The sequence below is a fragment of the Stomoxys calcitrans genome, chromosome 4, assembly GCF_963082655.1.
Source record: "Stomoxys calcitrans chromosome 4, idStoCalc2.1, whole genome shotgun sequence".
NCBI classification, from domain to species: Eukaryota; Metazoa; Arthropoda; class Insecta; order Diptera; family Muscidae; genus Stomoxys; species Stomoxys calcitrans.
This window is the reverse complement of record NC_081555.1, coordinates 51,484,409-51,556,497: the sequence shown is the minus strand read 5'-3', so window position 1 is coordinate 51,556,497 and position 72,089 is coordinate 51,484,409. Positions and strand designations below refer to the sequence as shown.

The 72,089-nt window shown below is 36.0% G+C and overlaps 1 protein-coding gene across 4 annotated transcripts; it reads right to left on the bottom strand.

Annotated features, from left to right (window-relative positions):
• Positions 1 to 30,701: 30,701 nt before the first annotated feature.
• Positions 30,702 to 58,400, bottom strand: LOC106081427 (lipid storage droplets surface-binding protein 2). Of its 4 annotated transcripts, XM_013243363.2 has the most exons (5): positions 57,897 to 58,400; positions 41,672 to 42,109; positions 36,383 to 36,445; positions 32,187 to 32,353; positions 31,743 to 32,060 (listed from the first exon to the last, which is right to left on the bottom strand). In XM_013243363.2, the coding sequence occupies exons 1-5, from the start codon at positions 58,066 to 58,068 to the stop codon at positions 31,917 to 31,919; spliced, it is 984 nt and encodes a 327-aa protein (XP_013098817.1). In that variant the 5' UTR covers positions 58,069 to 58,400; the 3' UTR covers positions 31,743 to 31,916. The 4 variants fall into 4 exon arrangements, with proteins under 4 accessions (XP_013098818.1, XP_013098820.1, XP_013098817.1 ...); XM_013243364.2 differs by lacking the exon at positions 32,187 to 32,353 and having other exon boundaries at positions 30,702 to 32,060; positions 57,897 to 58,393; XM_013243365.2 differs by lacking the exon at positions 36,383 to 36,445 and having other exon boundaries at positions 57,897 to 58,397.
• Between the last annotated feature and the right edge of the window lie 13,689 nt (positions 58,401 to 72,089).

Sequence of the window (72,089 nt, the reverse complement as noted above, 5' to 3'; positions counted from 1 at the left end):
AAAACTTCATCGTGCGATACACATCTCAACTCAAAACTGCAATCAACATTTGTGGAGTCTATATCTAAGGTCGGAATATTAACAATCAAATTGTTTAATTCGTTTATATCATCATTAGTGAGTGTATTCTCTTTATTTCTGGCTGTGTGGAATTCTTCATGAAGCTCAGGTGTTTTAAAACGTTTCCACCTGGAGTAGGCTAGGTCCCTGTTATGAACAAAATTCGTAATAATTGAATAATACCAAGGCTTAGTATCCGATATCTTCATTTTAGTTATAATGAGGACTGTTGCATTATAGATACGTCCAATGGTATCTTGAAGAAAGCTTAATTTCTCATTAACAGATATAAGAACATATGTATATCTCATACCGATAGACTTCCTGAATCCTTTCATCTAAAGCTATGGACCAGCTGGGTAGAAAGATCATTTGGGTAGAGCAAAAAATGGAGTGGACTTATTATTGAGCCTAGTGGAACTTCTTTGGGCACTAGAACTGGCTTTGATTTTGAATCCCCAACGTACACTGACTCCTGCTGATTACTAAGATATCATTGAGCCAGTTTTATAGAAGTATCACTGACTTAAATTGAAAAATCTTCAGAGCTTCATACATAAGTTATGATGATCAACCGAGCCAAAAACCTAACATGATGGGCACGAATCCCCGATTGTCTATCGGATACAAAGATTCATAATGGAGATATTCGGACATTTGATTATGCAAAATCTTCTCCAAAACTTTTGAGAGATAACATAATATTTAAGTCGAATGGAAATCACTATTTGATTTAGGGCTTGGGATTATCTTTGGTAGTTTCCAAATAGTTGGATTGGTACTGGAGATTAGAATTTAATTAAAGAGATGAGTAAACTAAGGTAGAAGGTAAGGAACTAGTATTCTATTGAATCTTGGGTCAACGTTATGAAAACCATTGGCATTTGACTTGACTGACCTATTACAATGTAAAACTTCATCGTGCGATACATATCTAAACTTAAAACTGAATTCATCATTTATGGAGTCTATATCTAAGGTCGGAATATCTACAATAGATTTACTTAATTCGTTTATAGCACCATGGTAGTTAGAAATCGCTTTGGATTTGCCAACTCCGGTGTCATGTATAAAAATCTTGCCTGTCGTGTCTAACGCCTAATAATATTTGGACGAATAATATCGTAATTTTGCATCATTAATGAGAGTATAGTCTTTATTCCTGATGATAATTTTGGTACTTTTTTTGATACTTTTTAAACATAAAAAGTTCCATGGTTTGGTACTTTTTCGAGGTAAGCCAATTTTTATTATATGGAAAGAGTTTAAACTTAATAATTGGCATTAGCATTATTTTTCGGTATTAGCAAGCCTCCATTTATTATTCCTAAAGTGTATCCTGATTATTGTTAATGTTATATCAAAATATTCCGTAAGAGCGTAGAAGTACAACTCCAATGATGAGATATTACTTGCAGTAACGGCATTTGCTTGTCACTTGAACAAGTAAAAAAAAAAAACAGCACTGAATTTAGTTGGATCAAAATTTTGTGTGCCTACAGCGATCGATTTTCGATGAACCTTATACTGACACTATATTTTGGTTGGACCTCAGTGAGCCTTTCATGGAAATCGTTTGAATGAGCCCTTCGTCATCACAAAATTAAGAAATTGATAAAGTATATTGCGGGTATATCGGAATGTAAAAAAAAACAGCACTGAATTTAGTTGGATCAATATTTTGTGTGCCTACAGCGATCGATTTTCGGTGAACCTTATACTGACACAATATTTTGGTTGGACCTCAGTGAGCCTTTCATGGAAATCGTTTCAATGAGCCCTTCGTCATCACAAAATTAAGAAATTAATAAAGTATATTGCGGGTATATCGGAATGTAAGCCAGTATAGAAAATGTCTTGAACATGTGTATTGAATGGGCGATTGCAACTAATTTTCCCCATTTTAAAGTAATGTAATGAAAAATACACTATATGTGCCTTCAAGGGTTAACACTTCCTAATTTTTGATCTATATGGGAGCCATCTCAATATATAGTTCGAGTTCAGACCCGGCCATAACAAGGGCGCCCATTATCAATGAGCTGAAAACTTGAATCACACTCATGGACATAAGAGAAGTATTCCCACTGTTCTTTAAACGAATTTTCGTGGTCAAAGTACACTTGCATTAAATACAAGGAAAATGGTCGCACACAGTACTTTTTAGATGTATTCCCCACTGTTATGTCTTTGAACGAATTTTTTAAACTTGTGAGAGGAAGTTACCGCCATGGTAACTTCCGCCAGGAGTAAAATTTAATACCTTTTGACCACAAAAAGTACATTTTTAACTGTTTTCAATACCATTTCGCCAACCTGATTTATAATCCCTGTTCTGGTTGTGTGCAATTCTTCATGAAGTTCAGGCGTTTTGAAACGTTTCCACCTGGATAGGTCCCTGTTACGAATTTAATTCTCAATAGTGGAATAAAACCAAGGTTTAGTATCCGATATCTTCATTTTAATTCTAATGGTTGCTAGCATCATAAATACTTCCAATATTATCTAGAAGAAAGCTTAATTTCTCATCGACAGATATAAAGTCATATATCTCATAACGATAGTCCTGAATCTTTTCAGGCAGAATAGTATATAGAATAGTATAATTTTCTGAAATCGCTCTACGAAAACTTTTCCACTCTCTCTATCAATGAGCAGTCCGATTCAATTTAAAGCTCAATGGTAAGGGGCCACCTTTTATAGCCGAGTACGAACGGCGTGCCGCAGAGCGACACCTTTTTGGAGAGAAGTATTAACATGACAAAGGAGGGGGAAAATCAGCATTCAGTGTTAACTTATTGTGTGTTAAGTCTCCAGTTATAACATCCTTATATCCCAATGTTATGGTCTCTACGACGCTAAGTATTTGATTCAAATCTATTGCGTTGTTTGGTCGGTAGTTACAACATTTGTCGAGTTCTATGCGCGGTTTCTGGAATAAGAACTGTTATGCTATTGGAGTTATAACAAGTTATAGTCCGATTCAGACCATAAATGAATGCTGAACTTTGTAGAAGTCATTGTGTAATATTTCAGTTCATTCGTATAAGAATTGCGCCTTGTAGGGTCTCAAGAAGCAAAATCGGGAGATAGGTTTATATGGGAGCTGTATCGAGCTATTGATCGATTCAGACCATATTAGACACGTATGTTGAAGGTCATGAGAGAAGCCGTTGTACAAAATTTCTGCCAAATCGAATGACAATTGCGTGCTCTAGAGGCTCATGGAGTCGATAACCCAGATCGGTTTTTATGGCAGCTATATCAGGTTATCAACCGATTTGAATCATACTAAACACAGTTGTTGGTGATAAGTGATACCAAAACACCACGTGCAAAATTTCAGTCAAATCGGAGGAGAATTGCGCCCTCTAGAGGCTCAAGAAGTCAAGACCCAAGATCGGGTTATATGACAGCTATATCAAAACATGGACCGATTTGGCCCATTTACAATCCCAACCGACCTACACTTATAAAAAGTATTTGTGCAAAATTTCAAGCGGCTAGCTTTAGTCCTTCGAAAGATAGCGAGCTTTCGACAGACAGACGGACGGACATAGCTAGATGGACTTAAAATGACATGACGATCAAGAATATATATACTTTATGGGGTCTCAGACGCATGTTTCCTCTGGTGGAGGGTATAATGATTGCGGTTTTAGCAAAAAATTACTACTGTTTTCAGCAGATTTTCTGCTTTACAACAAACAATTGTTGGTTATGGAAATAAAGTTCTGATCGTGAAAGCGACAATTGCTTCTTGCCCAACAATAGAGAAAATAAACTTTGAATTAAGTACCAGCCCAATTATACGAATGTCCTAAGCCCAACTTAAACTCACAATACCCACATTTGGGTATAGGATCAATTTATAGTTGGTTTAAGTATACACAACTTTCTGTGGACACACGCCAGGCAAGGGATTCGATCAGTGGCAGACTACAACAAAATAAACAACAACAAAAATAACAACTCCAAATGTAAGGGTATACACAAATATGTGCTCTTCTGCAACCATTCTTGGCTACAAACACGGACAGACAGAATGACAAGCGATGGACAGACAGATGATTGGACGGGTGGATTTATCGGCACAGTAGTTCGTTCTTTCGTTCGTGCAGTATGTCCATGTATGAATGTACGTTTATGGATGGCCTGTTGCATCTTTGTTTGTTTGTTTGTTGCCAGTTGCATTTCGGAGAACTGGTTTCCAATCATCAAGTTCAGTCTTCTCTTGTGTCTTAATCCCAGTAATTGAGTCATTTTGTTCTCTTTTAGAGCTGTGTCCGTTTTTATCCCCATTAATTGAGTCATTTCTTGACCGCGTCACATACACACACCTACACCTTATTGCCTTTACCAACAAACGAATGATCGACCGAACTTCTTTTTTATTTTTCTACTCCAATCTCCCGCCAGTGAGAAACGATGGATGATCGTCGGTATATTAAGTTTTTCACTTCGTCGGTGTGCTTTGATCGCAGCATCCAAAAATAAAAGAAGCTTCTATGGAACAGCATAAAATTTTAATGAAAGTGGGCACATTCATAGAAGTGCCATTGCAAACATTTTTCAAAATAAATGTTTATTCGTTTGTAACAACAAACAGCTCAATGCGAATGTAACCTCTAGTAACTATGATGCGGCATCAAGCACCGTACCGAATCTAGAATGCTAATTTCGGCTACACAATATCTTAAGACAAAGTTTTCTTTTGTTTGAAAAAAATACTCATCCAAACTTTTGGTATTTGAAAAGTAATTTTTCGAGAGTCTGAATGGTTTAACTAAGAAATCGATCTTGTAACTATTGGGTTGCCCAAAAAGTAATTGCGGATTTTTCATATAGTTGGCGTTGAAAAATTTTTTCACAGCTTGTGACTCTGTAATTGCATTCTTTCTTCTGTCAGTTATCAGCTATTTCTTTTAGCTTGCTTTAGAAAAAAAGTGTAAAAAAAGTATATTTGATTAAACTTCATTCCAAGATTTATTAAAAATGCATTTACTTTCTTTTAAAAAATCCGCAATTACATTTTGGGCAACCCAACAAATGACCCTTACAACAGATACTCGTATATACTAGGAGGGGCCAATAAAATTCGCTATTTCAAATCAGTTTAGGATAGAGGGTCATTTTCATATCAAGCAGAAAACCGGACCACAAGAGAGCAAAAGGTTTCATCTTCTGTAATAAACATTCAGAGGGCAAAATTTCTAGAGATAGACTGTTTCAAAACACCATATCTTAATACATATGCGAGGGCTGTTATATAAATTTCTGGCCTTATCATAAAAATACCAAGTTTTATCTTCAAAAATGGTTTTATTATACACTCTACCATAGGATTGGCATATCCCCAGTTTCGTCTGTTTCCGTTTGTAACACTTCGAAATATTCGTCTAAAAACCCATTAAATATACAGTCAAATTATGCACAACTCTTTTACTAGATGACTACCACAAGTTTGGTCAAAATCGGTTCAGATTTAGATGTAGCTCCCATATATATGTTTGGGAGTTTTTGGCTAATTTGGAATAATGTTGTCATTTCGAAATTTGATACGGGTTGTTTAATAACCCATCAAAAACATCCGCCGAGGTTCATCAAAATTGGTTCAAAATTAGATATAGCTACAACTTTGTACCTATAGTGTAGGTGTAGAGTATTATAAAGCGGCACCGCCCTACTTTTGATTTTCCTTACTGATTTTCTATGACTTCTAACAGCCATGGCAAGTACGATTCATGTCGGTCACCAACCAGCTCATATATATTTGAAAAAGTAAATCAAAGAACTTGACAAATGCGATTCATGGTGGAGGGTATATAAGATTCGGAAAGATTTGTTGCGCTTTATTTTCGCCCTTCACGACTTGTCCATCCAGTACTAAAATAAAACACAGCAAATATCTTTTTTAAAAATGCTTCAAACTCAAGTCCTTTTAATGACTTTGGTTTGAAGAAATTTTACATTCAAACGAAAAAACTATCCGCACGAAATTTTATATTATACACTTCTTATTGAGACTCTAAATGTAAAACCGACCGTTAAATGTTGCTTCTTACACCTAAACCAATTGCGAATCCTATTTGTCGAAAATTTGCAATTTTCGTAAGAGGCAAGTTTTGCATGCATGTAATTATTCCTCTTGGTGTAGCACTTTTACAGTTCGTGATGAGCACCAAATAATCAGGTTCCTATTGTTTACTTTTCATTGCTTGCAACATTAATTGAAGAAGCAAGACCTTCTCAGCTTCCAACTCTGTTTCAAATTCCTTTAAAAACAATCGCCATATTGTTAGCAAGATCGGGTGAAAGCGTTTTTTTTTGTGGACCGCTCTTTAAAGCATTGTTGCCATGCTCTGGCAGACTAAACAAAAAATTTTTCACACGGAAAGAATCAAATGGATAACGCTTAAAGTTATTTTTCTTAAGAACAAAACTGTAATGAAATTCTTAGTTAAAATAAAATTTTAATGAATTTTTTTCTAAATAAATTTGAAATATTTTTAAAGACAACAATTTAGCGACAGTGACAAAACTTCAGCACGGGCTGCCCCTCGAAATTATTTTTTAAAGACAGAATTTCTTCAAATTTTTTGCTTAATACAACATTTGAATAAAATTTTTTCTAAATACAACATTTTTATGAAACAAATTTCAATACAATTTTTTTACTAAAGACTAAAATTTTAATGAATTTAAGCGAAAAACTCTCTGAAGACAACCTCGACAATCTCGAGATTATTTTTAAAGCCAAAATTTCAATAAAATGTTCCATTGTGCGACATTAGATTTAGCATAAACATTTTTAACGTTTTGTTATTATTCTTGTCTGTCCCAAACAACATTTTTCTAAAATTTTTTCTGCAGACAAATTTCAATAAATATTTTTAAAGAAAGATTTTCATATACGGCACCTCTTTCCTAACTCGAGCAAGAAGTTTTCTAAGTAAGGCAGCTCTATTCTTGGATTTTTATGTTGTTAATGGGTTAATGAAATTTGTTTTAAAACCGAATCGCAATGTAATTTTTCAAAAGACAAACGGCTCCTGCTGCTGCTCCGTGTGCTCAGGTTTGAATCCCGGCCAAGCTCTGTCGCTTTTTTATTTTCAATTTGTTTTTTTTTCTGCCTATTAAATCGAAGATCATTTAATTTCACAATTTTTCGAACCTAGACACACGGAGCACCAGGTATTGTGATTAAAGGACAAAATGATTAGTAGAAATTTGATATTTTAGACCGTAGATTTTAGCACAGGGAAATATAATTTCCAAAAAAAAATTACAATTACAATGATTTTGAGAAAACGTGGGGTGGGGGCCCCCCCAAAATAAAATCCTGGCTACGTCCCTGATGGCAGCTATATCAGGTTATGTTCCGATTTTCGCCAGTTTTTGCACAGTTGTTGATAGTCATAACAGAATACCTCGTGCAAAATTACAGCCAAATCGAATAAGAATAGCGCTCTCTAAAACCTAAAGAAGTCAAGACCCATGATCGGTTTATATGACAGCTATATCATGTTATGCACCGATTTTGACAATACCTAGCACAGTAATTGGAAGTGATTTCAAAACACCACGTGCCAGATTTCAGTCAAATCGGACGAGAATTGGAGTTGGTTTATATGGCAGCTATGTCAAAACAAGGACCGATTTGGCCCATTTACAATCCCAACTGACCTACACTAATAAAAGGTATTTGTGCAAAATTTCAAGAGCCTAGCTTTACTACAATACATCGAAAATTAGCTTGCTTTTGACAGACTGACGGACATGGCTAGATCGACTTAAAATGTCATGACGATCAAGAATATATATATGTACTTTATGGAGTCCTACACGCATATTTCGAGGCGTTACAAACAGAATGACGAAATTAGTATATCCCTATCCTATGGTGGAGGGTATAAAAATCCAGCCGAATCTTGGGTTGCCACATTCTGAGTGGAGTTTATATTTGAAGGAATCAAATCGAGTAATAATTGAAAAATCTTGGAGCTCATGTTTTTCAGGGGCTATATCTATTAATGGTCATTACTGGGCGGATTTTTATGAGGTTGTTACAGTACAGAAGAACCAAATTTCGAACAAGTTGGAATAACACAGAGGAGTGTAGGGGCTTATGAAATCAGCGTTAAAGATTTGAATAAAGCATTCATATATGTGTGCATGGTTGCATCTTAATTCATGAAGAATCTAGCAATCGGTTCTAATGGGGGCAATATCTAATTACAGACCTACCTGGGCAGCATTCAATAGGAGCAGAGATGGCCTGTCAGAAACAGTGACGTATATGACATACGTTTCCGACGTATATTACATACGTCGAAAACGTCGTAAACCTAGCCAAAAAACTAGGTTTCTGACAGAAAAAAAAATTCGAACGAAAATATGTCGAATTTTTGATCTGATTAACTAAAAATTTTGGCATAAGTATTAACACTCCATGTACCATTTCACTTGACACTTCCTCAGATGTCATGCATTTTTAACATATGTCGTTTACAACAACTTTCAAAAAGCAAATTAAAACGGGAGAAACAAATAATTTTGCAAAAGGATACAAAATAATTGCAATTTCTAAATATAATTGATGAAAACTAATAATTTATTGATTTTTTGCTTCACAAAAAAATCCTTAAACGTTACTTTATAAATTGACTTGAAATTTGCGTATATTTCCAATTTATTGTGTGAAACATGTAAATGCAAAAATTAAAAAAAAAAAAATTTAATATTTCTTTTATTGCGAAATTTTTTTACATATAAACTCTTCTATATACAACAAATAAGTGACAATAATATTTGTTAAAAATCAAACTTTTACACTGAGTTATTAAGGTTTATGACGTTTGCGACTTTTTCTACGTTTTATACAAGTATACGACGTTTTCGACTTTTACAACTTTTTGACAGTCGGAAACCTAAAAAATCGTCTTACGGACCATCTCTGAATAGGAGTGTTGCAGGGTGCTAATGAAGTAAAATCGGTAGATAGATTCACATGGCGATATAATCAGTTTAAAAATCTTAACAATAAACATGAAAAAAAAGTACCCAGTGTCCAACAAAAATATTGGAGCAGTAAGAATTTTTGAACAAAACAATAAATATCACGCTAAGGTTGTTCTTTATTCGAAAATGGTTGTAATTTTAACCTACAAACGAACGTGGCTAAATCGACTAAGAATGTCAAAACGATCAAGAATACATAAATATATTCTATGGGGTCGCATTTGAGGTGTTACGAACGGAATGAAAACTAGTGTTCTCTGTCTTATATTGCTGGGTATACATACATAACTATTATTACGATTAGAAGCCACCTTGGCGAATAGATTATCAAGAGTTGCACAAGCCGAATTGAATAAGGGGTGATTTGTGCGACACCATGCCATTGTCATGTTATACTATGTTGTGGTATGTATCTGCAAGCCAGAATCAGGCGAAAACCACTGCACAATGAATTATGTTCAATTGTCGCAACATACGAGTAGACTAACCAATATGTCCATGCATCCACGAAATGGATAACAATATAAAGGCATCAGGCCTTATGCATTGATTTCTTGAATGATGACTTAGTGTAATTGCACCAAATAAACATGGATACGCTTACGCGTTTAGTTAGCATTTTTTTCATTCAAAATAAAAGTTTGTAATAGGGAAATCTTATTTCAAAAAAGGAAATCATGAAGGTAAATTTAAATTCTTCAGACGAAATGTCGACTTTCCTTCAAGAAAATATTTCTGCAAATGAAAATATCTTAATTTAGGTTATGTTAGGTTAGGTTTGGTTGAAAAGAGGGTGTAGATATTAATCCGCCCCATGTCACTATGGACATACACCTAAGCCAGTAATCTGCTTGTTGTGGGCTCTAAAAACTATAAAGTAATCTGTAAAAAGAAAATTTTAAGTTAGGAATTCCGTGCTACTTACAAAATCCTTAATTGATTTCAATACTACTCCCCTAAATTGGTTCATGTCTGATATTGTGTCTCCACCTTAGTACTGGTATCTGTTGGACGCGAAAGCCGGGCAATGACAAAGTAAATGCTCCAACGTCTCATCATCTTCCCCGCATGCCCTACACATGCTATCACTTCACCGATTTTACATAAGTGAGCTCGTAGTCCTATGTGTCCCGTTATGATACCAATAGCTATACTGACCTCCTTCTTGCTTCCTTTCAGTAATAGCCTTGTCATTTCACGATCTGGATCCCCCCATAGGATTTTCGCCGTCCTACCGACCGTTTCGCTGTTCCATCATTCAAGAAATCAGCGTTCGTCACCCACTCCGTTAACTCTGTCTGCGTCGACCCGAAAGGCTTCGGGTTAACCAAGTTTATTGACGGCAGTCCTCTAGCCTTCACCGCCAAATCGTCTGCTCTTTCATTCCCCTTACTCCGTTATGACCCGGCACCCAAACGATGCGGATTTTGTCATCCTCAGAGAAAGCGTTAATCTTCTTCTTACACTGCAAGACTGTTCGTGACCTTACCGTCCTGGTTGTTTATGCCCTTATGGCAATTTTACTGTCGGTAAAGATGTTCACACTCGACGTCCTCGCGTTAGCACCCCACCACTTCACGCATTCCGTGATCGCCCGGATTTCCGCCTGCAGGACCGTATTATGGTCAGGCAGTCTAAAACAGATCTCAGTCCCTGGGTTCTCAATGTAGACTCCCAGGCCCACTCTGTTCTCTAGCTTTGATCCATCCGTGTAACATGATCTTCTAGATGGCAATACTAGGGTTCCGTCAATCCAAGACTGTGCCTCTGGCAGCACTGCCTCGCACTCGACTTCAAGGTTCATCTCAGGTATCCGATCGAAAACCTCTTCCCTTCCTTCCAGGTTTCCTATCGTCGCCTCGATTACACCCCGATGGTATGAGCTGCTCCCATCCTCAATCCGCTCTCCCATTGCCTTAAGCCTCATAGCCGCGGAATCAGGCCCCATTTCGAGCCTACGCACCGTCTACATAGTGCCCAACATCTGTGAGCCTTCTCAGTACGCTCCTGAATGTGACACTTTCAATTCAGTTTCCTGTCCAAGATCACACCTAAGTATTTGACCTTGTCAGATATCGAAATTGTCTTATTGAGGAAACGTGGTGCATTAAATTGGCCCACCTTCGTCTTCCTCGTGAACAGGCATATTTCAGTATTCTCTGGGTAAACATTGAGACCTCTGCGTCTAGCCCAGTCATATGTCATATGCAAGACCATTTCGGCCCTTCTGCATAGCTCGTTCGGATCCTTACCTCTAGAAGTATTATAACATCATCTGCGTAGCAGATGATCGCAGACGGGTTCAAATCCCTCCTCAGTCATTATCCGTTATAGGTCATTTATGAAAATTTTGGCCAGACGAGGCTCCAGAAAGTCTGCCTCTTTCTGTAGTAACGCCGGAAATATTCTATTAGGTCTGGGTGACTTAAGAGGTCTGAAGCTCCTCAAGGATTCGTGAAAGTCACAACAAAACACCACATGCTCAATTTCATTCAAATCGGACAAAAATTGCGGCTTCTAGGGGCTCAAAAATTCAAATTAGGAGATCGGTTAATAAGGGAGGTATATCAGGTTATAGACTGATTTGAAACGTATTTAGGACAGTTGTTGGAAGTCATAACAGAACACTACAGGGAATTAAAAAGTCAAATTGGGAGATCGGTTTATATGAGAGGTATATCAGGTTATAGACTGATATGAACCGTACTTAGCACGGTTGTTGGAAGTCATAACAGAACACTACATGCTAAATTTCATCCAAATCGGACAAAAATTACGGTTCCAGGGGCTCAAGAAGTCAAATCGGGAGAACGGGTTTTATGGGAGCTATATCAGGTTATAGACCCATTCAGACCGTACTTGGCACAGTTGTCAGAAGTCATAACAGAACACTACGTGCAAAGTTTCAGCCAAATCGGACGAAAATTAAGGCTCAAGAAATCAAATCGGCAGATAGGTTTAATGTTTAACTTTCCTATTACGACTGAAATTTTTCTACCGAATTTAAAATTTTTTTTTCTTTTTTAGTGGCGGAGAAGAACGGACTCTATAGAATCTAGTGCAAATAAACAACTGGTTTGCGGAAAAAAATAAGAGAATAATAAGAAGATAACTGAAAAAACAATATAATGTTAACTGTTTTATTATATAAAACCAATTAATTTATTTTCTATATTTGATAACGCAGTAATGGCTTTTAAGCACAACTGGAAAAGGGTTTTGGACAGGAGACGCAACTTTACTCAAAGGAGAAAATATAAGAGAAGATATTGGAAGTGGCCGCGATTTGGATTTTTACTAGGAGTTTTACGAAGAACTCGGCTTTATGTAGAAGACGACAAGTCTTAGAACGTAAGTACAATAATTGATTTTTCACCGTTTTAATATTTTTTTTAATTTTGATTATGTCAGAACTTATACGCCCGAATTTTGGCGCAGTAGTACACTATCGCAAGATATTGTTTTATTACTAGATGATTCGACCATTGAAATGGCGCTACTATTAACAATTCATATTCTATTTAGATTAAAATGATACAAGGTTTTTAAATCATGTGGACCCGTTATTGTTTCAATTACCAAAATTCAATTACCAAATGGCGGAACCTCCCCCTTACCCTTATTTTCAAAAACACCAGACCACGGAAATGGGTGGTGCGATTTAAGCGAAATTTTGTGTACCTACAAACAAAACTACAAACAAGTAACCTATAAGTAACCTACAAACAAAAATTTTCTTTCCAAATTTTTGGATGGGGGATCCTGGGGGGCCTTCCCACCCCCAAAACCTATCAAATATATATATAGACCGATCCCGACAATATTGTACTTAAATGAAAGGTATTTAAGTTTAGAAAACGTTTCTGATATTCAATTGTCGGACGTTTGGGGGACCACCCCAACCCCCAAAACACCCCTAAATCGGGGATATCAGATAGTATACGAATCTGATATCCAAATGTGGAACCAAGTTTCTGGGGGTTCAACCCTTCCCCAAAAACACCACCCAAACAGGACTTATTTACTGAAAATGGCAATATGGGGCCTTAATGAAAGGCGTTTGAGTGTAGAATATGAATGTGGTATCCAAATGTGGGACCAAGTGTTTGGGGGGCCGTCCGTCCCCAAAAACATCTCCCAAAGGACAAATTTACGACCACAGCAATGTTGGGCTCAAATGAAAGGTTGTAGGGAATAAAGCGATAGTCTGATATCAATATTCGGGAAGAAAGTGTCTATGGGGCCACCCCACCCCCATAACACCACCCAAGTAGCAAGTATTTGCTGATCATTGCAATATGGGGCTCAAATAAGAGTTATTTTATTGTAGAACACGAATCTGATATATTTTTTCAAGGCCAAGTCACTGAGTGGCCGCCCTATCCCGCAAAACACCGCCAATATTTGCCGACTATGGAAATATAGGGCTCAAATGAAAGGTATTTGGGAGTGGACCATGAATCTGATATCGGGACCAACTGTCTAGGAGACGTCCCACCACCATAACAACCCCCAAATAGAACGTATTTGCTCACCAAAACAATTTGGGTCTTAAAGAGAGTGGGGCTTGATAGTTTTAAGGACCCATACCCCAAACCGGACATGTTTGCTGACTTTTGCAATAGGGGGTTTGAGATTAGAAAACGAATTTGATATCTAGTTTTTAGGACAATGCCAATATGGGGTTCAAATAAAAAACAAATATGAGAATAGAGCTGATATATTTTCAGGACCAAGTGTTTTGGGAGACCACCCTACTCCCCAAAACACCCCTAAATCGGGCATATTTACCGACCATGGAAATATGGGACTCAAATGAAAGGTATTTGCGAGTAGAATACGAATCTAATATCCAAATGTAGGACCACGTGCTGCACATACTCTCAGCGTGAGCTTCTTGCACTTCATTTGGTGCTCCCCCAAAAACAGTCAACAATAATCACACAGTGGTACATGTGGATATGCTTATGAAATTAGTTCTCCAAAAAGTTTTCTTTGAAACGAAAAAGTAAACTTAGAATATGAATTTGAGTGTAGAATATGAATCTGATATTCAAATATGGAACCAAGTGTTTGGGGGCCGCCTCTCCCCAAAAACATCCTCCAAAGGGGACAAATTTACGACCATAGCAATATGGGGTTCAAATGAAGTCTTTGGGAGTAAAGCACGAATCTGATATCAATATTCGGGAAAAGTGTCTATATAGCCACCCCACCCCCACAACAACACCCAGAAAGAAAATATTTGCTGACTATTGCAATATGAGGCTCAAATAAGAGGGTTTTTAGAGTAGAACACGAATCCGACATATATATATATATATATATATATATATATTCAAGGCCAACTCACTGAGCGTCCGCGCCCCCAAAACACCCCCAAGCCGGTCATGTTTACGACTATGGAAATATGGGGCTCAAATGAAAAGTATTTGTGGAGCGGACCACAAGTCTGATATCGGGACCAACTGTCTAGGAGATGTCCCACCACCATAACAACCCCCAAATAGGACGTATTTGCTCACCAAAACAATTTGGGACTTAAAGAGAGTGGGGCTAGATATTGATAGTTTTTGCAATAAGGGGTTAGAGATTAGAAAATGAATTTGATATCTAGTTTTTAGGCCAATGCCAATGTGGGGTTCTAATAAATGATATATATGAGAATAGAGATGATATATTTTCAGGGCCAAGTGTTTGGGAGACCACCCTACTCCCCAAAACACCATTTAATCAGGCATATTTACCGACCATGTCAATTTGGGGCTCAAATGAAAGGTATTGGGGAGTAGAGCACGAAATTAGTACCCACTTTCGGGGCTAGTTTTCTGGGGGTCTACGCCTTTCCCAAAATACCTCACAAACAGCAATTTTTTGCTTACCATCGCAATATGGGGCTCAAATAAATTTATTTGGGAGTATAATACAAATATTCAAATGTGGGACCATGTATTAGGGGCACCGCCCCTTCCCCAAAATACCCCCAAAGGGTAAACATTTACCGACCATGCCAACATGTCGTTCAAATGAAAGGTATTTGAGATTAGAAAACGAATTTGACACCTAAATATTGGGGCCAAGTGTTTGGGGGACTCCTAATCCTATAAACTCTCCTTTAACCAATGGCAATATGGGGTTTAAATAAATGGTATTCGAGAGAAGAGCACGATGCTGATATTTTTTTCAGGGCCAAGAGTCTGAAGGACCACCTCACCCCCGAAAACACCCATAAATCGAACATCACGAACATCATGAGTCAATGGAGTACATCTAACATTCAAACTTAAATGACATTTAAGCCTCCTAGCGAATTCGTAGTCCAATAAAGATCAAAGAGGATTCAGATAGAGGCATACCTTATGTCCGACAGCAGATATATGAAATATGCAATCGTTTGTGAAATATGCCGCAAAGCGATTATAGCTCTAATCTTTAATGTGTTTGACAGGATTATCCGATTCGCCTACCTGCCACAGAATTAGCTCTAAGGTTTTTATACCCTCCACCATAGGATGAGGGTATACTAATTTCGTCATTCTGTTTGTAACACCTCGAAATATGCGTCTAAGACCCCATAGAGTATATATTTTTTGATCGTCGTGGCATTTTAAGCCGAACTAGCCGTACGTCCGTCTGTCTGTCTGTCGAAAGCACGCTAACTTTTGAAGCAGTAAAGCTATCCGCTCGTCCGATTTCACCGAAATTTACACGTAGTGTTTTGATATCACATCCAACAACTGTGCTAAGCATGGTTCAAATCGGTTCATAACCTGTTATAGCTGCCATTTAAAAATATCTTGGGTCTTGAATTCTTGAGCTTTTAGAAGGTGCAATTCTTATCCGATCTGCCTGTAATTTAGCACGTGGTGTTTTGGTATCACTTACAACATTTGTGCGAAGTATGGTTCAAATCGGTCTATAACCTGGTATAGATGCCATATAAACCGATCTTGGATCTTGACTTCCTGAGCCGCTAGAGGGCGCAATTCTCACCCGATTTGGCTAAAAATTTGCATGAGGTGTTTTTATATGACTTCCAAAAACTGTGAGGAGTTTGGCGCAAATCGCTACATAACCTGATATAGCTGCCATATAAACCGATCTGGGTCCTTGCCTTTTGAGCCTCTAGAGAGAGCAATTTTCATCCGATTTAGCACATATTTTGTACAACGACTTCTCCCACGGCCCTCAACATACGTGTGCAATACGGTCGGAATCGATCTATAGCTTGATACAACTCCCATATAAACCGATCTCCCGATTTTGCTTCATGAGACCATATAAGGCGCAATTCTTATCCGAATAGACTGAAATATTACACAATGACTTCTACAATTCAGCAGACAAAAAATCTGTCATTACACGAACACATGCATTGGGGAAAGTATAGCTAATAGATAGGTTTTTCGAGTGCGGTTAATGGAGTATTTCTATCATAGAGGCCTTTTTCGTAATAAATACGATACAAATGCAATATATCAACGAAGCCATCACACCTTATATGTTACAAAAGAAGAAAAGCGTCCCATAGTGGCTGATGTATGTTGCGATCTCTGGCTTTCCTTTTCCGTTAGCAAAGAAAATCTCCGATCATTAAACTCGTCTCAAAAGAGAAACAAACAAAAAATAATTAATTAATAAAATGTTATATTATTAATATATAAAAATATTATGGAGCAATTACAATATTTAAAGTCCCAAATACTGAATCGAAGTCTTTTCGGCTGAAATTTGCACGTGATGTTTTGTTTCGACTTCCAACATCAGTGCCAAGTACGGTCCAAATCGGTAGATCACCTTATACATCACCTTCCACATAAACCTATATTCAGATTTGACTTCTACACTGATAAAAAAAAAATGACGGTACTTTGCCAATACAGCCTGGTATTATTTTTTCGCATCATTGGCAAAGATGTTTAATACCATTTTGTATCAATCCAATTTCATACAAAAGGGGCATTTGTGTTCTTGTAACCGAGCCGGAAGTGTTGTTGAGCTTTGTACGATTGCTACAAAAACAATACCGGATGGTACTAGCCTTATTACTGAACTCGTATTGGTTTTAATATCAATCTGTGATTAGTTTTACTACCAAACCGTTATTGATTATTCCATCCCCTAAAGAACAAAAAAAAAACAATTGAAAATAATTTTAATCTAATTTTATTTCGATTATTTACATTATTAATTACAAAAAGTAGTGTTACAACGTGACCAACCTCAATTCTTTGTATTCTGCAAATAATTCCATATCTATTGATTCCCAGAAGTGGTTTTCATATGAATACACCAACACATCATCGTTTTCCATACAAGAGACTATCATGTTTTTTGATGTAGAATGTCCATGGAATTTGTACTATTTTTATTTTCAACTCTTTCGAGTATTTAAACAGGTTTTTACGCACTCAAATTGAATTAAAACAATATATTTATTTGTTTAACAAATATTTTAGAATGGCGTCAACATTTTAATTACAAAGCTCAACAACACTTCTGGCGCGATGGGAAGAACACAAATGTGACACCGTCAATTCTTAACAGCCTCCTTTCTCTGGTGTTGAATTGATACCAAATGGCATTAACATTCTTTGCCAATGACGCGAAAAAATAATACCAGGCTGTATTAACAAAGTACGTCATTTTTCTATCAGTGTAGGGCACGGATTTCGAAATATTTATATAGGTCACTGTACGAAATTTTAAGCGAAAGTCTTATATGGAAAGATCGGTCTATTTAGCAACTATTGGGTTGCCCAAAAAGTAATTGCGGATTTTTTAAAAGAAAGTAAATGCATTTTTAATAAAACTTAGAATGAACTTTAATCAAATATACTTTTTTTACACTTTTTTTAAAGCAAGCTAAAAATTACAGCTGATAACTGACAGAAGAAAGAATGCAATTACAGAGTCACAAGCTGTGAAAAAATTTGTCAACTATATGAAAAATCCGCATTTACTTTTTGGGCAACCCAATATATCCAAATAAAGTCCGATCTTGACCATACCCGGTAGGAATGCTGAGGAGCATAACGCAACACATTGTACTAAATTTCAACGAAATTGGGTAATAAATGTGGCTTTAATAGACCTTAAATCGGCAGATCGGTATATATGGGAGTTATTGAAGATATCATTCGATCTAGCCCATCTTCGAACTTAACCTGTCTATAAACACAAAAAAAAGTGCAATGTTTCGGCAAATTTTCTCCATTTTTTAAAGACTATAGCGTGATTTCAACAGATAGACGGACAAGCGGACATGGCTAGATCGTCTTAGATTTATACGACTATCATGAATATATAATGCCTACTTTTGAAAATAAAACCAAGTTTTAAGAGCAGAATATAGCTTCATTCTGCAACGAAGTTTAATTTATTAATAATTTAAAAGCAATTTCATTTATGTACATTAGTTTCTTATGCCAACCATTTCTGGGTAAGTTGTGTGAATAAAGTAGTAAGCCTAAAAATATGCTTTAATATATACTATTAATTGTGAACCTTCCCAATAAATGCAAGTTAGCGTTTTATCCATGCGGCAAGTTTAAGGAAAAAAATTGAACAGTAAATGCTAATAAAGAAGAATTCCACTCTTAGGTCTTTAATTTAGAGAAAATGTATTTAATTTTAAAAATTTTGATAGCCACCATTAGTACATAAAGGTTAGCATGGTGTGTCATATTGAAAGACTCACGCTAAAGCATAGTATGATAAAATGGACTTTGAATAGAAGAATCGTTATCAGTATAAGACTCCCTTCGGTTAAGGTGATCGTGACTAGGTGGAGTCACTGATCCACATTGGTGTCAAATCCAAAGGTGTGAGGATTAATTAGAAAAATTTTAAATGCAGAACATTGTTTATATCAGAGGAAAGATTACAAAACTGTAATACAAAAAATGTCAATTTTAAATATTATCAATATCGAGCTTTGTTCCAAATCTCATCTAAAATATAAACTTTTTTGAAAATATAACTATTAAGATGAAAAAAACGAAACAGTTTAATGTTTTAAAGATTGTGTGGCTCTCCAGTTGATTTTTTAACATACAAAAATGTATTCGTCATCTACAGATAACAAATTAAATGAACATATAGTGAAATTTTGTGCTAAAATTAATTTAATAATACCTTAAAATGTAGTATTTTCTCCGAAAGAATAGGGAATATCTAAAAAAGTACGCACATCAACCTGAGATTTTGCAAGTTTTACATCGTAAAGACTGCCAGGGGGTCTTAAACCACAAAAAAATTGCTCATTTTTGCTCAACTTGTTTGTCAAAATGTTTTTTTTTTTTCATTTTGGTTACTAAAACGTTAGAATTAACACTTTTACTCGTCTTTAGCTTTATAATATTTGAAAAAAATTAAGTTTTAGAAAATTTTCCAGTTAAATCAAAATTCGACAAGACAAAATTACTGGAAATGTTGGCGAATCTAAAACGGAAAGTTTTAATGGAGCCTTTCGAATGTTCTGCGTTCTATTCAGAAGGAACAAAGCTTTCAGGAATAAAGATTTTAAACATTTCATATATTGGGTTGCCCAAAAAGTAATTGTGGATTTTTTTAAAAGAAAGTAAATGCATTTTTAATAAAACTTAGAATGAACTTTAATCAAATATACTTTTTTACACTTTTTTTCTAAAGCAAGCTAAAAGTAACAGCTGATGACTGACAGAAGAAAGAATGCAATGACAGAGTCACAAGCTGTGAAAAAAATTGTCAACGCCGACTAAGAAATCCGCAATTACTTTTTGGGCAACCCAATAGAATTATGCGTGCAAAAGCAGCGGTGAAAATACAAATGAGGACTTTTTAATTGGCTTTTTTTTGAAATCTGACCCAATAATCAGCAGTATGGCTCAATCATATAAGAACAATTTCATGGATATACCAGAAAAAAAATATATTTCGAAGTTATTTTTTAGTTTTTAGAGCGCACAACAAGCCGATTACCATGCCCATAGTGGCACGGGGCGGAGTAATATCTGCACCCTCTTTTCAACCTAACCTAACCAACAAGATTTAGCAAAAACCCTCCTTAAATTGAGCAATATTTGTAATCCAAATGGCATCATTTGCGATTGCAAAGATAATGAAAATTGCGAAATTTGTGAATACACATAAATTTTACCTGCCAATACCTTTAATTAATTTTCTCCCTAAAATAATAGCTTTTTGCCCAGCAAACGCGAAAAAATCAATTATTTGCATGCTTTATTAAATTACGAAATGTACTTGTAGATATTATTCCAATCCCAATTTTTTTCTTAAAAATATTTTTGTTAATGCCCGCATCCGCCTACAAGCGTGGAATTTCCTTTTTTTGTATCTTTCACTTATATTAAAAAACATTTCAATAAATTTTGCAATTTTGTTTGAAGGCCCACTATCCACTTTATTTGATATCTCCTTCTTAAATAAAAATATTTCAACCCAGCATCCGCGAAAAAAATCTACATTTTCTGTTTTTAGGCTCTCTAGTACGCAGTCTATAATAAAGTATAGAAAGTTTACCAATAAAAGCTTCCCTAAGATTTGCCCTAAAGTGCGCTGATGAGTCCCTTCCTGGATTCTTAGCTACTACAATTTTACATAAAAAAAATTGGAATGTTTTTATCCATTTCACAGTAACCGAAGGATTTTGAGAATTTTTACATTTCAAACCTCAATGAGGAGTATAGGAATACTAAGTCAAAATGCCGTAGATTTAAACAAGGAATCCCTCAAGGGGATTCTTTACAACCTCTACCTTTCCAAACCACTTCCCCTTTGGCCGGTAGCAACTGTTGACAACCTATAAGGCAATCTGGAGACCGGTGATAAACTAAACCAAATGTCAGAACTCCAGCTCAATCCGTATATAAAGTACTAGTTTGTACGTTTTAGTACCTATATGCACTAATTTAGAAAAAAAAATCTTCTAGTCGCCCAATATATACTTCCAATGTATACCCATATCCCAATTTTGAGCGCATTCGCTCAATTCGTAAAAAAAGTAAAATTTTGTAAATATTTCGTAAAAGATTCTTCGTAAAATATATGGACCAGTTTGCATTAATGGAGAATATAGGCGACGTATGAACCACGAGCTGTATGACGACGATAGCATTGTTACACGTTTAAAAATACAACGGCTACGAAGCTAAAGCAAATAAGTCTTTTAAGGCAAACACCATGGTACACGCAAAGTGGTGAAAGACATCTCGAAACTTGGTGTCGGAGATTTTAGAATGAGCGCAGAAGATGCCTATACTGTGTGGACGTGTTTTTTATTCGCTCCTTAAAAACAATAAATTGTTCGTATTAAACGATAAATTTACACTACAAAAACAGATTAAGTTAATCCTGCAAGTGTTTCTACATTAAAGTGACTATAAACATATCTGTTATTTGGTGCTTTTAAGTTGTTTTCGACAAAACAAATAAACTAAAGAACATTGTGTTTCATTGGCCATTTACCTTTTGTGCTTTGTTCGTAACAAATCACGAAAAGCTTTGATCCACACTTGTCAACCAACATTACCTTAAACATCTCTTCGCATATTTTGCTGATATTGTTAACATAGCAGCTGTTCCTTCCTAAATAAAAGCTATATTTTCTACAGTGTGTTAAAGTTTGGTTGTTGAACGTGATAAAGCTTTTTATAACACATTTCACTAAGTGGTTTCCGAACGTGGTAAAGCTTTTATAACAATTACATTCAAGCTCCCTGCAGGCAAGGTAACTAACTTGTTAAAATGGGCTGTTCAAAAGTTAACTGCAAAAGTTCGACGTCTGGGGATTCGATGGTATCATGTTGGCTCTGTCTGGACTCTTATCACGACAAATGTGTAGAATTATCCGTCCGAACTGCTGATAATCTAAGAGAAAATAAAGGTCTACGTTGGTGCTGTATTAAATGTCGTGCGTACGATGCTGAATTTTATTCCTTTTTCAAAACTACACGTATAGAGTCTAATAAAATATCCCTGGAACTCAACTCTGTCTTGGAAAAGTTCAATAAATACAAACAAGTATTTGATAACTCATCCCGTTTGGATCAGTTCCTTCAATCTCCTTCTGATTCTTTACGCAAAAGAAAGAAGCCATCCGATATTACTGTCCGTACTGCAGCAAACGATGAAACAAATGTCATATCTGTTCCGAAAATCAATCTTCCGGATACTTTCTCTACAAGTGTATCCTCGTCAAAACCTACCGATGCAAACAAATTAACAGCGGAAGTTATTCCATCCGGAACTAATCAATTTTATTCCCCTCTAACTTCGCCGAAATCTCCAAATGCTCCGAATACTCCGGCTAGTCCCAATTTACGTGTTGTCGTACCGAAGAAAACTATATTTGCTGCCCGTTTTGCGGCTGAAACTTCTGAGAACGATATAATTTCATATATTAATAGTAAAATTGGCTCTAATCATGAGATAAAGGTCTTTAAATTTAAATATGCAGAAAAAAGAAGTAAAATTTCATTTAAAATAATTGTTCCTGATGATATTTTTGAAACAATTGTAAACCCATCTTTTTGGCCTCCTAAAGCTGTAATTCACGAATATGTTTATAGGGATATTCCAAGAACTGATGTAGTTTATTTGCCAAACAGTGATTCAAAAAACTAATTGCAACACCCTCCGTTAAAGACATTAGTCTTGTATATCAAAATGTTAGAGGCTTAAATTCTAAGTTATCTTCCTTATTTATTAATAGTTTTGAATTTAATTACGATATAATTGCTTTCACCGAAACATGGCTTCAAGATAATGTATATGATAGGGAAATTTTATGTCAACAGTATCAAATTTTTAGACGTGATCGCAATGAGACTTCCAAAACTAGAGGTGGCGGGGTTCTTATAGCTGTAGCTTCTCGATTTACGGCAGAAGAAATTCCTCTTTCATTGTCTACTGGTACTGAAATAGTCGCTGTTAAAGTGTTTCTTAAGAACTTAACACTTTTTGTAACATGTTCGTATGTACCACCTAGTTCGAGCGTTGATATTTATACCAACCACACGTCGTCTATTTTAAGTGCATTTGAGTCAGCAAAACCAAACGATATTTTAATTGTTCTCGGAGACTTTAATTTACCAAGTATTAATTGGACTTTTAGTCAAGATAGTAATGATCTTTTGCCTACTGCAATCAGTGAGAGTACTAACCAATGTATTGGTCCATTATTTGGTTCCGGCTTGTCACAAATTAATAATATTCACAACGTTTTTGGTAAACTTCTTGACCTTGTATTCGTAAGTCAACCTCACGACATTTTTGTTTGTCCATGGGATCCTTTAGTCCACCCTGAGGATAGATATCATCCCACCATAAAAATTCAAGTTCCCTTATTGTTATGCTCTAGTGACTCTGCTAATTCTTATTTAGAGGAGACAAGATATTGTTTCTCCAAAACAAACTATAATCAGATGAATTCATTTTTAAGATCGATTGATTGGTCTGTACTTAAATCACTAAACTCACTGGATGAGATGATTGAAATGTTTTATTCTATTTTGAAAGATGGATTGTCTATAGCTGTTCCGAAGATGATTAAATGTGGGAATACTGGTCCTCCGTGGAATTCGGCTGCTTTATCAGGATTAAAGAATAGAAAGAATAAGCATTATAAAAAGTTTAAAAAAAGTGGTTCTTCTTTGGACTTTGTAAATTATTCAGTCACAAGATCGGAATACACCATCTTAAATAGAAGACTGTATCAGGGCTATATATCGAGAATGAAGAATGAATTGGTATCCAACCCGAAATCTTTTTATGGATTCATAAAGTCTAAGCGTCGATCTAATGATTGTCCAAAGAGCTTACATTTTGGATCTGATGTTGCAGATGATGATACTGGAATTTCCAATATATTTGCATCATTTTTTAAAACTACCTACTCTGATAATGTATATGATTCCACTTTCCAATATCCCTACTATATTGAGGAATTCTCAACCGTTACTATTCCATTATTGGATATTACAACGGTGTTGGCCAATTTAAAGAGTCTAAAGGACACAACGGTCCCAGGTCCCGATGGAATCCCTTCATGCATTCTTAAATACTGTGCAGAGAATTTTGCTCTTCCTCTCTCTATAATGTTCAATAAGTCCCTGGATACTGGCTATTTACCACCAATATGGAAAGAATCGTTTATTGTACCTTTATTTAAATCGGGTAGTAGAATTGAAGCATCGAACTATAGAGGAATCGCTAAACTGAATACAATTCCTAAATTATTTGAAAAAATTGTGACTGAGATATTATCCTTTCAGGTCTCATCTGTTTTTTGTAAATTTCAACATGGCTTCCGGAAGCATCGGTCTACAGTGACGAATCTTTTAGAGTTAACTACGATTGTAAATGAAGGATTTAGAAGACGATATCAAACTGACTGTATTTATACAGACTTTAGTAAGGCTTTTGATAAGGTCAATCACGAATTACTGTTGTTGAAGTTGCATCTTATGGGTTTCTCCAATGCGTTATTGAAGTGGATAAGATCATATCTAATGGGCAGAGCTCAGATGGTGAAAGTAGGAAATGCTATTTCTGACAAGATAATTGTGACATCCGGTGTTCCTCAAGGAAGTCATCTTGGACCGGTCTTATTTACATTGTTTATAAATGACCTGCCCAGCGTGATACATCGATCAAAGGTTCTAATGTATGCAGATGATGTTAAAATTTTCTACTCTTTTAATGAGGAAGCAAACCAGTGTATACTGCAATCCGATCTTAATGAGTTTTATAAATGGTGCAATGCTAACTTGCTAGAACTAAACACTTTAAAATGTAAACATATGTCTTTCTTTCGGCTGAGAAGAATTGATACGAGTTACTATTTGAATGATTGTATGGTGGAGTATGTGGACTCTATTCATGATTTGGGGATTCTGTTGGACCACAGGTTGGATTTTAGAAAACATATTTCCTTAATTACGAACAAAGCTTATAGAAGTTTGGGATTTATCAAGCGTTGGAGTAAAGAATTTTCAGATCCCTTAGTAACGAAACAATTATATATTTCTTTTGTACGTTCTACTTTGGAATATGGGTCCATTATATGGGATCCAGCCTATTCCATTCATTCGAATGCGATTGAGTCAGTTCAGAAACAATTTCTTTTATTTTGCCTTAAGGGGCGTGGCTGGGACCCTCGGGCTCTACCATCGTACGAATACAGATTAAACTTAATAAAATTACCAACATTAAAAAGCCGACGAATAATGCTGAATGTTACTTTCCTTATCAATATAATGCAAGGCAAAATAATCTCCGATTTTATTTTGAATAGAATTTACATAAATGTTCCCTTAAGGCCATCCCGAAACTATCAGCTATTTCAAATAAATTATTTCACATCAAACTATGCAAACAACGACCCTTTACGCCGCCTCTTTGTTGAATTTAATAAATTTTATAGCCTCATCGATCTCTCTGAAAAACGTGATTCTGTTAAAAGAAAATTAATACTTCACTTAAACACATAGTTTTATTTATTTTGAATCTAAAATATGTATATATTCGTAAATATTTAGCATATAATTTAGTCTGTAAGGATTATAATCTATAGACTTAAGAATAATAAAAAAAAAAAAAAAAAAAAAAAAAAAAAAAAAAAAAGATCGAGGCGCTTGGGAAGCTATTCTACGTTCGGCTAGTGGAACAAATGTTCTTGTCATAGCCAATTTAAGTAAAGTAAAGTAAGGTGTACCTGAATCCCAAATAACATAGCTCTAGCGCAATCCGTAAAGAAAGGACAATTCATTACGTTTTATTACCTTAATGTACAAATTTCCAAAAATCTTCCAGTCGCCCAGTATATACTGTCAATGTGTACCCTTATCCCAGTTTTGACCGCTTTAGCTCATTTCATACAAAAAAGAATCACTTTGAAGTTCTTAGTACCTAAACGAACGATTTTGAAAACATCTTCTGGTCGCCCTATTTCGATGTGTTACAAACGGAATGAAGATGTTACTATACCCCATCCTATGGTGGAAGACATAAAACAAATAACTTTGCATATGTGCATTAAGCACTACCGCCTTGTCGGCAAAGGAAATAAGGCAATTTTTCCAATATAGTTACCTCATAATGGATATCCTTTTTTACCCTTCACCATAGGATGGTGAAGGGTTCGTAACTCAAGGACATATTGATCTGAAACTCAATAAGATATATTTATATATTCTTAATCATCATGACATTCTGAGAAGATTTAGCCATGTCCATACGTCCGTCCATCAGTCTTTTGAAAGCAAGCGAAGTTTCGAAGAAGCAAATCTAAGCGCTTGAAATTTGCACAAATACTTGCTACTAGTGTAGGTCGGTTGGGATTGTTGAAAATTTTTTTTTCATGGCTGCCATACTTGCTACAGTACCTCACAAATTTCGTCAGCATTAGGAGGGAAGAACCACCACTAAAAATTTTTTCTGATGTTCTCGCCAGGATTCGAACCAAGGCATTCAGTGTCATGGGCGGACATGCCACCTCTTTGCTACGTTGATTTAGCTCCCATATAAACCAATTTCTCGATTATAATTCTTCAACCTCTAGAGGGCGTAATTCTCATCCGATTTGGCTGAAATTTTGCACATGACATGACATGACATCTAACATACGGCCTGAAACGTTCAGAAACCTGATATAGCTCCTATATAAACCAATCTTGCACTTTTTGAGCTCCTAGAGGGCGCAGTTCTTGTTTCTTGACCTTCAACACACGTGCCGAGCCTAGCTTTGAATATTTACCACCACGCGTATATATGTAAACCACCTTTCTTCAAAATCCGGTGAAAAATGCATACCTTATGCCACATAGCAGCTATATCGAATATATATATGTTCCGATTAGGACCAAATACTAATTAGAACAAGTCATTGTTCAATTGTGCATAACAAAATATTGATCTTTTTAGTACCGATCTGAACCATATTCGACACGGATGTCAACCTAACATAAGTCACAGTATCAAATATCAGTGAAATCTGATTACAAATGCGGCTTTTATGGAGCCAAGACTTTAAATCGAGATAATGGTTTATATAATGGTTCTATGAGCCTAATACAACTCACTGTCCCAAATTTCGGCCAAATCGGACAATAAATGCGCCTTTTAGGGCCCCAAACCTTAAATCGAGAACATGGCAGCTATATCCAAATCTGGAGCAATCTGAGCCAAATTGAAGAAGAATTTCGAAGGGACCAACTCTACTCACTGTCCCAAATTTCGGCGACATCGGACAATGAATGCGCCATTTATGGGCCCAAAGCCTTAAATCGAGAGATCGGTCTATATGGCAGCTATATCCAAATCTGGACCGATCTGGGCCAAATTGAAGAAGGATGTCGAAGGGCCTGACTCACTGTATCAAATTTTGGCAAAATCGGGTCGGAAATGAATATTTCGATGTGTTGCAAACGGAATGACAAAATGAATATACCCCTATCCTTCGGCGATGGTTATAAAAATTTTTATTTAGTAAGCCGATATGCTTTTATAAGCATATTGCCCGGTATCCTTGTTTAATACGGTCCAGGTTTGGATATGCGCATTTATTGTTTGGCAAGGAATTTGGTGCTGCAATTAAAGCACGTTTATTGCACGATGTTGCTGAAATTGGACACAGTGGGATGTGTTAGGCTCTTCGATATTCAATTTGGTTCAAATCGGTTTATATTTTGATGAAGCTGTCTTTTTACTATACCGATCTCCCGATTTAAGTTCTTAAACGCATAAAGGGAGAATTTTTTTAGCCGATGGATTTGTTACAATGAATTTGTTAGACCCTTTCATAGAATTTCTGAATATGGTGAAGATCGGGCTATATTTACATATAACTTATATAGGTTCATAAATAATGCATATTTTTCACCGTATTTTGAGGATAGGTGGTTAATATATAAATCCGAAGTGGTGTGTATCCAAAGTTCGGCCCGGCCGAACTTTTTACTTGCTTTTAACTAGTCTCATTCATCTACTTTGCGCCAATCCAAATTTTATTTGAATATCTCCCTAACTATCCCTAACTCGAGCCTGAATTTAGGACATCTATACTTGAGTAGTTTTCTATCCATTCATCGGTAATGGTAAACTGACTTATACCCATATGGATATATAGATCACGATGGCGTTCGAACTAATGAGGCTGTCTGTGCGAAACTTTTCACAGATACTTCTTATTGATGTGGGGCGTTGGCCCTTGCCAATGGGTTAATTTATCCAGATTGGTTTTAGTTTATAATTCGTGCTACGTTTCTGAGCATAGACTTTTAAACTGTTCAGAAAATTAACCTTATTCAAAAACGGGTGCAAGTTTTTTAATATGCTTATACCCTACACTACTACTGTCGTAGAAGAAAGATAGATAGATCCATTAATTGATATTCTGTTCGACTCATCATCTTTTTTGCCTAGAGACGAAACCTATTAGTCGACCTACCCATGTCCGTCTGTCGAAATCACTATAATTGCCTTTAACATCCTGCCAAATTTGGCCGAATCGGTTTATAAACTGGCATAGATCTAAATCATAGCAATTCTTTCTATGGGCCACCCCACCCCCATAACTCCATCCAAATAGGAAGTATTTGCTGAACATTGCAATGTGGTGCTCAAATAATAGCTGTTTTAGAACAGGACATAAATTTGTTATATATTTTGAAGGTCGAGCCACTCAGTATCCGCCCCTATGGCAAAATGGGGCTCAAAATTTTATATCAACATTCGGGACCAACTGTCTAGGGGACATCCCACCACCATAACAACCCCAAATAAAACGTATTTTCTCACCCTAACAATTTGAGTCTTAAAGAGAGTGGAGCTCGCTATTGATAGTTTTTAGGGCCCATACCCCTTAAATGAAAGTTATTTGAGATTAGAAAACGGATTTGACATTCGATTTTTAGACCAATGGCAATGTTAGGTTAAAAAAAAATGATATTTTACGGTATTTCACGATGCTGATAATTTGTAGGGCTAAGAGCTTCTGGGTATCAAATGACAGGTATTGGGGAGTAGAGCGCAAAATTTATACCCACTTTCGGGACCAATAAATTCCCCTTAAACCAATGGCAATATAAGGTTTAAATAAATGGTTTTTGAGAGTAGAGCCCGATGCTGATATATTTTTCAGGGTTCAGTGTCTGGGGAACCACCCCATCAACCAAAACACCCCTAAATCTGACATTTATATTTACCGACCATTGCAATATAGGGCTCAAATGAATGGTATTTGGGAGTAGAGCACGAAATTGATACTCACTTTCGGGACCACGTTTTTGGGTTTCACACTACACCCTTAACCCACCAACCACCACCCTGGGTGCCTTCCCACTTGCAAAACCCCCATGAGATTATCGGGCTCAAATTAAGTCTTTAAGCATTGCCCTAAACTCTCCGAGCGAATTTATTGACCAATTAAGTTCATATGGATTCATATAAAGGCAGTTATACAACCCAATTCTGAAAGCTCACTGAGAATAAACTCCCAGGGAATTAATTTCTCCCTCGAATAAAATCCTCCAATTCTGATTGAATGGGGAGAGGAAATTTTTGGGAGAGGGAATTTCGAATTCTCGAAAACAGTTGTTTCGCTTCAGCTGTTTTATTTTGGCTAAACATTTTACTATTATTTTTTGGAAAAAGAACATAAAATGTGAAAAATAGGCAAAAAGAAGCTATAAAGGTTGATAAAAAAAATTTACAAATGCTGTGGTGGTCTGCCTGAAACGCCGTTTTATCTAAAGGTCTACTTTTATGGAACTTGAACTTGAAGATCTAATCGACATTTCTGGGCGGCGGCCGCTTTTCTTGGTGGTTGGGACGGCTGCTGGACATAGTGCTGCCGGAGAGCGACTTATGGATTTAATCTTACTCCTGTGGAGTAAATGCTGCCAAATGTGGCGCCAAGTATCTTTGAATAATTGTCCACTAACATTCCAGGCAGAAGATTCCTTGCACATCATAGAGTGCCACCCGATTCTACTTTAAGCTCAATGATAAGGGACCTCCTTTAAGTATCCGACTCGTAACAGAGTGCCAATGAAATTGAAAAACTTATTTAAACCGAGAGAACCTAACAAACTTTGTACTCGTTTTTGATGAAAAAGTGGAAGATAATTTCCATATATTTTAAATTGTTCGAAAGTAATAAGAAGTGGTACAATTTTTTTATAAAAACATTAAATTCACAATTTTTTTATCCTAATTCCCTTTCATTTGTTTGGGGGAATTTTTCCCAAGTTTTATCGCCTCAATCTCCGTTTTATATCGATTCAGAACAGCTACTTTTTTCCCTGGGAGAGATTTCCCTTTTTCGAAGTTTGTTTAGAATAAGAGAAAGGGGATTAGGGAAAAAACTCCCAGTAAATTGTTATTCAGAATAGGGGAAAAGGGAGTAAGGAATAAACTCCCAGGGAATGGTTATTCAGAATAGGGCAGATATTGTTATACTGTTAGTCAAGTGTTATACCATTTTCGTAGCATGGCAATTCACTCAAAGCTCTTTAATTGCCGAAAATTAATATTAAAAGGATAATTTTGTTCCATATAAAGTAAAAAAAGCGGAGCGGGCCGGGTTCAGTTAGTTTTAAATAAATGACAACAACATACTCTTTTTCATTATAAATATATTTTTGTTCAGTATATTTCACTTAATAATATTGTTGAATATTAAAGAATTCATTCACTTAATTTTATATACTTGTAAATACATAGTTATATATTGTAATGTATAGATAACCTTTTAATACATGACCTCAAGTCATGTCTACATACAAATGTTTATTATTTACACTATTCGACAAGAATCACTCTTTGTTTTTCCTCTCAAGAATGTAAAGCTAGAAGCTGGGCCTTGTATAAGTGGTGTCAATCTTTAAAACAATGAAAAAAAATTTTCCTATGGTAAAAAAAAAAATTTTTGTTCCAGCTGCTAAACTTTTCGCAAAATATGTGGTTCGATTAGTGTTTCATTTCAATTAATTCACGCTTTTCAGAGCTCTCCTTTATAATTAATCCTAGATGCTAAACAAAATTAGAACTCATCTCTAAATTCTAAAATAATTATAAATACATATCTTACTATATCTATATATATATATATATGTATGCGTGTGGATGTATGCATTTCTACGATAGTTCTAATGATATTACTTCAATATTAAAGCTTAATAATGACAAATATTTCACTTGATTGCTCAATCAAATTAGGTTTGTGCAGTTTTAAAAACTGCTAGAGAAGGGGGTTGAGATGAACATGCACGGATTACTTCTTAAAGTTTTCATTTCGACATCTTTCAATCCAAAAATAAAAAAAAAAACTAATTATTAAATATTTACAATTTACAATATCAAGACAGACTTCGTACTCGTTCTCTTACAATTCATAGCATAGCGCTATTATGCAAGGACCTTTACGAATGTCTACATTCACATCCGTACTCACAATCTCTCAATCGATATATTATTTAAAAATGACTTTATCTATTTTAAAAATACCAAAAGAGTGAAGTTAAAAGTGGCTCCTCTCCTTCTCCTTGTTCATCTCAACTCGGGCCATAGAAAATAATAAAATGCATTTAAACAAAAAAAAAAACCTTTTTTTTTTAAATATATAACAAAAAATCATAAAAAGAAAATATAGATGTAGCTTGATTTAAGGAGAAATTTTACTCGAAAGACTATTTATTTCTGCGCTTTAGCCGTTGTTGACGCCGCCGAGGAGGAGGAGCCATCTGTCAAGGTGGATTGTTCGATATTTGTGCCCATGGAGGAATTAATGAAATTGATGTATTGATGCAACTTCAAGGCTGCAATCAGGGAGCTCAGATAGTCGTTAACATTGCCTTTTTGGACTTTTTGGATTTGTCGGGAGACATTTCTATAGACGCGACGGGATATCTTATTCTTGAGTCTTCCCACTGTCTGGACGGTGTGTAGTACGGGGTCCTCGCTGGCGGGAACTGGCACTGCAAATAGAAACCGAAAGATAAAAGATTATAGCTACTTGTTTACAACAACACAAAAGGAGAAAAATAACAATTATTTTAAATTAAAAAAATAATTTGGCTCTTTCTAAATACTCATAGGCTTACCATGAAATCATTGATTTGCCTATCGATTAGATTGATTATTTCGGGATTTTCTCTAACATAGTGGACAATTTCGGTTATAATTTTCAGGGACATTGAGAGAAATACTGTGGATGCAGCTACTAAGAATCTAGTGTCAATTTCTATATCATGGTTAACAATTTCTTCAACTAAAACGAAAAGCAAAACAGAAAAGAAGAAGGGAAGAAGAAGAAGAAAAAGAAAATTCTAAGTATTATTGACGAAACAGTTACACAAGATCAAGAAAATCAAGGAGAGGAAGGGAGAACACAAGATTGGTTAAAAAGGTCAATACACAACAGATCAAGTGGTCATATGACTAGCTGGCCTAAAAAAAAATAATTATAAAAAAAAAACAAGTAAGAGCGTGCTAAGTTCGGACGGGCCGAATCTTATATACTCTCCACCATGGATCGCATTTATCGAGTTCTATGCGCGGTATCTTCTTTTAGGCAAACAAAGAATATTGAATAAGAACTGTTATGCTATTAAAGCTATATCAAGTTATAGTCCAGTTCGGACCATAAATGAATTTATAGTCCGATTCGGATCATAAATAAATGCTGAACATTGTAAAAGTCATTGTGAAATATTTCAGTTCTCCAGTTCAAAATCGGGAGATAGGTTTATATGGTAAGGTATTGATCGATTCAGACCATATTAGACACGTATGTTGAAGGTCATAAGAGGAGCCGTTGTACAAAATTTCTGCCAAATCGGATGACAATTGCGCCCTCTAGAGGCACAAGAATTCAAGATCCCAGATCGGTTTATATGGCAGGTATATCAGATTATGCACAGATTTGCGCAGTTGTTGAAAGTGATACCAAAACCCCACGTGCAAAATTTCAGTCAAATCGGAAGAGAATTACGCCCCTCTAGAGGCTCAAGAGGTCAAGACCCAAGATCGGTTTATATGGCAGCTATATCAAAACATGGACCATTTTGGCCCATTTACAATCCCAACCGACCTGCACTAATAAAAAGTATTTGTGCAAAATTTCAAGCGGTTAGCTTTACTCCTTCGAAAGTTAGTGTGCTTTCAACAAACAGACGGACGGACATGGCTACATCGATTTAAAATGACATGACGATCAAGAATATATATACTTTATGTGGTCTCAGACGCATATTTCGAGGTGTTATAAACAGAAAGACGAAAGTAGTCCTATGGTGGAGGATATAAAAACAAATTCAGCCATATTTAGTAAAAAGTAGCCGTTTATATTGTATTTCAAAAAAAAAAAACTATCTTAAATTTATTTATCTCCAAAAATTGCTATGAATTTTGGACAATATTATAAAGAAGTAAAAATGTTCTAAATTTAGCCAAGCCGAATTTTGGGAAACCACCACCATGGATTCTGCTAAGAATGTGCGCAAATGAACCGTACATGACATGGTTGTTGACAGTCATAACAGGGCATTGGGTGCCACATTACAACCACATAGGATAATAATTGCAACTTTTTGGGGCCCAATATGTCAAATCCCGAAATCGGTTTATATGGGAGTTATATCAGGTTATAGACCAATCCGACTGTACTTGGAACGGCGGTTGCAAGTCGTAACAAAACACTACTTGCAAAGTTTCAGTCAAATCAGATCATTGCGCATTTCAGGGGCCCAATAAGTCAAATCGAAAATCGGTTTATATAAGAGCTATATTAGGTTATAGACAGATTTGGACCATACTTGGTACGGTTGTTGGAAATCGTAACATAACTCTACTTCAGTCAAATCGGATAATAACTGCAGCTTCTAGAGGCCTAATATGTCATATCGGTAGGTCGGTTTATATGGGGGTTGTATCCAAACCTGACCCACATCAAAAAGAAATATCTGTTAAAAATTTCAAGTGGCTACCCTCATTCGTTCATATGGGGAGCTGCGACTGCGAAGTTCCTTAAAAATTGCAATAAAGTAATTAGCGTCCAAGTCCAAGGCGTCAATTATACCCAAATCAACAAGGAAAGCCCTGAATGTTGACAACTATAACTTTAAAAAAGTCTGAGACTTTAGCAACAAATAACATCAAAAGAAGAATAAATTCAGCTGCATGTCCCACTTTGAACTGAAAAAGAAATTCCGGAACGACTGTACATGCTGCTGAACCATCTTTCGTTCACGGAAGGAGTAATAGGCTATATAGTATTTTTATATTGGAAGGGGAGCGCTCTCTCCCTCTTAACGCAAATGCACCACCCAAAATGCAAAGTGGACCTTTCAGCTCAATATGAAACTCAAATGTAAGGTATTTTAAAGAAGAATACGAAGCATGTACTGAAATATGGGATCAAGTCTCAGAGGGATAGTCCCGGCTCAAAACCCACTCCACAAACCCGCCCATACGGACATGCAGACCTTTCGGGACAGTATGGAGCACAAATTATAAGTAATTGGGAATAGAAAACGTATGTGATATCAAAATTTGACATCTAAGTATCATTTAGTATTGCCCCTTAAGTAGAAATGTATTATGATAGAGGTAATATGGTACTCATTTGAGGTATTCGGGTGTTGAGTAAAAAATCAGCTTTCATAACATGGGACCTCCGTCACACCCTGCCAAAAACCCCTAAAAGGACTCAGAAAGAACTGCCAAAATGGACACTTAGGTTGACCCGCACAATATGGAACTCAAGTGGTCTTTGGAAGAGGAATACCAATCTAAAAATAATATTAGGGAGCAAATGTCTGAGGACCACCAAAAATACCTAAATGGTTATGGAGACCAAAAAGGACAATATGGGACTTAAAGGAAAGTATGTTGAAAGTAAAGGACTCTTTCAAATCTGATATTTCAATTTGGGGACAAGTTTCGCACTGCTACAACAATCACTACGATTTTGTTATTAGCACGAAAATCCAGACTACGATTTTTTTCGAGGCTACTTTTTCGCATTTAGAGCGTACAACAAGCCGATTACTGGTTTTGGTGTATGTCCATAGGTTCTATCTAACCTAAAAAATTAAAAAAAAAATTGTTTCCCTTCAATTTTGTAAAACTTTATAACATTTTTGATTTTGGACTCTTTTCAGTTTTAACATGTTTTAAAGAAAAGTAAGCCACATTCAAGAGAGTTATAGGGTGGCTTTTGAACTAATGATTTCTTAAGCGCAGACTTCTTTGATGCCTTGATATGTGCTCAGCCATCTTCAATGATAAAAGATTTGCGTTAAATAGAAATCTATTGAGAATTTTAATCGAGAGTATGGACTAGGGTTAAGTGAACCTAACCTAACCATGAGCTAAGTCAAAGTAAATTGAAGTGGAAGCAAAATGAACAGGAATGTTGAGCCAGTTCATAAAATCAAAATCCTTTCTCTGAAAGGTGTGCCGCTTTATACAACTTAAACATAGTCGTAAGGTCCAATATTCGCACAAAGGTGACCCAGAGGTTACCACATTTCGACGAGAACATAAAAAAGTTCTGCCGTGGCTTCTTCTCACTTACATTGCCGGCGAAGTTTGTGAGGTATTCGTCATGGTAGATTTCTCTATGAAGTGGTGTCACCAAGCGGCACACCGTTCGCACTCAAAAAAGGCGGTGCTTTATTATTGAGCTCAAGTTTTGAATCGGACTGCACTCTTTTTTTGCCATTAACTGTAGCCCAGAGGTCAACGAGCCCGCCTATAACGCTGAATGCCTGGGTTCGAGTCCTGGCGAGAACTTCAGAACAAATTTCCAACGGGGGTTATCCCTCCTAATGCTGGCGATATTTCTGAGGTACTATGCCATGTAAAAACTTCTACCCAAAGAGGTATCGCACTGGGGCATTTCGTTCGGACTCGGCTTTACAGAGTAGATCAATCCATCATGAAGCTTAAACTTTAATTGCACAACCCACCTGTTCCATAATGGAAAGTTTATGGGAAAATTTGCAATCTTGCACTCTTTTTTTTTAGTACAGAATGTATGTCTAATAACAGTTATTGGACGTATTAGTCAAAATTTATTTAACGAAAACTTAGGTTTTTTGAAAAACTCCCTTGTTTACAATCTACATTAGGTTATTTAAAACAAAATTTAGAAAAAGCCAGTAAGTAGAACAAAACATAACAATTCTAAAAACAAATCATGCATATTTGTTAATTAGTTTTCAGTTTAATTTCCGTTGAAATCTCAATGGGAAAAAAACCAACAACAACAATAAAGAATTGAGTGATAACTTACTGTCATTATCACCGGCGTGATTGCCATTATGACCATTATGTGTGACAGGAAACTTTTTATAATCTGAGAATTAAATAAAATAAAGTATGATGATATGATAAAAATAATTTGCAATTTCTAATTTTTTATTATTGAACATTAGCAGAAAAACAAAATGTTTACGAATTATTTATTTTTCAACTTTGAATCACTCAAAAAAAAAGCAACACAGCCATAGATAACAGAATAGAAAACAAAAGTCATTAAAAAGATTAGAGGTAAAGGCAGAAAACTCATATGACCCATTTTGGTATTTTCTATGATTTGTTTTATTTGTAAAGAAAACTAAAAATTTGTTCTTCAACAGAGAATGTTCAAATAAGCTGCAAAGTAAATAAAATAAAAATAAAAACTTGGCACAAATCTTGAAAACATTCGAGATTCCCCTCCCATGACAATTAATTTCTTGCTGTTCATCATGTATTGTGCCAAACAGCAATTCGTGTGAGTACAGAACACAAAGTTCATTGTGTTTAACAGTAACACGCTATGCCAAGTGACGTAATTGGACAATAGACGCATTTTTCTACGAATTGAGGGGGTATATTGGTTGTTTGGGAAACTAATCAAACAATATACATACATACGAAGCTTCTAGCTTATAAATTACATTTTCGCTGTGTGAAAATATATCATCATCACCATAGTCATTATTGTCACGTTGGGGTATTTGGCTCTCAAAATTGCGAATGAGAGACCAAGACATAGTCTATCTTCGGGCATATACTCTCTTTGGCCAAAAATTTCAGTTCTATAGCTTCATTGTACATATTTGCTGGTAGTAATTTATTCACATTATAGATTAACTAATTTAAATACCATTTGGTATTAATTCAATACCAGACGAAGGGAACTATTTGGAATTGACGGTTCTACACCGAACGAAAAATTGATACCATCGGTATTGATAGTTAAGTAATACCAAAACAAGTAAAAAGGCGTTAAGTTCGGCCGGGCCGAACTTTGGATACCCACCACCTCGGGTATATATGCATACCACCTTTCATCAAAATCCGGTGAAAATTGCATACCTTATGTCCCATAGCAGTTATAACGAAATATGTTCCGATTTGGACCAAATGCTAATAAGTACAAGTCATTGTTCAATTGTGTATAACCAAATATTGATCTTTTTAGTGGCTAACTTAACTCTCTGTCCCAAATTTCGGCAACATCGGGCAATAAATGCGCCTTTTATGGGCCCGAAACATTAAATCGGGAGATCGGTCTATATGGCAGCTATATCCAAATCTGATCCGATCATGGTCAAATTGAAGAAAGATATCGAAGGGCCTAAGACCCTAAATCGGAGGACCTGTCTGTATGGCAGCTATATCCAAATCTAGACCCATCTCCGCCAAATTGACGAAGGATATCGAAGGGCCTAACACAACTCCCTGTCCCAAATTTCAGCAAAATCGGATTATATATGTGGCTTTTATTGGCCTAAGACCCTAAATCGGCGAATCGGTCTATATGGCAGCTATATCAAGATATAGTCCGATATAGCCCATCTTCGAACTTAACCTGCTTATGGAAAAAAAGAACCTGTGCAAAGTTTCAGCTCAATATCTCTAATTTTAAAGACTGTAGAGTGATTTCAACAGACAGACGGACGGACATGGCTAGATCGTCTTAGATTTTTATGCTGAACAAGAATATATATTCTTTATAGGGTCGGAAATGGATATTTTGATGTGTTGCAAACCGAACGACAAAATGAATATACCCCCATCCTTCGGTGGTGGGTATAACAATACCGTATGGTATGGATGGCGTTAAGCATTATAAATACAAAACGGTATTGTTTTGATAAATTCACGGTGTTGCTTTACTATCAATTCCAATGATACCTTAGGGTATCAATTTTTCTTTCGGTGTACATTTATAGTCATGCCATCGCGGCAAACGTTTTGTTTAGTTCTGTACTTAAAATGTTGCCGTCATAATAACATGTTTGGTTTTAATTTCATAAAATGTAATTTAAGATGATTTTTGTGGCGTTTTTAGTGATAGAAATAAATATACGAAACTCCAAGCAAGATATCTATGAGTATCATAAAACTTGATAAAGTATCTGACGTGATGAAAGATAATAAAATAACAGTTCTAGGAATCTATGCATATGGAATAAAATGCTGAACAAAACTAATCGAGGTTGATAAAGTTTTAACATTTTTTGTTATTTTAATATACAAAAAACAAAAAAACAAAATTTATTTCTAATTGAATTTGTTGCAATGTATTATGAAGTGAAATGCTCCAGTGACAACCAGATTGGTATTAAAAAAACTCGGTTTGGTACTAAAGCCAATAGCAGTTGGGTATTAAAAGTAAAACCCAATCCCATGGCAGCCGGTTATACGTTCCGGGTTGACCCGGATTCATAGGCAAGGGCTGACGACTCAGTGTACAACGCACTCCAACAACAACAGAAGTAATACCAATTGATAAATAAATTAATGCCAAAAGTGGTTATAGTTTTATATTTTATCCCTACCAGCCGGTATCGGAATAAGAACGTTTGCTATTAATTTTTCTATTACATAGTTTAAAAACCTGAATTTCAAAAGTCAAAATTAGATAATAATAAATAAATAAATTTTTACTCATTATTACATTGGGCATTGGAAGAAAAACTCTATCACATAAAAATTTCATTTTGTAAAGTTTGTTTTTTAGAGCTATATCTAAGTCTGAACTGAAGTTTTTAATATTCTTCATCTCTAAGCCCTTAAAGACATTTGTTTCGATTTTCATCATGATTGGTAGCTTTCATGAGTTGATCTCTATGTTAAATACAAAATACCCCACTGTGCAATGTTTCATACCAGTGGGAAAGATTAAACCTTGGGACTTGGTGTGCGAATAAATAAATTGGAAGGTTTGTTTTATGAAAAATATCGCGTAATAAATTTATCTTATCGAAAAGTTTGAAGAAGTATACATTTTTCGTTTGTGCCAATTTCGTGGTAGTAATCATCACGCGAATATGATTGGCAAATGATTTAAGGTTTCCAAAACACCAAAAATGACAAATAAGCCAAAATGGGGGTTCGCTCAATGAAGTGGTGACATCGTTGTGTATGTTATTGTGCTCAATCATACATAAGCTCTTATATGATAATTATTTGCGAAGAGCTTTTTCATGTGGTCTCTTGTTAAGTTTCCACAAATGATGAAAAAGCGGTCGAAAAGACATGCAATACGACATTTTACTGCAGTATAATGCTTAAAGGCCAAAGTTTAGGTTTCGAGCGTCGCCTTGCAAAAATGCAACTCTGCACACAAATTCTACAAAAGCGGTAGTGTTTCTACTCGCCAAAATTAAAAATTGTTTAACTTTTGCGGGTTGCTTTTTTTTAAATTTTTATGCAAAGTTGCATCTTACAACGTTTAGACATGTTTAGGTCTTAAGAGATATAAGTACTTGATCCAATAGTTAAAGAAGATTTTTATTTTTGGTTTACTCGATCCATTCATCTCTCATGTTTTTGAAATATATGGCGAAATATAACATTCGATAAAGGTTAAATGAAAATTACATTCAAGACAGTTTGGCTTGAGAACTCAAAACCCTTTTGGGGACTTGCTCTAGTCTAGTCTGGTCTAGTGCTTTCATCCCCATTTGGAATTTTCCATGACCCATATCATTACCCTGAAATTGTTTCACAGTTTTATTAATGGGTCTATTCTATTTAAATCTGGTTTTTGCAAACAAAAGTGATTCGGATTGGATTGGAATTTTCGAAAACCGCAATTTTGCCCATGAACATTCCATTAAAGAACAGCGGGATAGTTTTTATTATATCAAAGAGTATGTTACTGTCCGATTCTAGTTCTAGCTCAATGATATATAGCAATTCACAAATTTTTGCAGTTTTTACTATCAAATCTCTTTGGTGTAAAAAGTCATATCAAGGGATTGGTTTATTTGGGAATTATAACTATTGATTGACCTATCTTAAGCCATCCCATGGCAGCTGGTTGTACGTACCGGATGAACTCGATTGGTTCCTTCATCGGCAAGGGCTGCCGACTCAGTGTACAACACACTACTACAACAACAACAACCTATCTTCCATTAAATCAAATAAAAATGTAAGCATTTAGGAGTTTGATAAGTCATATCTGAGGACTGGTTTATATGGGACTTAAATGCAAATATGAATCGATACTGTCGAAACCACATAACTATAACACGTTTAAGTGAAAAATTGCGTTAAAGTGAAACTTGATGGAAAGAATCATTAATTTTTTGTTATTCAATGCACTTAAATACGCTTATGTAAAAAAAGCTTTTACACGCCAAATACCGTTTTCATATAAAACTGAAATCGCATAAGGGAAAAGTTATTTCTCTGGGAAACGATCAGAAATTTTTAACATTTCAGTCGTCAATTACATTCGTAAAAACACATCATACATCACTTATGATCGTCTCTGACTGACTTTTAAAGATTCTTATTAGGCATTGCTCTTTTTCAACTGAAGTTAAATAATTAGTACACTAACGTGAAAATTCGCTTGCACTTATACTTATATAGCTTAGCTGGAAAATAATTTCACTTATCCGAATTACGCCAAATAGAAAAATTACGAAATTGAGGTATTTTCAGGGTTTCACATGTCCGGTTTCGATTGTATTTGAAATTGACCTCATCAAGAAGAAGTGTAAAATTTCAGAAGCAAAACTTTATTCGGTCAATGGCTTTCTTAGTACAATCGAAACTGCATTACTTTAATGCGGTATAGTGAAGATATCATCCATGGTATTATTTGGTATTATTCAATAGCCTTGATATCTGCTTAACTGCAAATTACGGATAGCGAAGTAAATTAGACGCATTTTAAGCACTTCAAGTATCCGATTTCGGATGCACGTAATAAGGAAAAGAGGATGATGAAGTTAATATAACCCCATTCTACAATGGTGGTGGTTAAAAAATTTACTCCAAAAGCTTAAGTATAAATTACATAAATTTTATTTATGCAAATTCACTTAACTGCAGACGAATTTCACCTATCCGAACAATGCTCAACTGTAAATTACGAATAGTGAAGTAAAATAGACCCATTTTTAGCTCCTTAAGTATCCTATTTCGGCTGCACTTAATAATACCAACAGAACGACGAAATTAATATAACCCCATTCTACAATGGTGGTGGTTAGAAAATTCACTCCAACAAGGACCCAAATCTAAGCTGTAATCTTCTTTTCATCTAAACACATGTTTCATTAGTACTCACCATTATCTTCTTCTACATCTGATTCCGATTTGGGAAAATAATATTCCAATAAACGTTCTGCTAATGCGGTTGTTGTGTCCACACCATTCACAGCCAAACTACCGTATTGTGTGGCCAAAACTTCATTGGCCTTTTGCCAGGCTAAGTCCTTCAATGAGGATGCTTTTTGCTGACCTGCAGTCTTGAATTTAACCACACGATCAATATGTGGTTGAACAACATCGATAACTTTGTTTTTGGCTTGATTATAGATTTCTTGAGGTGTGTCTTTGATAATGGGTGCCTTGACTTCCAGTTTGTCAATTCCCTTGACTAGGGTCTGATCCACGTATTGAATGGGGCGATCCAAACGGCTTACTATGGGTGCAGCGGTGGTAACAGCACGCGATACACAGTCTTCGGCCGCGCTCAGCGCCCAATTGAAGACACGATTCTTTCCTAAAAAAGAGAAATGCAAAACATATAAATTTTTTGTTTCGAAAATCCTCAATTGAACTGTTTAGTCATATTTTATAATCATGTACATATGTGTCTAGCAACCCACTTGTTGCTAGTACTTGACCCTCTTTTGAAAGCATTTATAATTAAGAAATAGCTTTATTAGTCAGTCAGTAAATGTACGATAAAAACCCATAACTGGTTTTGCCATAAAGTTCAATTTGAATTATAGCCAAAGTTGCAATTCACAGTACTATTTGTATCAATAAATCTATGTTTCCTGCTATAAAAGTTATAATGGCAATAAAAAAAATATCTCAATAGGTATACAGGTTATCAAGAATTCTTAGAAAGATTCCGTTCATTATCAATGATAACACAATGGTATACTCAAAATATATGTACATAATTGTTAAGACATGTCTATGAACTAATAATCACCTTTAGTAAGTGTGATTATTCTAGATAGGAGTTTCAAATCTTAAATTTGAAATAATTGTTGCAACCTATTAAATGTGGAAAGTATTCAGGTGAAGTAAAATGCATGGATTGCTATAAGAAGATTTAAAGTCTTTTTAAATGTGTTGTTTTTATTTGGATTGGCTATAACTGGCTGAAAATCATAAGCGGCTATTATTGGCGAAGTCAAACACCTCAAAGTGAACAAAATGTTTGTTTAAATCGTTATAATGATACTGATAGCGTTGTCAAACACCATTGTGGTGGTTCAAAAAAAGACTACAGCTAGACTTGAAATGGAGTGAAGGTTCGAATTTCACGAGATTCACTCCTTTGTGGCAATCAAATTGCTATAGATCGGAAAATATTCCGTAAAATGATACAATATATGTAGAAAAACAAGCCTAAGATAAAGCGTTACAAGTTCCAAAAGACAAATGATCTTACGGCAAAGCAAAAAGGTTAGACTTGAAAGAGCAAAGAAGTTGCTGCGTACATGGTGAATTTCCAAACATCATGTTCTCTGACGAGAAAAATTTCCCCATTGAGCAATTCATAAACTGTCAAAATTCTCGTGTTTACTTAAACGAAAGCACGTAAGAAAATTTGAGGGTAATAAATAAGCCAGGAAGAACTTGAACCGGGAGATCGGTCTACGGGGATATACCCGTAAACTGGAAAAATATCGACGGCATGGATGGATATTTTTAATTTTTTTGCTAAATTTGACAAAAATAAATGATTCGACACTGAATGTATCCCAATAGATACATTGCGCCTTAGAGGGTACAATTTTTATCCGATTAGGCTAAAATTTTGTACAATGATTTCTCCCATGACTTTCTGTATTAAATTTGTTTTTATTCGGTCTGTGCATTGATATTGCTTCTATATAATTCGATCTCCTGATTTTTTCTTCTTATTTTCGTGTGAAATATAGGTGAAGGGAAATTAACGATAGTATCTATACTACCGATATTTATTATAAGAAATCTCGATAATACCGAATGTTGCGTTTATCGGTAGTTTGCCAGCTCTACGTTAAAGAGCAAAACCCTCCTCACTGTGTCAATTTTCAGCAATATATGGCCCTAATACCTCAAATATGGGAATAGATCAATATGAGTGCTATATTCAAAAATATCATTAGCTTGCTGCCAAATTTCAGCAAGGTAATAAATGTGACTTTTGTTGACCTTAAATCAAGATTGGGAGATCAGTCTATATGGAAGCTGTATAGAAATATTAACCGATTGTCACCACTCATTGTGCTTATTGGTGTATATGGCAGCAACATCCTAATAAAGTTCGATCTAAAATATATTCGGTACGCATATCGAGAGACTTAATACAACTCACAGTGCCAAATTTCAGCGAAATCGGGCTAATTCGGGAGATTGGTCTATATAAGGCCTATATCAAGATATGGTTCGACATACCCCATCTTCGAACTTAAACTGTCAATGGACAAAAGAAGTATCGGTACAAGGATTCTGCTCAATATCTCTATTTTTGAAGATTGTAAAAAGATTTCCACAGATAAACGGACAGACATGGCCAGATCGTCTTAGATTTTTACGACGACCAAGAATATACAGGGTTTCTTCAGAGACGCTACAAACGTAGACCGATAGGGACAGCAAACGACGCCATATTTTTTGCCGCACTTTCGACATTTCTCTCCAGTAAGGTTTGCCATTTCATGATGGAAAGATATACGAGCCAACAGCGAGTCGAAATCAATAAAATTTACTTCCGAAATTCGAAGTCAGTGGCCTCAATGTTAGGAGCGCTACGTCCAAATTATGGTCTACCAGATAAACTATAGAGCGTCTAGTGGAAAAATTTTAATCCACAGGCACTGTACAAAATGTTCCCGTGCCAGTGGGAAAAAGAAGAGCCCGTTGTGTCGAGAATATTGATGACGCGGAGGCTTCAGTTGAAGAAAGCCCAAATTTGTCTCTCACACGTCGTTTTCAAGCATTGGACACCTCTGTGACGTCGTTGTGGCGAATTTTGCTAAAAAATTTTGGCCTACATCCTTATAAGATCAAAATGACGCAAGAAATGAAGCCGCATGACCACCAGAAATGTCGTATGTTCGTGAATTGGGCTGAGCAATAACTCGAAAATTATAAGCCTCGGTCGTGCGATTTGACGCCCTTAGACTATTTCCTGTGGAGCTACGCAAAGTCTATTGTCGACGCAAGATAAGTTTAACAGGAAGGAACATCTGTCAAAATCAGTATTAAGTGCAATTCTGATTTCGGGTTTGCTGCCAGTTCGCGGCATTTTTCGTTGTTTGTGTGTGACATGGTTCATAACAATAATGCGCACACACACAACAAAAACTCGTTGCACTTGGCGAGAAAAAAGTGTACTCAGCTGTTTGCTGTACACTACCTGGGTTACTATATCTTGGGTCTATGCCAACAAGCCAGCGAAAATTGATGAACTTTGTATGAATATCGAACGCGAAAATGCAGCAGTAACGGTCGATTTATGCTTGGTAACCATCGATATTTGGGTTCAGCGTCTGGCCATGCGTGGCTATGCAAAAGAAATCCAGTTCCGCATTTAAAGGTATCGAACGAACTTTCAGAGGTAAAAAATTTCATTGATATCCACAACCGTTTTTTTTTATTTAAACTTTTGCTGCGCTTTTATTGAAAACCCCGATAAAAACTTTAAAGATTCAGAAACGAATATTTGAATGTGTTACAAACGGAATGACATAAAGAATATACTCCCAATCCTGGTGGTGGGTATTAAATATATGCCAGTATGGATACTCTGAAGAAGTTCATTATAATGCAATGGGCCAAAATACCGGCAGAAAACATTCGTGCAACTCGTTTTTAGCTCAGAGCAACATTCAAAGCAAAAGTAAATGGATTCTGAATTTAAGAGTTCGCCCTAGCCCAAACTGCCACCGTTTCTACATTGCCTTAACCTAATTTAAGCCCAGCAATCCCACATCATGCCACTGAAGCCTAAAATACTCACTTTGATAACATTTGCTGCATTGTTGACAAGAATTACCTAGATTCGTCCGTTTTGTACCTTCAAAACTTTCTTGACCAGATGCCTTAAAATGTCTTTTTGAATTTTAAAATCATTATGCATATATTATCAGCACCCATATTTTATACTAAATTCTGTGGTTTTGTTTCTCTAAAGTACAAAGTCCCTTAATAATCTCCACCATACAAGTATTTTTATCAACAAAAACCCAAAAAAGTAATGAAAAACAAAACGATAATTCAATTCATTGTTTATACAAACAATGACTGCAAAATTCATTATTACTCTGGTTGATAATTAGAAAAAAAACGAAATGGACAAAATATTCTGGAAGTCTGTTTGTTTAGTATGGTAGAGATTGTGGTACATACTCGAAAAAAGTCCACCATAAAATTTGCTACAATATAGGTATGTCCAAGTATACATACGTATGGTATGATTTCTTTGCGAATAAAGAAATTGTTGGAAAAAATTAAAAAAAAAAAAAACAATAAATTATATGCAAAATAATCAACGCTTATGAATACACCATATTAGATTATTATATTAAGCAAATTTTATTCCCAAGTGCTTAAAAACAAAGTTCTGGTGCGATGAATACTGAATACTTGGCTTAACATTCCCTTCGAGGGTTTCTAATTGGCTGCTTTGTATTTTTAACTTATTATTAGTATTCGGTTACTTGAAACTATTTCTAATTGATACACATTCTTAATGTTGGAATCAATTACGTTGATTCATCATTTAGTATACTCGAGCATGTATGTATGGATGGTTGAATGTGGGTATATAGAAGTTGTAAATCTTTATGTTTTATTTGCAATGCCTGGCAGTTGATAAAATATATAAGTAATTATTTTTTATTTGCTAAATGCGCATTTAATATACATATCGGTACTCACACAGTGGGGTGAAATTTCACTACGATCGCATTCCGTAGGACTGTATTTAAATGAAAGTCAACAACTGTGAGTTGTATACATATATGTCTGTTCTACGGTAAACTATTAGGTGTATGTACTTGTGATTTCCCTATTTGTTTCTATATAACAATAACAATTCTGTTGGGAAAATGTGATGATATTTAACACTTTTAAGACTATGACTGACCTTGAATGTCTGAGATCAAAGTGCAGCAGATACAAAATTATGGAGTCTCCTGCATAAGAAAGAGTTGCATGTAGATTTTTATTAAATTTGAATTCATGTATTCACATTGACTAACTAACCTTCAACTGATCAAGTTTGAAAATGGCATTGGGGGAAAAACAAGTAAAAAGGCATTAAGTTCGGCCAGGTCATACTTCGGATATCCACCAACTCATTTACATATATATTGACCACCTTATGTCATAATCCTATGAAAATTGTATCATTTATGAATCCATAACAGCTATTTCAAAATATGGTCCGTCGAGGGGTATAATACAATTCACCTGTCTATGCAAATTGCAAATTTTCCCATGAGCATTCCATCGAGGAACTGAGACAAACTTCTCACAAATCAATGAGTGCTGTCCGATTCAATTTTAAGCTCCTTTTTATAGCCGAGTCCGAACGGCGTGCCGTAGAGCGAAACCTCTTTAGGGAGAAGCATTTACATGGCAAAGTACCTCACAAATGTCGCTGCAAATTTTTCTGATGTTCCTGCCAGGATTTGAGCCCATGCGTTCAGCGTCATAGGCGGACTTGCTAACCTCTGCGCTACAGTGGCCTCCAATAAACTGGTCTATATGGTAGCTATATCTAAATATAGTCAGATTTCAATCATCTCAGGCTACAATATGTAAAGGTCTAATGAATAATCATTCGGGCCCAAGAACATAAATCGGGAGATTTGTTTATATGGCAGCTATATACAAATATTGCCCGATCAGAACCATATAAAACGCCGTTGCCGAAAAGCCTAAAATAGCTCACTGTGCAGCTATATAGCAGCTGTATCCAAATATAGACCGATCTGTGTCATATTGAATACAGATATCAAAGAGCTCGTTGTGCCAAATTTCAGCGAAATCGCCGATGGAGAACTCCATCGAGTCAATCCGGTACGTACAACCGGCTACCATGGGATTGTATGGAATGGTATGGAACGAATAGATAAGTGTACACCCATCCTATGGTGGTTGTATATGATAGGTAAGAGTAACTGTTCTTTACATACTCACTCAGACAGTTTTAAGCCCATTGTGATACCACAATAGCGACAGACCAAGGCCTCTGGTGAAAATCGAAACCACGACCCCCGCTCTGGCAATCCAAGCACGATACCAACACGGCTAACGGGGCGTCTTTGCTGATGGTTACAAAAATTGTCAACTATTTCCTGATGAAACGTCATAAAATCGTCACATCTAAAATCTCACTCATTAATCTCGCTTTCACGATATTCAATTGGGAAACCTAGAGGTCGTTTCTCAATCGAAAATCTTGAAATGCTTGGTTTGCTTGGCTTTTGACAAAAGACAACATGTAAATGAACTATTCTCTAAAGATTAAATTTGAATGAAAATTTCCCTAACGACAAAACATCAACGAAAATTTCTCTAAAGGCAAAATTTTAATGAAATTTTCTCTAAAGAATTTTTTTTTGCTAAATTCGTTACAATGATGTAAAATCCTTACTTACAAACCTGACCACAATACCTGTAAGTCACTGCGAAATTAGAAACTGGAGCGCTTTTTCTACAGTGCACTAATCTCAAAGCAAAGTTTTATCCTAGTCTACAAGAAATTCCTAGTGAAATCGAATTGATGATCTTTGGAACAATGGATTTCGAACACTGCCTGCTGTGTAATATGATATTGAGTATTAAGTCTGTCATCGTCAAGGTTTAACTGCTTGTTGCTAATACTTGCTGGTATTATTTCATACAGCATATTGGCAAACATTTTTAATACCATATGGTATTAATTCGATGCCAGACGAAAGAGACTATTACCACTTTTATAGTGTTGTTATCGCAACAAAAGTTTTGTTTAGGTTTGTACTTTACCTTCGCAGGTCCAAAGGTTTTTTTGTACGTCGTGGTCCAAAACTCACCCAAGTGGGTCAACCATACAATTTGGAGGAAATCGTCATATTTATTCCAAAATTTCATACTTGTGGAAAGAAAAACTGAAGAAGACAGCATAATAAAACCTACCCTCTCCAATTACTTCCCCCCTTTAGTAGGTTTTCTTAAGAAGTTAAACTATCACAAGTCAACCAATTTTTTCACTGAGAAAGTTTCTGCGTGAGTTTGGCAAAGGCACGTACTTAGCTATATGGGAACACATTCTTCATCCCACAAGTACAAATTAACTGTATATATTACCGGAGTTATTATTTTATGGATCGTAACTCAAAAAACAAATATTTTGTAGAAAATTGGAATCCCACCCGGGTGGGTTTTGTACCTCGACATACAAAATACGAAAAAAGTTAAAAAATAATATTTACGGAAAATGAAACTTAGCGTTTAGATATCATTTTCTTGTAGAGAAAACAAATTTAGCCACTGAGTTCAAAGCGAATTTTGATTTGATAAAAATTCGCTGAGTTATTGATGTTTGAAAATCGAAGATCACACCCGGGCTGGTGAATACCAAAATAATAGCGTATGGTATGTATGATGTAAGGCGTTATAGGTACCATACGGAGCGTTTTGATATTAATTCACAGTGTGGCTTACTATCAATACCACTGATACCATACGGTATCAATTTTTCTTTCGGTGTATGGGTTCATAAATGAAGTTTATTTCATCGCATTTAGGCAAAAAAACCGGGTAGAATGATGACGAGAATGGAATTGAAATAATATTGATTGGGTTCTAAAACCAATGACAGTTTGTTATTGAAAGCGAAAGAGAAATTAAGAAAAGTCTTAAATTAATTTAACAAATCTTTATATACTTCTCTGGCAGACTTATTTTTAAACTTGATTACTGCTTTGTTCTGTAAACTTACAAAAATTTAAATGAATTGAAAAATGTATGAAAAAAAACCTGTTTGTTATTATATGTAATACCAAAAAATACTTAACATTTGATAGATACCAGGCGGCCTTGTTTTGATACTCTGAAGAGTTGCTTGACTATCAATACTGTATGGTATTGAAATAAGCATATAGGTATCCATTTTTCTATCAGTGCAAACTACTCCTTGAGCTTAATTTAAAGTATAGCAAAAAATATTTCTAGAATAAAAAAATATAATTTCTATTGTTTAGAGACTCAATATGTTTTTTTTTTTTGAAAAATACACCAAAAACCACTTTCACTTAAGAGCAAATTTTCTATTTTTAACAAAAACCAGTCGAACCAAAAAAAAATTTTTTTTTGCAATTAACCGGTTCGTTAATTTTTAGATTCTAGAAGCGAGTTTTACGTACTCTTTTCCTTGACATTTCTACTGATAATTTGTTTTATAGCCACAATTCTGCGAAAGAAGAAGAAAAAAAAAATACAGTTTTATTAATAAATTTAATCTGCTGCTACACATACCAAGCAAGCAGATATCGTTGTATTTGTCATCATTATCGAATGAGGTGTTTATGCAAATGCGTTTGGACTTTGTTCAGATATTTAAAAAGCACACCGATGCCACTTGAATAAGCATTTGGGTGCTTTTTTTTATTTTATTGTCTTGTTTATATAACTGGGAATAATCGTAAACATTTTACTTATAATCCACGGCACGAAAACAGATGTGACAGTTAATCTGCATGTGAATGTAGGGTTCTACATATTGCCATTCTTGCTTTCTCGGTTTGTCTAAAACTTTTGGTGGCTAGAGGCTAGTTCAATAATGAAAGTCTATAAATCAAACCCATGACGTAGATATGCTTTTCAAGGCATATTTAATGCTTCCATTCGAGCAATCTATGATAGCGACAAAATAATTATTTATGAGTTGAAGACATATGTAAATGGAAAAACTTATATTCAAGCTAAGGTCAATTAAAAGAAAAGAACTTCCTACACCGAAGAAATTTTTTGTTAGACATGGCAAGAACTTGTGGAATGAATGCAATTTGAATAGTAATTACAATTCAAAAGAGTTAAACCTGAATTTATTCGATTATTTTAATACTGTAGCCAACATACATGTGCTACTCTTTTGTCTCAAAATTAAAAATGCAAAAATGCAGGCATTAGATTGTTTAGCAGATTGATAGCTCTGAAGAAAATATTAGATAAAAAACCAGTAAGAATTTCACCCTTTAGGGACTGAAGAAGTAAAATAGGGAGATCGGTTTATAGGGGAGCTGTATTAGGCTATAAACCGATTAAGACCATATTCGAGACGTATGTTAAAAGTCATGGGAGAAGCCGTTGTACAGAATTTCAGCCAAATCTGATAATAATTGCGCCCTTTAGAGGCTCAAGAAGTCAACATCCCAGATCGGTGTGTATGGCAACTATATCAGGTTATTGACTGATTTGAACCATACTTAGCACAGTTGTTTAAAATCATAACAAAACACCTCATGCTAAATTTCAGTTAAATCGGATAATAATTGCGTCCTTTAGTGGCTCAAGAAATCAAGACCCCAGATGGGTTTATATGGCAGTTATACCAGGATATGCACCGCTTTGAACCATACTTAGTATAATCTGTTGAAAGTCATAACAAAACACGTCATGCAATATTTCAGCCAAATCGGATAGGAATTGCTCCCTCTAGAGGCTCAAGAAATCAAGATCTCAAATCGGTTCGTATGGCAGCTATATCAGGTTATGTAGCGATTTGAGCCATACTAAGCACAGTTATTGGAAGTTATACCAAAACACTACGTGCAAAATTTCAGTCAAATCGGACGAGAATTGCACCCTCTAGAGGCTCAAGAAGACCTAAGATTGGTTCATATGGCATCTATGTCAAAACATGGAACGATTTAAACCATACTTAGCGCAGTAGTTGGAAGTGATATCAAAACACCACGTGCAAAGTTTCAGTCAAATCAGACGAGAATTTCGCCCCCTAGACGCTCAAGAAGTCAAAACATATCAAAACATGGACCCATTTGGTCCATTTACAATCCCAACCGACCTACACAAACAAAAAGTATTTGTGCAAAATTTCAAGCGGCTAGCTAAACTCCTTCGAAAGTTAGCGCGCTTTCGACAGACAGACGGACGGACATGGCTAGATCGACTTAAAATGACATGACGATGAAGAACATATGTACTTTATGGGGTCTCAGACGCATATTTCGAGGTGTTACAAACAGAATGACGAAATTAGTATACCCCCATCCTACGGTGAAGGGTGTAAAAATATAATTGAAATTTAACTACTAACTTAATTATCATAGGAAAATAACTATTCTACACCTGATAATCAAAATCTGTTGACACAACAATGACTCAATGTACCTTCATACTATTCAACAATAACTAACTACGTAAAAACCACACCCGATTTTGTTTTTGTTTTCTCATGCAAGCCTGTGTTGTGGCAAAACTAAGTTCATTGGAAAGCCAAACACAGCCTACCCAAGCAAATTCTATTCTTCCCATACGTAATAGTAGTTGCTGTAATAAATATTTCACAATTTTCTCACAAGTCACCGAGCCTTTTTTAAGCTTTTCCTTTATATTCTCTCAAAACTAATTGAAAACAATTAAATTTAATTGAAATTTAAATTACCAACAATATGTCAAACGTATGCATGTATCTGTGGGCCGCATGTATTGTTGTGCCTTGGAAGAAAAGGTCAATTTACAAGGGGGCGAAAACAATCAATCGAACACCCAGATTTCAATGAAACCCCAAAGATTCGCAATTGATTGAGTTCGAATGGAGGTAGAGCAAAAGTATAGCATGTATTGACAATGTTCAATGATCATCAATATCGAAAGACAAGAAGAAGAAGTTGAAGCAAAATAAGAGTCGATTTTTGATTGATACTAATAAAAAAAAAAATGCAAATTATTATATTTTAGCCGAAATTGTTTTAAATTACTAAAGAAAAGAGAAATATGTATGCGATTTGAACAATTGCCTAAAGGCTTGGCGAAAATTGACCCCAAATTCCTAATGGCTGTAATAAATGTTGTGTCTTACTTCATGTACAATTTTGGGGTCATTTTCTCACAAATTTTGGAATATTGTGAAATATGAGGTTATACATATACGAGGACTCGCTAATAGATGATTATATTAGTCACAAAAACAAAAAGTGGAAAAGCCCTGTGAACTTTTGCCATCCTCAATGGCGAGTATTGTCAAAATAAAAAAAAACTGGTGATCGTTTTTCGCATCCTTATTTAGTGAATCCTGATACTATACCCATCTACAATAAGAAACTACTGCATGGTTATTTTATACATAAACGCATTAAAATCAATTGAGTTGTGTCAAAGACCGTAAATCGGAAGATCGACATATATATAGAGTAGCCATATCCAAATATGATCTGATCTAGACAATATTCGGGGAGAATGTGTTGCGGTTTAATGCAGCTTGCTCAACAAAATGAGGGAATAAATACGCTATTTATGGGTGAAAGACGTTCCATCTGGAGAAAAGTCTACATGAGGCCTATACCCAAAAAATCCACCGATCTAAACCATACTCGACACGAACGACGAAGGGCTGAACAAAGCCCATTTTGGTAAATTTCCTCGAAACCGGGCAATAACTGCAGCTTTTGGGAGCCTAAATCCCTATATCGGGGGATCGGTCTATATGAGGGTTATATTAGGTTATAGACCAATATGGCCCATACTCAGCACAGTTGTCGATGATCTTAATACAAATCGAAGGGCGCTCCGGTAGCCGACTTGGTAGTGTGCTTTGATTACCAGTGCAGGGGGTCGTGGGTTCGATTCTCGCCACAAGCCTTGATCTGTCGCTACTGTGGCATCACAATGGACTTAAAATTGTCTAAGTGAGTATGTAAGGGACTGCCACTCTTACCAAACCTAACCTAATACAAATCGTTGTGCCAAATTTCATTGAAATCGGGTAATAAATGTGGCCTTAATGCGCCTAAGACTTTTATTCGGAAATCGATCTATAAGGGGGCTATATTAAAATATAGACCGACTTGAACCATATTCGCCAGAGATATCGGAGGTCTTATAAATGGGGTTTTTATGAGCCTAAGGCCCTATATCGAAAGATCCCTCTATATGGAGACTCCATTAAAATATAGTCCGATATAGCCCCACTTCGAACTTAACCTGTCCATGGACAAAAAAGAAACTGTGCAAAGTTTTAGCTGAATATGTTCATATTTAAAAACTGTAGCTTGATTTCAACAGACAGATAGATGGACCTGTGGACGGTCATGGCTGGATCGTCTTGGGTTAGGTTGAAAAGAGGGTGCAGATATTAATCCGCCCCATGGCACTATGAACATACACATAAGCCAGTAATCGTCTTGTTATGCGCTCTAAATACTAAAAATGTACCCTCGAAAAAGAAAATCTAAGTTAGGAATTCCGCGCTACTTAGTTGGTTCATGTCTGGTACTGTGTCTCCACCAAAGTGCCGATTTCTGTTAGACGCGTCTTAGTTATTATATCATATACATATATATATATATATATATGTATATTATTATAACGTTGTCATTCCGTTCGTAACACCACGAAATATTAATTTGAGACTCTATAAGTATATACATATATTCTCGATCATCCTGACATTCTGAGTCAATCTAGCCATATCTGCCCATCCGAAATCACAAAAGCGGTCGAACGAATAAAGATATCCCCTTGAAATTTTGCAAAAATACTTCTTATCGATGTAGGTTGTTGGTATTGCAAATGGGCAATGTCGGTTCATGCTTGGATATAGACCGATACAAACCGATCCCCTATTTTGACTTCTTTAGCCCCTAGAGGCATGAATTTGGCTGAAATTGGGCACTAGGACTTCTTCGTGACGACAATGAGCTGAAACAATGTATAAATTGATACGAGTTCCCAAGGCGCCGCTGTAACCGAGTAGATAACGTGCGCTAACTAAATTTTCGCTTAATACTTGTGTTATGACTTCTAATATCCGTGCCAGGTATGATCGAATCGGTTTTGAAACTGATATAGACCCCATATAAACCTGAGCCTGGATTTGACTTTTTGAGCCCTTAGAATTGCCATCTGATTTAGCTGAAATTTGTCACAACGACTTCTTTTCTGACTTTCTACATCCGTGCCAAGTATGATCCGAATCGGTCTATGCACCGATTCCCAAGTTTGACTTCTTGAGCCCATGGATGGCTCAATTTTCACCTGATTTGGCTGAAATTTGACAAAAGGACTTCTGCTATGACTTTCAGCAGGCGTACCCAGTATGATTCGAATCAGTCTATACACTAGTACAAGCCTCCTCAAATATTGATACTGCGATATGACTTCTGAGACCCTATTAGCCGCAATCAATTCTCGATTTAAATGGGCGGAATCCAAGATTCGGCACGTCCGAACTTAGCAAGTTTTTACTTGTTTTGTTTTATTTATCCCTCAAGTATCACTTGTTGCTTAATGGAATGTTCATGGGGAATTTAGTAGCGTTTAGTTAGAATGTAGCGCAGAGGTTAGCCTCTTCGCTTATGACGCTGAACGCAGGGTTCGAATCCTGGCGAGACCATCAGAAAACATTTTAGCGGTGGTTTTCCCCGTCCTGATGCTGGCAACATTTGTGAGGTACTATGCCATGTAAAACTTCTCTCCAAACAGGTGTCACACTGCGCCACGCCATTCGGACTCGGCTATAAAATGGAGACACCTAAACTCGAATCGGACTGCATTCATTGATATGTGAGGAGTTTGCCCCTGTTCCTTCCATTAAGAAGCATGGCAACATTTGCATTTCTTTAGTTTTAATAACAAATTTAAAAAAAAAAAATCAAGAAATGTTTTATAAAAAAATCTTATCTATGAAAAAGCATTCAAGGAAGCTTCTATGCACCTATTTGTAAAAATTGCTTTGTCATGATATATTTCTCTGACAATTTTTAAACAAATTTTAAAAAAAATTTCAATGACATTTTGAATTGTAAAATAATATCTGATTCAATTAAAACTATGATTAAATTTTTTTATTTTCAATTTTATTTTTAATTTTAATTTTTTTTTTGTTTAACGAGGTCTACGTATATACTAAACGAGGTCTATAATAATAATGCAATATTATATACCACAGTACTATTTGGTTGTTTTCAGAATTTATGGCAAAAAAGGTTATCGAGCAAAATAAATTGGAAATAATTCCTAAAGATTTACGAACTTATTCACAAAACTTAATGAAGCTTTAAAATAGGTTTATTTGATAGACCTGCCAAATAAACCTTTTTTCAAACCTATATTAAGTTTTGTGAATACCGGTATTAGATTTTATGTCTTAATTGAAAAGTACATATCGATGACTTAATGTAAAAAATGGCCTAACTCGATTTTTTGTTACTTTACAGGAGAGGGAAAAAACTTTTCATAGGCATTTTTTGAAATCTCTATAACACCGTTATTTGCAGTTGTCTGCCTGAAATATTAAGGCAAGGTGCATCCGACATGTGTCTCTCAGAATTACCTTAAAACGCCATTTTGGTAAAATTTGAGGTAGGTACTTTTTACATTAAACCATCGAAATGTATATTTGAGTAACTTGAAGGTTGCTCAAAATCCAATGTTTCGTAAAGATGCTATTACACGACATGTGCTTTACATATGTGCTGTCACTTTTTGTACCGAAAAGACCTTCCTTATATTCCTTTACTCCTTACGAACAGAGCACACACCAATCGGCATGTATTCCCATATGTATTGTACTTTTTCTTACAGACATGTGTCTACATGTATGTTCTATGAAGTAAAATTTCGCTTTGATCGAAAGAATAATATGTTTATTCCAAAATCTATGTTTTTTAAATGAGAACACTTATCGTGTAATACCTCCTTAATAGGGGAACAATTTTACTAAAGTTCTTAGGTCTATATTAGTACTCACAAAATACAAATTGTTTAAAGTTTCCAGTATTTTACTGGATTTCCTATTGGAGTCAGCCGAATGGATTAACTGTATTTTTTGACAATCCAATATGCATTTATGGAGTAAACCTAGATCCCAAAAACTTTATTCTACATCTTTGAAGGCGACAAATTTCCTCCGTCTGTGGAACTAATAGTTGAAAATTGTAAGGAGTTATTCCATATTGATCAGTATACCTACTTAACAATGGGTCAGGTTCCTTCCCTGGTATCTATAAACAAAACTATAACACTATATCCGTTATATATATATATATATATAATTTTATTCTATTTTAATTTTTGAAGATTAAGTTTTGGATGATCTGATGATTATAGGTTAGTTACACCAATTTTTGGGTCCTTTAAAAAATTATTTAGGTAAATGTGTTTTCTTTCAAACTTTATTAAAATGAAAACCTTTTCGAACGCCTGCAAATACAAATTCATATAATCAATTTCTGAAGGCTTTGATTTTTTTCTAAATTATATTTAAGCTAAATTAAACAAAAATCAAAGCCTGATTATCTGAATTTGTATTATAGTTCTCATTTTATATGTAATGCACCGAAATAATATTTAAGGTTAGGTGTAATAACGGAAATACCAAAGCGTTTCTTCAAATGGACTTTGCACCGTTCGCTTTTAAATCAGCGTTCATTGGTTAACCGTTATAAAAAAAAACAGTAACAACAATGTAATAACATATTTTCTACATTTGGACGAGTTGAAGAAGAGAAAATAAAGGAAATCTAGTCGAAGAAGCTCTACTTTTTGTGCTTATTGTCGGTGAGTAGTTCAAAAATCGATTGGCTGTCTGTGATTTTTGCTAGATTTTTTGTTGCATTACCACTAGGCTACTGGGCTACTATTCCTCTCCGCACAAACAATCGAAATTACCGTTACTTTGCATTACCAATACACCTTGTGACAGTTTTCGCAAATATTATTTTACATAATACATATAAATATATATGTATGTATATATATTATGTAGAAATGTATATGCATAATTGCAGTATGTATATATATAACAACCGCTGTTTGTGCAAAACATTTGGAATCTCTCAAGGTTTGCCTATGGCTCTCCGTATAAGTCAATGCGAGTGCAATAGAAAATACACAAGAGAGTTCATTGAACTTCGGCTTACATCGTTCGTCATTGCCGTTGTCTTTGCACCGACATTACGGCATACATACACACTAATGTTAATATACATGAGCATATTGAGGTCGCTCCGTATATAGCTGATAGACGCGCAACAATGTTTTTAAGTCGTTTTAGGTTTTTTCCATATAAAAAATGCATTACATAGAGCGACAGAGACTCTTACTCAACTTACCTTTGACTTTGCCATAAACATCTTGTGATTTATCCCAGGCAGCTCCAACTACAGGCAATTTGATAATGCGTTCCAGCGATTCTAGATGTGGCAAAAGGTTTTGGGTATCTTTTGTTTCGACCATGGCGGTGGTGCCATTTCCGGTTGCTGTTTTATTTTCAACACTTTCCATTTTATTTGCAATTTTTTTCCAAGGGTTTATCAGTTATAAAAATAACTTATTGAGCTTTAGTTTTTTTTTGCTAACTAAAATCAAATTGTTCACTTTAATTTTTTTAGTTTTAAAAACTGATTTTTTTTATTCACAAGCCTAAGACGACGGTTTTGCTTCTTTTTAGAGGTTATAAATGTTGCTTTGTTACAAAAGGGGGGATAAAAACACCGTTTAAGACGATCGTTCACTACAAACGGGTATATGGTCTCTGCAGCGCGTGCACTTTGCTTCTGACTTGCTGTAGAACTGGTTCCTCGGATATTATATGAAAACTGAAGTGACTTGCGCTCTGTGTGAGTGTTTTTGTACAGCTTGCGATCGACTTTTGGATTCGATGCGACTCACACACATAGTACCTACACAACGGCATGCGGGCGAGAGAGAAGTCTACACTTATCATCGCTGCCGTCGATGGAGCACTCTTGCTTGCTCGTTTCTCTTAACTTTTTGATTTGTTTCACATAGTACGTGTTGAATAATGAGAGATTCCATTCGGACTGCATTTAATGTGGTGTTAAAGCAGCTCCAAAAGCAGTTATAATCATTCAACGTTGCCATATTTCATTTAAAATAAAACAAGTAAAAACGAGCTAAGTTCAGCTGGGCCAAATCTTGGAAACTTAACATCATGGATTCTGCTAAAAATTTACAAATATGAACTTAGTTGAAGGGGAGCGCTGTGCAAGGTCTCAAAAAGGCATGCTTCTAACATTGCCCATCTCACTAATAAATGAGCAGGTGGAAGCATGCAATCTTTTTGGGGCAAAGCAGACTAAAGATGAAGCATTGGTTTGCTATGAAATCGCGATTTCTGCACAATGCATTAATAGCAACCACATTTTGTCTAGAACTTTTTAACTAGGGTTTTATTTTGCAAAAACAAACCCTATTGGTTTCAGGTGGACAAAGAAATCCAGAAAGAAATCTTTTTACAATGAAAAGATTTTACGAATAATGTTTTCCTTGAGTTTAATGTACGAAAAATGTTAATGAAATGTGACGCGTCAAATTCTATGTTTGCAAAAAATTCCAAACTCCTTCGTAAGGAAATGTGTTAAATGTTAAAAATTACACTTATGCTTGCCGCTAGAACATTTAACATCTATAAGTGAGTATCTTGGGCCAGTTGAATGAATAAGCTTTCTAAAGAATTTGCGTTTCAAGAACGTTTGAAAATGATCATATTTGAGGAGATATGATCATTTTCAAACTTGGACGTTTTAGTCCATTGTGACCTTTTCGATATGACCAGTTCTAGATTTTTAGAGTGCACACTAAAGCCCACCTGGTCGTCTAGGTGGGCAAAGAAGCCAACGTAACTCCTATTACCAGGGATATCGTAGTTCCAATCGGTTTTACCAGGAATAGTGGTACAGTACTTTTTATCAAAAAGCGACTCAGGTAGGGTGTAATCCACACTGTCTGGAACGTGTCCGTTGCCGCCACATGACCAACGAGAAAGCTCCCTTAACCTCACGGCAGTGGTCGCTGCAATTTGTCTAGCAACAGTGTCCAGAGCCATAAGATGAAGCATTAAATTCAGTGCATCAGATGGTGTCTCCTCAGTGTTGCTGTGATGCACAAACAAGCCATCCTTTGGATCCGGTTGAGTATTGAACAGTAGGAGGACTTTTGAAACGCCGTCCACCAGACCACAACACCATATAGCATTATAGGTGTGACAGCTGCAGTATATACCCAATGCATAACGCGCGGTCTTTACCCCTAACTTTTGCTAATGGTGTTCATATACACCTGCAAGAAAGCCCAAGAGTTGCCTTTCTTTCCCTTTCCAAAAGTTGGATTTGAAGTTCAATTTCAAAAAATTGTTCGGGCTGCCAAATCTTCATTTTTGGTCTAATTTTCAAATTTTTTTACTGAATAGTGCTCGAAAATCCCTACAAAAAAGTCCGCTTGAGGTCTACAATATTTTCACTGGTTTCGGAGATATTCGACTTTAATTTTTTTTTGTGTGCAACTTTGGCTGATATCTACTTCGTATTTTGTAATTTGCGAACGCACTTGTTGTTCGATTTTCATTTTTATGCATGATTTGAATTCGTGACAAAACTTGCAACCACTTTGCCGCGACACGTGCCCACATATAATTATTCAAAATAGGCAGATTTGTATAAAAAAATTAGAAAAACTCCTTGAGTTCAAAATTTCCAAAGCCCAGATCCCCCAATAGGGCACATGGTTTTTATACCCTCCACCATAGGATCGGGGTATACTAATTTCGAAATTCTGTTTGTAAATTTTCGAAATATTCGCCTAAGACCCAATAAAGTTTATATATTCTTGATCGTCATGACATTTTAAGTCGATCTAGCCATGTCAGTCCGTCTGTCTGTCGAAAGCACCCTAACGTTCGAAGGAGTAAAGCAAGCCGTTTGAAATTTTGCACGAATAGTTCTTATCAGTGTAGGTCACTTGGGATTGATTAGCTGCCATATAAACCGATCTTGGGTCTTGACTTCTTGAGCCACTAGTGGCCACAATTCTTATCCAATAACCTGATATAGCAGTCATATAAACCGATCTGGGGTCTTGACTTCTTGAGCATCTAGAGGGCACAAATCTAGTCCGATTTGGCTGAAATTTCGTATGACGTGTTTTGTTACGACTTCTAACAACTGTGCTAAATATGGTTGAAATCGATCCATAACCTGATACAGCTGCCATATAAAACGATCTGGGATCTCGACTTCTTGAGCCTCCAGAGGGCATAACTATTATCCTATTTGGCTGAAATTTTTTACAACGGCTTCTCCCATGACCTTCAATATACGTGTCAAATATGGTCCGAATCGGTCTATAGCCTGACACAGCTTCCATATAAACCGATCTCCCTATTTCACTCCTTTAGCCCCTAAAGGCCGCAATTCTTACTCATATTGTCTGAAATTTTAGACAATGACTTCTACTATGGTCTCCAACATTCAATTCAATTATGGTCCAAATCGGACCATAACTTGATATAGCTCCAATATTTTAGCAATTCTTTTCTTTTATCCTTGTTTGCCTAAAAAGGGGTATCGGGAAAAGAACTCGACAAATGCGATCTATGGTGGAGGGTATATAAGATTCGGCCCGCCCGAACTTTGCACGCATTTACTTGCTTTTACTCCATATGTCCCCTAAACCCGCGCAATAAATTGTTTGCACCTAACAATATTTGTAACCTCCACAGCAAATTCACTAAAAAATGTTTTTGCTCGAAAGGCGTATTTTGGAGATTTTTGTAAAAAAAATTGGGCAGTATAGTTTTTTAAGGACTCTTTCATCTGCAATATTCAAAAAGAACTACTAATATCTTTATTCGTTTTTTTTTATACCAACCACCGAAGGATGGGAGTATATTCATTTTGTCATTCCCTTAGCAACACATCGAAATATCCATTTCCGATCCTATTAAGTATATATATTCTTGATCAGCGTAAAAATCTAAGACGATCTAGACATGTCCGCCCGTCTGTCCGTCTGTCTGTTGAAATCACGCTACAGTCTTCAAAAATAGAGATATTGAGCTGGAACTTCGCAAAGATTCTTTTTTTGTCCATAAGCAGATTAGGTTCTAAGATGGGCTATATCAGACTATATCTTGATATAGCTGCCATATAGACCGATCTTCCGATTTAGGGTCTATGGCCCATAAAAGCCACATTTATTATCCGATTTTGCTGAAATTTGGGACAGTGAGTTATGTTCGGTTCCTCGATATAGCTGTCATATAGAACGATCCTCCGATTTAGGTTCTTAGGCCCATAAAAGGCGCATTTATTGTCCGATGTCGCCTTAATTTGGGACATTGAGTTAGGTTAAACCCCTTGACATAGTTCTGCATTATGGCACAGATCGTTCCAGTTTTGAATATAGCTGCCATATAGACCGATCTCTCGGTTTTATGTTTTGGGGCCTGAAAAAGCGCATTTATTGTCCGATGTCGCCGCAATTTGGGACAGAGAGTTGTGTTGGGCCCTTCAACATCCTTCTTCAATTTCACTTAGATCGGTTCAGATTTGGATATAGCTGCCGTATAGACCGATCTCTCAATTTAATATTTTGGACCCATAAAAGGTGCATAAAAAGACCAATATTTTGTTATACATAATTGAACAATGACTTGTACTTATTAGTATTTGGTCCAAATCGGATCATATTTCGATATAACTGCTATGGGACATAAGTTATGCAATTTTCACTGGATTTTGATGAAAGGTGGTTTACATATGTACCCGAGGTGGTGGGTATCCAAAGTTCGGCCCGGCCGAACTTAACGCCTTTTTACTTGTTTTTTTTTGGAGAATTTTTTCAATCTGTCTCAGAAAATTGCAGTTTTTTCCACATTTAACGTTTTTACACAAAATACATTTTCCACATTCGTTCCTCTGACATTCATTCCAAAAATAGGAGAAAATTTCATTTTTCTGAAAACGAAAATTCAAATTGAAATAATTCTGAAAATTTTCACACGATCTCGTTAACACCTCATCTCTAACCATTTCAAATTTCAAAGATATATCTTTACCCGTTCTTACACGGCATATTTTTTACTAGTTTTTTTTTCGATTTTCTTCCACTGTGCATCGTATGAACCTCAGTTAAAAGTTGCGTTGGCTAGGTCATGTTGTCAGAACGCTTAAAGTTATCCGCTTGCAATTTTACACAGCTAATTCTTATTGATGTGGATCGTTGGCGATTGCAAATGTGCCATATAGATTTATATCTAGATATAGCTCTTATATAAGTGGCATTTCGATTTGATTTCTTGAGTCTAGAAAAATCTTAATATTTGTGCAATTTTTGGTGAAATTTGGCACTTTGCCATATCCCTTAATAGGGCCATAAATAGATAAAGTCACTTTATAAACCGATAAACCGGTCTGATTTGACTTCTTGAGCCCCTATAAGGCTCTATTTTTATTCGATTTAGCTACATTTTGGGTATTGAAATGAATTAGTGCCACACCAATTCCCATAAAGATAGGTCCCTAAATAGATATGGCAACCACACATAATTCAATTGCCCGATTTGACTTCTTCATTCGACACGCCTGAACTTAGCCCATTAATACTTATTTTTTTATTTAATTTGTACTTATGAATAGTGGCCCTAAAAAATCGACTGTTTTTATTACAAAAGCTTGCTGATTGTTTAATCTGATGGATTCAATCAGATAAACACTTCCCACGTACTCGTTATCGCATTTTTTTTTTGTGTAAGAGAAACTCTCAACTTTTGGACTGTACATTTTATTGTTTTTTTTTTTTATTCTTGGACTTCATATTTATTTGTATTTTTTTTTATTCTTGGAGTCTTATTATATAGATATTACTATCTAAATTGCCAAGTTGCTTTTGCAACTGTGTGTCTGTTTTTAAATCAAACTTGTATTTACTGTTAACTGGCGATAAATTGCTAATATTGAAGAGTTGTCCGCAGCTAATAACAGTGTTGCCAGTACTCTTTTGCCTTTTGTTTCCCAAATTCTTAATTTTTTATGCCCAAAACTTTTCAAATTAAATAGAATGTCTCCAAAATAAGAACTCAGAAAACATTTAATAAGTTTGTGGTAAACACATGAACAAATATAGTTTTGATATGTTAATATACTAATTTCGTCATTCTGTTTGTAACCACTCGAAATATTCGTCTGAGACCCCATAAAGTATATATATTCTTGATCGTTGCGAAATTTAATGTCGATCTAGCCATGTCCGTCCGTCCGTCCGTCTGTCTGTCGAAAGCACGCTATCTTCCTAAGGAGTAAAGCTAGTCGCTTGAAATTTTGCACAAATACTTCTTATTGGTGTAGGTCGGTTGGTATTGTAAATGGGCCATATCGGTCCATGTTTTGATATAGCTGCCATATAAACCGATCTTGGGTCTTGACTCCTTGAGCCTCTAGAGTGCGCAATTCTTATCCGATTGGGATTAAATTTTGCACGACGTGTTTTGTTATGATATCCAATAATTGTGCCAAGTATGGTTCAAATCGGTCCATAACCTGATATAGCTGCCATATAAACCGATCTTGGGTCTTGACTTCTTGAACCTCTAGAGTGCTCAGTTTTTATCCGATTGGAATGAAATTTTGCATGTAGTGTTTTGTTATGATATCCAACAAATCGGTTCATAACTTAATATAGCTGTCATATAAACAGATCTGGGGACTTGATTTCTTGAGCTTCTAGAGCTTCCGATTTGGCTGAAATTTTGCAAGACGTATTTTATTCTTACTTTCAACAACTATGTCAAATAAGGTTCAAATCGGTTCATAACCTGATATAGCTGCCATATAAACCGATCTGGGATCTTGACTTCTTGAGCCCCTAGGGGTCGCAATTATTATCCGATTTGCCTCAAATTTTGTACGACGGATTCTCTCATGACCATTAACATACGTGTTTATTATGGTCTGAATCGGTATATAGCCCGATACAGCTCCCATATAAACCGATCTCTCTATTTTACTTCTTGAGCCCACAAAGGGCGCAATTCTTATTCGAATTGGCTGACATTTTACACAGGTCTCCAACATATAACCGAACCATATCTTGATATCGCTCTAATAGCAGAGCAAATCTTTTCTTATATCCTTTTTTTGCCTAAGAAGAGATGCCGGGAAAAGAACTCGACAAATGCGATCCATGGTGGAGGGTATATAAGATTCGGCCCGACCGAACTTAGCACGCTTTTACTTGTTTTTTATTGATTTCAACGTGTTATGTCGACATTTTGAACAAAAACCAGTAAAAAGGCGTTAAGATCGGCCGGGCCGAACTTTGGATACCCACCACATCGGGTATACATGTATACCACCTTTCGTAAAAAACCGGTGAAAAATTCATACCTTATGCCCATTGCAGGTATATCGAAATATGTTCCGATTTGGACCAAATATTCAAATGTTGTTCAACAAAATATTGGTCTCTTTAGTAGCGTCTTTTATGGCCTCAAGACCTTAAATCGAGAGATCGGTCTATATGGCAGCTATATCCAAATCTGCACCGATCTGAGCCAAATTGAAGAAGAATGTTGAAGGCTATCCTAATCGCTATCCTAATTTTCACCAAAATCGGATAATAAATATGGCTTTTATGGGCGTAAGACCCTAAATCGGCGGATCGGTCTATATGGCAGCTTTATCCAAATCTGGACCTGGTTCAAATTGAAGAGAGATGTCGGAGAGCATAACACAACTCACTGTCCCAAGTTTCAGCAAAATCGGATAATATATGTGGCTTTTATGGGCCTAAGATTCTAAATCGGCGGCCCGGTCTATATGGGGGCTATATGAAGATATAGCCCATCTTCGAACTTAACCTGCTTATGGACAAAAAAAGAATCTGTGCAAAGTTTCAGCTCAATATCTCCATTTTTAAAGACTGTAGCGTGATTTCAACAGACAGACGGACGGACATGGCTAGATTGTCTTAGTTTAACTCAGTACCTATATATGTGGAATAGTTTGAAGAGTACAAATCGGCAAGTGAGTGAGCTTTTTAGGGGCACTTGAAGTTAAATTGGGAAATTGGGGATTATACCTATCTTGAAGCATTGGGTGTGGGCATTCCCAATCAAATCCTCAAGTCAATCACCAAACTGGCAACTCAGGCTAATAGTTACTATGTGGATTCTTTTTGCTTCGTCGCTCTTTATCTTTTGGACGAGGCATTGTTCTCTTATTTTCCCACTTATAACATGATGTATAAGCGCTTTTAGACTTTTGTACTCGTACGGGTTGAAAATATGCATATGTATGCCCCCGAATAAAACACTCGTACAGCACTTCGACAAATACCAACAAAGCACATGCAGTCATATTATATACATACATATATTATATGTGTATTACGAATCATCATACCAGAGGTAAACAAATCAATTTAGATTTGTTTTCTTCAAAAGAGTCAGCCCGACGAATTTGTGCAGAGATAACCGATGTTCCCAGACGGTTTTTTGCAATTATCGGAAACGCCGTCTTCTATTTACATTTTCTGCGTGGCGTCCTCAACACTCGTATTGTGTTAGTATGTATCATAAACTAAAAATATTGTGGGTCCGATCATTCTCAATAGAAAGTCCAAACTCGCTAGGAATCCCGTTCAAAGTTCATTTAACGAAAGGCCGCTGCTTTGAATCATGACAAACCCTAACATTAATAGACTTTGCTACAACTTGTTATACACACAGTCATTGAATGGTGTGGTGGGGGTTAACTAATTCGCCATTTCATTCGTAACACCTCAAAATATGACTCTAGATCGCATGGCAATAATGCAAACTGTCTGTGGAAAGCACAATAAATTTAGAACGAATTGATTGAGCCGACAATTTGCATGATAACTTTTGGACTCGCACAATTGGATCAAGATATCCTGAGCCGCATATTGTATGGGACCGATTCGGAACATTCTTTGCTTGGATGTTATAAGTAATGCAGATTTCCAAATTCCATACTGTGTCAGAGGGTCAATATAATTGTAATTGGCACCTTGGTAGTTGCTTTAAAAATATTTTTGCAGCGAAAATTCTCCATATGGCCTAAATATTCCGATCGATAGTCCCGCTAGCTTGAGCGGATTTGTGAGAGCTTGCATTGTCATGATGAACAAATTGATCGCCTTCTGTTGTTCGTTTTTCGAAATTGATAGTAGTATAGCACTCAGAATTGACCGTTCTACGTTACCCAAGCTGGCCACATAGCCAGTTTTGCCGAAGACACGGCCGACCATTTGTTTCCGTATATGGAATCTATTGCCAAATAAAACGATGTAACATTATTTTTATACCCGCCACCATAGGATAATTTCGTCATTCCGTTTGTAACACCTCGAAATATTCGTCTGAGACCCCATAACGTATATTTGTTCTTGATCGTCATGCCATTTTAAGTCGATCTAGCCATGTCCGTCTGTCTATCGAAAGCACCCTAACTTTCAAAGGAGCAATGTAAAGCGGCCCATAACCTGATATAGCTGCCATGTAAATCGATCTTGGATCTAGACTTCTTGAGCCACTAAAAGGCGCAATTCTTATTCGATTTGGTTGAAATTTAGCATGAAGTATTTCGTTATGACTTCCAAGAACTGTGCTTAGTATGGTTAAAATCGGTTCATAACCTGATACAGCTGCCTTATGAACTGATCTTCGATCTTGACTTCTTGAGCCACTAGAGAGCGCAATTCTCATCCGATTTGTCTGAAATTTTGCACGGAGTGTTTTGTTATAAACTCCAACAACTGTACAAAGTATGGTTCAAATCAGTTCATAACCTGATACAGATGCCATATAAACAGATTTTGGATGTTGACTTCTTGAGCCACTAGAGGGCGCAATTTTAATCAGATTTGGCTGAAATGTTGCCTGGAGTGTTTTGTTATGAATTCCAACAACTGTGCTAAGTGTACATAACCTTATATATCTGCCATTTAAACCGATCTTCGATCTTAACTTCTTGAGCCACTAGATAGCGCAATTCTTATCCGATTTGGCAGAAATTTTGCATAACGCGTTTTGTTATGACTTCCAATAACTGTACTTAGTATGGTTCAAATCGGTTCATAACCTGATAAAGCTGCCCCATAAACCGATCTTGGATCTTGACTTCTTGAGCCACTAGAGGGCGCAATTCTCACCGATTTGGCTAAAAATTTGCATATGAACCGATCCTCGATCTTAACTTCTTGAGCCACTAGAGGGCGCAATTTTCATCCGTTTTGACAGAAATTTTGCATGAGGTTTTTTGTTATGAATTTTAACAAATGTGTTAAGTATGGCTCAAATCGGTGCATAACCTAATATAGCTGCCATAGATCTGGGATCTTGATTTCTTAGGCCTCTAGGGGGCGCAATTCTTGTCCGATTTAGCTGAAATTTTGCACGAGGTGTTTTGCCATGTGTTAGGTATGGCTCAAATTGGCCCATAACCTGATATAGCTGCCATATAAACCGATCTGGGATCGTGACTTCTTAAGCCTCTAGAGGTTGCAAGTCTTATCCGACTTGGCTGAAATTTTGTACAATTTCCACTTCTCCCATGACCGTCAACATAAGTGTCCAATGTGGTCTAAATCGATCTATAGATTTATACAGCTCTCATATAAACCAATCTCCTGATTATGCCTCTTGGGCCCCTACAAGGCGCAAACTTTATCCGAATGGACTGACATATTACCCAAATACTTCACCTATGGTCTTTAACATTCAATTCGTGTATGGTTCGAATCGAACTATAACTTGAAATAGCTCCAATAGCATAACAAAGTCTATCCATTATTCTTTGTTAGCCTAAAAATAGATACCGCGCAAAGAACTCGACAAATGCGATCCATGGTGGAGGGTATAGAAGATTCGACCCCATCGAACTTAGCAAGCTCTTACTTATTTTGGTAAATATTTTAACATATACCCGCAAAAATAAAGTAAAATTAAATTAATATTATTTTCAATGGTATTGGTTTTAATACATTAGGGGGTGGAGTGTTGAAGTGATAACTATAATGATAATAAAACAATTTCGTGTTGGTACCAATGCCAATAACATTTTGGTGTTACAAGTAATAGCAGCTCTATAATAAATCGAATACCAGACAGTACTTATAGTACTATAATTTATCCATACGGGGTGCTTCACTTTCAATTCCATATGGCATCGAACTAAGCAAGTTGGGAATTAAATTTCCTATCAGTGTTGCCGTTTTACCATAGTACTATGGTAAAACGGCATAAGAGAGTACAAACGACAGAAAAATGAAACCAACGCAACACTGATCTTGGTATTTGAACAATTATCTTTGTATTTGAAACAATTTCGCTATTATAAAATGTGTGTTTTAATTTATAAAAAATTGTATTTAATTTTATTTTTGTGTGTAAAACGTGTTTTTGATGTGAAAATCAATATGATATGAAACTCCGTGGAAGATATCTCTGTACATCATACAATTTTATAAAGTATCTTACTTGGTCAAAGATCATCAGCGTGTGTAACCACACCTGGGAAGTACATATGTATGTATATGAAATTGTTGTATTTGTTTTAAACCATAAGGAGGAAGACGTTCAAGTGATAGTGGAATGGTATTAAAAAATATCGTTTTGGTATTAGGAGCAATACCTGTTTGGGAATAAATATAAAACCAAACGGTACTTATAGTTTTATAGTTTATCCATACGTGGCGGTATCCTTTTTTCCGCTTTTTTTTTGCCCCGCTCCGGCAGATTTTTTTTTCGCTCCGCTCCTTTACATTCAAATTGACTATTTTTTGTAAATATTCTTCTTACACACCGTCATAGAACAAGTGTGTTAATTAATTTTGTCATTACGTTTACAACATCCAGCAATATTCAACTCCCATTATATATATTCTTGATCGCGGTCTATATCGGAATATATCATTATGAGGCCCTTATATATACCGATATCCCGATTGTACTTCTTAAGCCCCTATAGGTCGCAATTCTTATCCGATTTAGCTGAAATTTTGCATTAGATTTGGCTGAAATTTTGCATCCATGCCAAGTATGGTCTGAATCCGTATCTAACCAAATATTTGCTGTATTTGTTTTAGTACTGGATAGAAAAGCCGCAAAGGACAAAAATAAAACTCAAAATAAATTACCAGTGCAAGTCTGTTCGTTTGCCATGAGGGCAAACGGGGAAATAAGTGAAAATATTAGTAAAATTTATAAATTAAATTTGCAAAACATGTGTGGGCATAGAAGTCAAATAAAATTTATGCAGATTTGTTCATGTAGTTTTGTAAATAATTGGTTTTCATTTTATTTTGTCATTCACAATAGAGGTATTTCTGCAGTTGGCCACACTTAAGTTTGAAAAACATTTCATGGCAGTCCTGACGACAGATGTACTAAATAAGCCTGCACTGATAATTTATCCAGAACTTCGTTGTCCTGGATAGATTTCATTACACTGAACCAAGATATATTCATTTATGTCATCCACTGCACTATATATTGTAGTATTAAACTAAAACAGCCCGGTAGGGGGTAGCTGTGAGCACCACACAGGCTGGAACAGTGAGGTCCGATTAGTGTGGTGTTCATTGTTGTCACGAGAAGTTTAGCTGCGAGCTACCGGGCGTTCACAGGTTGCGGATAGTGGAATGCTTCATACGAAGTAGTTGCAACGACAGTCGTGGACAATCAGCGGTATCGAGCGGAGAGTCTCAGTGAGAGGCCGGGCAACACCGGCTCTTGCACAAATACTGAGTGCCTATGAATAAACGAGTTATTGGCGCCTTTTAATAACCAATGGCCACACTGTTCCCTCGGCGATCGGTCCTTTGGACCGAAACAAGCTTGCTTGCCCTCCACCATGAATCGCATTTGTCGAGCTCTCTTCCCGGTATCTCTTTTAAGACAAGCAAAGTGTAAAAGAAAACAATTGTTATGTTATGGGAACAATATCAAGTTATTGTTAATTTTGGACAATAATTGAATTGAATATTGGAGACCATAGTAGAAGACATTGTGTAAATTTTCAACCAAATCTTGTTAGAATTACTCCCTTTAGGGGCTGAAGGAGTAAAATAAGGAGATCGGTTTATAGGGGAGCTGTATTAGGCTTTAAACCGATTCAAACCATATTCGACACGTATGTTAAAGGTCATGGGAGAAGCCGTTGTACAAAATTTCAGCCAAATCGGATAATAATTGCGCACTTTAGAGGATCAAGAAGTCAAGATCCCAGACCGGTTTATATGGCAGCTATATTAGGTTATGGGCTGATTTGGACCATACTTAGCACAATTGTTGGAAGTCGTAACAAAACAACTCATGCAAAATTTCAGCTAAATCGGATATGAATTCCTCCCTGTAGAGGCTCAAGAAGTCAACATCCCGGATCGGTTTATATGGCAGCTATACCAGGAAATGGACGGATTCCAAACATATTTGGCATAGTTGTTGGAAGTCATTACAAAACACTTTATGCAAAATTTCATCTAAATCGGATAATAATTGTGCCCTCTTGTGGCTCAAGAAGTCAAGACTCCATATCGGTTTATATGACAGCTATATCAGGGTATGGATATCAAATTGGATAAGAATTGCGCGTATTTGTGCAAAATTTCAAGCGCCAAGCTTTACCCCTTCAAAAGATAGCGTGCTTTCGACAGACTGACGGACGGACTTAAAATGTCATGACTATCAAGAACATATATACTTTATGGGGTCTTTGACGAATATTTCGAGGAGTTACAAACAGAATGACGAAATTAGTATACCTCCATCCTATGGTGGAGAGTATACAAGTAAAGGTGTACTAAGTTCGGCTGAGCTGAATCTAGGGTACCAAACATTTCTGCGACACCAGGCAAAAAGACGAGTTTAGGGGCCATAGAAGCTCAATTGAAAGATTGGCTTACACAGTTCTAGATAGATTTGGACCATACTTGCCATGGATGTGGGAAATCATAACAAAACAATATTTACAAAGTTTCTGCGAAAACTGATAATAATTGCGGCTTCTAAGGGCTTAAGATATCAAATCGGGATACCGGTTTATATGAGAGCAATATCAGACTATACACCGATTTGGACCATACTGACCTCGATTGTTGGAAGTCTTCACAGAACATTATGGGCAAATGTATCTGGTTATACACCGATTCGGACCATATTAAGCGCGGTCGTAAAAGAACAAAACGTGCAAAATTTCTGCCCAATCGGATAATAATTAATAATAATTGTAATTTATCAATTTATTTAGCAATTTACTAACCCATGCTTTATATAAGACATTGTCTTTTGTATGGGTTTATCATAGTAAAATACAAAATACAATACAAATACAAATTCGAAGGACAAGTTTATGTGGGAGCTATATCCAAATCTGAACCGATATGGCTCATTTGGAAATAAAACTCAACGCCTTTAGTTTGTTTGTTTTTGAGCGTTACGTTGAAAAACGCAGATCTGCAAACAAATGTCAAAAGCCTAAGGGCAT

What these genes read in the sequence shown, in the direction of transcription:
- LOC106081427 (XM_013243363.2), bottom strand. Translation starts at nt 58,068, where the DNA reads ATGGAAAGTGTTGAAAATAAAACAGCAACCGGAAATGGCACCACCGCC. An exon ending in TCACGCCGGTGATAATGACA is followed by an intron (nt 32,354 to 36,382) that starts GTAAGTTATCAC and finishes TTTTCGTTTTAG; the next exon opens with TTGAAGAAATTGTTAACCAT. An exon ending in GGCAAATCAATGATTTCATG is followed by an intron (nt 32,061 to 32,186) that starts GTAAGCCTATGA and finishes TTCTATTTGCAG; the next exon opens with TGCCAGTTCCCGCCAGCGAG.